The 65,566-nt window shown below is 38.3% G+C and overlaps 3 protein-coding genes across 3 annotated transcripts; 2 read left to right on the forward strand and 1 right to left on the reverse strand.

Moving 5' to 3' along the window:
* Positions 1 to 6,967: 6,967 nt before the first annotated feature.
* On the forward strand, positions 6,968 to 9,726 carry LOC139725907 (uncharacterized). The gene is made up of 2 exons (XM_071636988.1): positions 6,968 to 7,460; positions 9,251 to 9,726. The coding sequence occupies exons 1-2, from the start codon at positions 6,968 to 6,970 to the stop codon at positions 9,463 to 9,465; spliced, it is 708 nt and encodes a 235-aa protein (XP_071493089.1). The 3' UTR covers positions 9,466 to 9,726.
* A 4,231-nt stretch (positions 9,727 to 13,957) lies between these two features.
* LOC139725917 (UNC93-like protein MFSD11) lies at positions 13,958 to 33,602 on the reverse strand. The gene is made up of 10 exons (XM_071636999.1): positions 33,463 to 33,602; positions 31,915 to 32,149; positions 31,157 to 31,312; positions 28,972 to 29,095; positions 26,947 to 26,996; positions 25,785 to 25,850; positions 23,516 to 23,641; positions 22,263 to 22,434; positions 21,135 to 21,270; positions 13,958 to 17,997 (listed from the first exon to the last, which is right to left on the reverse strand). Exons 1-10 carry the CDS (start codon positions 33,568 to 33,570, stop codon positions 17,857 to 17,859), a joined length of 1,314 nt encoding a protein of 437 aa, XP_071493100.1. The 5' UTR covers positions 33,571 to 33,602; the 3' UTR covers positions 13,958 to 17,856.
* A 5,540-nt stretch (positions 33,603 to 39,142) lies between these two features.
* Positions 39,143 to 53,836, forward strand: LOC139726774 (cytochrome P450 3A40-like). The gene is made up of 13 exons (XM_071637768.1): positions 39,143 to 39,435; positions 40,548 to 40,641; positions 41,190 to 41,242; positions 41,896 to 41,992; positions 43,051 to 43,167; positions 43,908 to 43,999; positions 44,579 to 44,730; positions 45,871 to 46,001; positions 46,542 to 46,703; positions 48,615 to 48,835; positions 49,496 to 49,633; positions 51,362 to 51,524; positions 53,501 to 53,836. Exons 1-13 carry the CDS (start codon positions 39,362 to 39,364, stop codon positions 53,588 to 53,590), a joined length of 1,584 nt encoding a protein of 527 aa, XP_071493869.1. The 5' UTR covers positions 39,143 to 39,361; the 3' UTR covers positions 53,591 to 53,836.
* The last annotated feature ends 11,730 nt before the right edge of the window (positions 53,837 to 65,566 follow it).

Consider the following 65,566-nt stretch of genomic DNA (forward strand, 5'->3'; position numbering starts at 1 on the left):
TCTAGTCTTTGCTTCAAATTCTCATAACAGAGGTCTTAAAATTGTAACGTGAGTTACCATGTAACGTGAGTTACCACAATGTAACGTGAGTTACCGACATGATTTTTCTTTAATACCAAGAAATAATATGAAGGTTGTGATTGTAAATAACCAATGAGTACATGATTACTGAACTCTTCTATTAAGATTCTATTTCCAGTAGATTGTTATTCTCTTGGTCTCTCTCTATCACCAAACCAACTGGTCTACATGTACAATGTATTAATTACACATGTTCATCACATGTTAACTTCTGAAAGAAACTGTTCCATATTTACTATTTAATAGTACAGTGCACGTATACTGATCTGTTACGAAAGTTATTAAAAGACATTTCTTCTAAAGCTGCATGGACCTTGTTCCAGCAAATTATCAAAATTTTGTGATAACTATTCATAGCCTCCTGATTGGGATAATCACGGCATGATTACTCTTGAAAAGTTCTTGTTTTTGTAATTCAAGTGATTACTATTTGACATTTCATAGTTTATACCTACCTGTATAGACCAAAGCCATTGTTTATGAGGCTGAAACATTTACATGTATGAACAGAATTTTAAGATTGGAGCTCGCTTCCTGCTGTTTTTTCTGAGATTTTTGAGAACTGAACATTGTGAATTTGACACGCTTATGTGTTTTATACTATTCTACTCTGAGGTTTTAGCTATATTGTTGCAAAATCCTACAATGAAACTTTTCCATGTTTACTATAATTTACTTTACGTGCTGATCTATTACCAAAAACTTGTTGAATGTGAACCTCATTATCAGACATTTTCTTTAAGAGCTGGACAGTCATGTACCTTAAAGCAAACTATCAACATTTTGTGATATTAATACATTGTAGTTAGCCTCCTGATCATAAAAATATTTACTATTCATGTTTTTCATTGGGATTTACTGCTTCAGTCTGCTTGATTACTCTAGAAAATACTGGTATACTTTTTACATGTATACATGTACAATTTGAATAATGGCTACTTGACATTTCATAGACCAAAGCCATTGTTTTTTAAGGCTTAAACATTTATGAAAATGTTTTATTAAACTGATCAATACTGGTAGCAGATAACTAAAATTAATCTGCAGTTTCTGTAATTCAAGTCTAATTTCTGTACCAGTTTAGTATAAGAATTTGTAAACAAATCAAACATACAAACAATTGATTATTGAGTAATTCAAACAATTATCAAATAATTGGAATATAAATTGCGTTGTTTAAAAGTTAAAAGATTTATTGAAATATTCATTTCTGAACCTTTAAACTCTCCACAGACTACATGTACAGGTCTCTAGTCTCATGACTCAGTGTATTAAACAGAATAGTTTATGGATGACTTGTTTTATCTAGATAGCCTGAAATCCATTTAAATCTAGTAAAATAAAAAAACAAATCAAATTCTCAATTAAATCCTCAATTTCTGATGCATTTGTTAACTGGAAAAGAGTGTAATTTAATGACATAGACTCTGTTTCATATCATTTTGTTGAATACAATTTTTGTCTCAGTACAAATGAAAGCTTGGAAAACGACTCAATTAAAAATGAAATTTATCTTCAAGTTGGTATTCTAAAATGTAAAGTTTCCTGCCTTTTGGTAATCTCATGGATAAAATGGGATTAATTACTGTCAGATCAATGTTCAAATCAATTAGATTCCTTATTCATGGAGTTTGTTTGTGAAAAAAAAGTTGTCTTGGTAAGTTTTCTTTGGATTCTTAAGACAAAAAATTGTCTTGTGATCATGTGGACAAACTGTAACGTGAGTTACCGTAACGTGAGTTACCGCTTCACATGACGATACCTGGAGAATGTAAGACAATTTGAATTTTTACCATACTCGGTGATGTATGTTGTTAGTCCATGACTTTGACACAATAGACTTTAAAGTCTCTCTGTTTCTTGTTTGAGGAAACTTTTGAATATAAGACATGCCAAATTTTTGCATGTCCAAATTATGTAACGTGAGTTACCGACATTTGTAGTGTTTTTTCTCATAGTTCTCATAAGAGTCTGTGGATGTAATGTTGCTGTGAGGTAGGATGGAGGTGCATGATACTCATTCACATATAGTAACTCATATCACTAATTAGGTTTTAAGGATATTGATTTCAACGACCTAATTTTGAGTTCAAAATGTAACGTGAGTTACCGTGGAAATGCCCAAGCTACATTATCATCGCTATCGGGGGACACCCCCAAAACCTCCGAAAACCACGTAGGAAAACCACACTTTCACCACACAGACCAAAGAAAACACACATAAACAAATGCCATCGTCGTCAGCCGAATCACGGACCATATCGCAAATTGGATTAATATTTTTGATGGTTGCTATCGGCAAGCCTAATTATGCTCTTTTCAGAGCGATTTGCGCTATCCATGATTGGTTGCCTGTATTCTGTAAATTACCCATGAAATGATGTGATGCTGTGACAATAGAATTTGCTGGCTTCTCATTTAGTGATATTAAAGTGGCTGGATAGAGTAGAAGAAAACTGGTGGTGATACTCTAGATCTAGACTAGTAGTACTAGTAAGATAGAGTAGAATTTAAGTTAGACCTATGACATGTAATTGGCAAAACAAATTGTGTAAGTATGATGAAGATGACATTTTGATGTGGCTTCATTTTATTACTCAAAGAAGATATAATTATAAATAGGTATTCTATATGTTTATTTTTATCTTCCCAGTCAAAGAAGGGATATGACTGATACCGGTATTTGGCAGACACCAGGAATCAGGATGTTTTATCAGAGGATTCAGACTCAGAGTCAGACATCATTCGGCCCATCGGATCCACCCACCCACCAACCTTAACCCGTTGAGGACGGTTTGATTTTGCTATAGCAGGCATTTCCCATAGACGCTTGCCCGAGTATACTCGGGACTCGTCCTCAACGGGTTAAAGTTCTGACAGTGTGACACTGAGGATGACACTAAATTTAACTTCACTAGATCTACTTACTTTGTTGACAGACAGATACAGCCACAGCACAGTTTAATTTAGCAAATTAATAACTGAACAATTTTCATTAATTTCGACGTCACCTTTTCTCTGATCATGAAAACCGGATATATTATTTGCTTGGCAATGCTGAAACGCACTTCCACTTTACATAGTCATGCCGAACTAACCTGTCGTGTTACATGTTATCTTTCATGTAAATACAGCTGATGCGCAGACGCACTTCCGTATTCGCTGGTGGTTCTCTCACCCGGAAGTTTCCCGTGCGATGACTAAGCACTCTCGATCCAAAGCATATAAAGTACAAGTTGCGTGTTCATGCGAGCACCATGGATCTACGAGAGCGACGGTCGCAACTACCGAGTATACAGTGCAGTATAACAGCATGACTGCAAAGGGCGAAAGCCATGTTCAAGCAACAACAGCATAAACAGACTCTTTCAAGAGTGATTACAGTATTTAGTCGTGAAAAGAAATGACATGAAAGTACCATATACCGCAAACAGGGGGGCATACTCACCGGTAATGCAATGAGATGGCGTGTAGATTTCAGCTCGTCACAAAACGTAGATCCAGAATTTTCTTGGACTTTCCCTTGACATCATAGCTTCGGAAAAAATGCTGAATCAGCAAAAATTTACATCCTCTTTCTGTAAAATTGAAGATACTTTTTCTAAAATTGTTATATAAAATATTATTATGTCTATTTTACCCTTAAAATAATTTTTTTTAGTATTATTTTTTTATTTTTCTATTTATATAAAATTAAACTTATTCAAAAAAGATATAAGATACTTACAAATATGTATCCCGTACTAAGTACATGTTGCAGGGCGCTTTCTCGAGTGGAAGGATCATGAATATGCAGTAATTAATATGCTAATTATGTACAGTATGCTGCAAGAGCAGGAAGCTGGTACTGTGAGTACTAGTACAATGTTCAATGAAGTACGAGTAGTACATCACCACTCGGGTATCAAATGACAGATGAAATGAGATAATGGGGTAGTCGATATCTTGTACAGATTCGTGAATATAATCAACTCTTTGGTCATGGTATGTAATACATTTGTTCATTAAAATATGAATGAGCGTCCTAAACACTTTTGTATACTACCTCTCTATTTTACTTATCAGTTTCCTCGATTGCAGATGATACTATTATATTGTTGATTGTAATATTGTCCAAGCAGTGTGGTTATTTTGATATAATATGGAAGGTCCGAATTGAACATAGAAAAAAAAAGAAAAGGAACATCAATACCTCATCAAACTTTGAAAATTTGAATGATTTGATAATGGTCAGCAGACTACAATAGTAAAGATGAAATACGATGGAAGTTATTTTAGTAACGGGGAATTGAAATAGGGTATTTGAATTGGGACATGAAATTGGTTAAAATACAAATTTATGGAATGGGAGGAACAGTGAAACTTTTCGGGAAAATAAAAGTCATCATATACAGAATCGTAGGTTGTTGGGGTGGTAAATTGAATAATGTTACTGGATATATAGATTTTTATATTTTGGAGTATCAAGAAGGGAAAAGGTCAAACATATATGATGTATAAATTCGTATGAAAACTGGGAATCATAAAAATGGTGCAGATTAACAATCAAAAGTTTGTCAGTGCTAACGTTATCATGGATCCATTAAACATTGTAAAGAACCTCGGACATCCTTATGAATCATTGGTTGAGCAAAAAGGCCCGTAATACCTGGTGTTTTAGATTCAAGTGTCCACACAGAGATTTCTTTTATCTTTGTGCACATCAACAAAATGGATTCCCTTATAATAATATGTACATCTAATGGCATAGCATGAAATATCATTGAAGCAAAAGACTGATATCGGTAATGAGATCTATATGATAACAATAACATCAATTTTTTATTTTTTATTTTTTGCCAAGATTTGTATTTTAGAATGATGTTTTTCTATACGTGCAGCAATTATTTTTTTGGTAAAAAATGGAAGCCCATTGACTTATTATGTCAGCAATTGGAAAATACAGATCCTTGTTAGTTTTCCTTTTCTAAACTGAAACAGGCGATACCTATGTTACTGATTGATAAAATCCCAAACAACCTTAGATACGTAACCAAGAACTCAATGAACACCTTGGATATAATTGAAATAAAAGTGGAACGATCTTATTTTCATTTTGCAAAATTGATGAAAACCAGAAATTTTAATTCATATTAAGAACTGATATCAAATCAAATACATTAATTGCAAGGTAATGACAGTAAATCTTGACATCCTGAAGATTTTCATTGTGAAGATATTGATGAAAGGAGTGAAATGCCATAAGATCAGGCAATTCAATAATTTGAAAGAATCTATGTCGCTAGACATGATAGAATTTGATATTGAGTGCAGCCTATGTTTTATGGAGAGGAAGAAAGTCTTACCCGTATCATTTTAAATTGTTATTGTGTAAAAGAGTTGTTGAATAAAAAATATGAAAGAAGTAGACCTAGAGTCTATATCGTGTAAATTAATCACATTGATGATAAGAGTTTATCAAAATGAGTATCATAATAATTATGCATTAACCAAAATATTTGACCACCAATATTGTTTTGATATTCACGCAGCATGCAATTTACAAAAGTTTTTTTTCTCATAAGATGAAATATATTCCTTTTAACGAACATTTTATATGAATTCACTTTAGAAATTAATTTAGTCATTACATAAATTACCGCTACAAAAATACACAGTGAACTTTTACTAAATCTAATAAGCACACATCTTCAGAAGTCAAAATGATAATTCATTGCCACACACGTTGTAACATTATAGACAAAATATTGTGAAAACGTGTGAATTGAATTAGTTAAATGTGGCAGATGTAAAGAGCTTAGTTCTACAATGAGTGGTGAGGCGAAATTAATACCCTTGTATCTCTTTGGTGCTCAGACACAGGTAGTGGTACAAGCGCAGAAAAAAGTTCTGTGGGTACAAACCTGTTTGCTGCCCTCTACACTTACAACGAGAGATTCGTTCAGATCTCTCTTCGTCTTCTGCTACGATTTCGGCCCCGGTTCACGCAATTGACGACCAGGTAGTAGAATACTTTTTTTGTGATATTTCTGTACGAATTAATTTTGCAGAAGCCAAATAAATTTACTTTACATTTGCCTGAATTTTAATCTGCCTTATCAGGTGTAAGTCGTCCGTCGGACTTCGTTTGGTAGGTAGCCGGCAGCCAATACACATTCTTATGCTGCCATATTATATTCAGTCCCACGTGTAGGTTCTTGCGTTTCTGGAAGTATACTAAGTAATTTACTCGTACGTGATCCCCTCTGTTCTGCTACTCACTGTATCTAGTGCAGACGTGCAACGCAAGATTAACTATACACAGCCCAGTCGCTGTATACAGCGACTGGGCAGTGTGTAGTTTGTGCAAGATAGATGTAAGTTCATGTATTTTCTGCCGCAATGTGTTTTCTCAAATCTTAGCTGTAGTGTAGGCTGGCAACTGAATTATCAGAACTAACGTTAGACTCTAAAGCCCAAAAGGAAAAATTCACTTGTGCCTGTACCAGTGGATGTGTGGACTGGTACTTTTGACTGTTGAGGTACCACCAACGCCAACGGTAAACATTACTAATAAAGTTATGGTATCAATATTTAAAAAAATGTTTTGAAAGGGTGAGTAGCATTTGACAGAAATAAAAAGTATTAAAAAAAAAGGAGAGAGAATTTGGTATCAATATTCAATGATCAATCATGAAACAAATGCTAACATTAGTTGAGCAAACTTGCAGTCACAGCTTCTTTTAACTGAAAAGACAGGATCATTGCCATGTTCTATAGTGTGTAGACCTCGGTCAAACCAAGTCAGGAGTTCAATAGACCATGTGGTAGACATTTCAAGTTTTTCTGCAAATATTTGCAGGTGGTGCCATTGCAACCATCTGGAAGAGCACAAGCAAGCAGCATCATGGACTGGAAGCGTATTCTTGGGATGACTCTGGCAGCTGGAGTGGTGGGCAGGGCAGCATACCTCATCTGGAGAAAGCAACTGCTGTCACATTTACGCAACATCATCAACAGTTCGGGAGCCACCATGGGAAATTCGGGAGAAGATGCAAACGATGCTCCATCGACAAAAGGGAGTGGCTATGAGGATTCTTACGTCTACCAGGTCCTCATCTATCCTGACAAGAAGCGGGCCTGCAAGTATTTCTTCTGGGGGAATGGATGTCAGAGGGAGAACTGTTTATTTTCACATGAGGAGAATTCCATGAGCATCTTCTTGTCCCACATACTCTCTGCTCAGAGGACGCTTGATGTCTGCGTCTACGTCATTACAGACACCGACTTGGTCGATTTTGTGCTACGCATGAGAGCCAAGGGTGTCCTGGTTCGAGTCATCACCAATGTAGAGGCCCCGAATTACACAGGGACACAGATCGGCAGATTCCGCGCCAATGGTAAATTTTGTTATAACTGGGTTAAGGTTTACAAATGGTCTTGAAGTTTTGTGAAACAGGCAAAGGCTCAATGTATGGTTGATATGAGCAGTGTTTGACTATGAACCAATTTTAACATTAACATCAGCCTTTTTATGCACCATCAACAGTCATGAGCATCAGAGCAGAGGCCTTTTAACCCATTGAGGACGATTTGATTTAGCTACAACGTGCATTTCCCATAGACACCTGCCCGAGTATACTCAGGACTCGTCCTCAACGGGTTAAGATAAATATTCACCCATCAGGTACGGTATCTAAAGTAAAGATTTACCATAATCTAAGGAGAAACATGAGTGTGCACCCACCACTTTTAATGATGAGATTATCAGCCAGTTCAAGTCATGTAGCTGTTAAATTAGCCTTTATCCTTTCCATACTCAGTTTGTATTCAAAAGCACCTATGAATTTACCTTTGCTGATTGGCTGATATGAAAGCTGATCGCAAAAGTCATATATATACTGATAAAAACAATGAAGTAAATGCATAATTTAAGGAAGGACAGGTCGACAAAGATCCTCTCTTTGGGTTTGGTTGCCCTCATTTTGCTGTGCTTGAAATCACTGCAACAAGAGGGCTTTTACAAAGAATTTATTTATGCTAGAACAGACAAAATTATGAAAGGGGTGTGACAGAATTGGTATAAAGTCAAGGGAGTGGTCTTAAAATGTTGAATTTCTCATGAATACTTGAAGTAAGTCTTTTTCAATGGTCCCAATGCTGATGTAGGGGCAGACAATCTAATCAACCTTTGAAGCAGGTTCCTATCAAGATTCATGGATGGAGTAAAAAAGGGGCTTGAGCTTTCGATCCTGGCAGAATTTTTGTCAAAGGCAAAATGACAAACGGGCAGGGAAAGCAATCACATAAGGATTACACACAACAAGAACAGTCAGGGGAGGGCTAGGGACACAGAAAAAAAGAAAACAAAAGGGGAAGGTTGGAGGTCATGGGCAAGGAGCCTAACAGGTATACAAAAGGGAAGGGGATTAAAGGAGGGTGGACAGACAAAAGGCAGAGGAGGGTCAGTGATGATCCTCAGGACCATGGGGGGCAACCTTTGAAGGATAAGGATGAATAGGGAGGCAACATCAAACAAGATGAGGAACAACAGAGGGATGAAGAAAGGAAAAGAGTGGGGGGGGGGGGGCTGGATATGAGTAATTCATGGATGTGACCATAATTATTAGCAAGAGCAGGGAGAAAGGGAAAATAACCCTACACATCTAATGAGAAAGTTGAAACAGTCCTGCACTCCTGCTAGTAGGAGTGCAGGGCTGTTTCAATTTTCTCCCTACTCTGCCTAATAGTCCTGTTCATGGAGCTCAGCAGGAACTTGCGCTGATGACCACGAAGATAAAATAAAACACTCTTCATTGCAATACCACAACATGTTTGAATGGACATTAAAGTGTTTTAATAAAGTTGAACACCAAAAAACCCCCCAAAAACAACAACAACCGAGAAAGTCGTGACATTCTAAAGTTTGCAGTGTGTTTTATGAAACAGTGTATGCCCCTATAAGTAGCAACTACAGTATATCAAGATGAGGGGGTAGTGTCGGGGCCTCACAAATCCCATTATTTGAGAAGAACTGAAACCAATCATGTTCTTTGAGGTATGAAGATGTGTGAATTGTCTCTTTGTTTGCATCTGGTATAGGGAATCACAGTGAGAAAGTAAAAAGAATGAATACGAACAAATTTTCTCTGGTGTAAATCTGTATCTTTTGACTGAAATTCTTTGCCAGGAATACAGGTCAGAACCAACCGGGTCTACCTCATGCATCACAAATTTCTGCTGATTGACAAAAAGAAAATTCTCTCAGGATCCTTCAATTGGACCAGCCACGCCTCGACCGCAAACAACGAGAATATGATCATAACGGACAACCCCGCCATAGTGCAACCATTCGTCCACGAGTTTGACCGCCTCTGGAAGGACTTTGGCCATTCCGTGGCATGATCGCCTTTGTGGCATTGACTTGGTATGGTTGCCTTCATCTCTCCGGTATGAGGCGGATTTCATATGGGACAAGACAAAAATGATACACGTATTATGCTGCATTGCTGACTTTTGGAAGGAAGCATACATCGAGAAGTGAATCTGAAGAATAAGCTCCTGTGAAACAGAGTTACAAAGTGTGTATTACCATGGTGCCTATTTCATATACGTCTGCTGGAGTGAGGATGTATTTTTGAGGAATGGATTGATAAGATGCTGTTTAAAGATCACCAGCATTGAAGATACCAGTGCTAACAACTTTCTACATTTAGGAGATAAGCATGCATTGGCAATGGACACATTTTTTGTTGGTGTTGTAAAATCCACATGGTATTAAACAAGCAGTATTACAATTTGTGCTAAATCCAAAGCATTCCTCATGTAGCATTCCAGTATGGAAAGACAAATACACATGTATACAATGATCCTTACTACACACTCCCAATATTTCTTGAAGACCATCAACTGTGTTTGAAATTACCTATTCTGGTAACTTGCCAAATCTCTACAGTGCACTTGACTGTATGTATTCGTGAACATCAACTCTGATTTCCTCAAAATTGTCTCTACATGTAGGCTGATTTTTACTGTTGGTGTGAAGGTTCTATGAAATAATGTTTGACAAATTCATTATATATCATTTGAAAGCTGAGAATTCTGAAAATTTCAAGATAAGTTACAATACTCAAGTCATACCAGTCTTGTAAGATGACTATTAAATCACTACTGTAAAACATAATATACATTGTACATGTATTAGCAGGATGAAATTTTCGCGAATTGGAGCCGATGACCTTTTTTGCGGCATGAAATTTACGTGAATTGCCACTGGCATTCAGTGCATGTAGCGTAGACCAGAACTTTCGCATGCATTGCAATTTCGCAAATCTTAGCCCTCGCGAAATCTGCAAAATTAAAATGCTTGTGAACATTCCTTGTTTTACAGTAATTCATTTTGCGGGATGTTATCTTAGAAGTACAAGATTTTTTGTCAATCAATAAAATATTTCCATGATAGAAATACATTTTCAGTCTTGCATGCATGGGAAAAAGTTGAGTTCATATTGTGTAGGTTGAGTTAGAGAGCTGTAAATGATAATGGGCAAAAGCCTGTACCAGTAGCTGTCTTTCTTGATATCAACATGTATTTTTGTGCATGACATATAAAAATACAAAGTAACATGTATGTAGGCAGAGGAACAGACACACAAAATGTCAACATTCCTTTTTCTTTTCTTCAAATATCGTTTTTTGACTGGTGCATTATTGTTTCAGCAATATGATAGGCCTTTAGTATTCTAACATTTGAGATCGTATCATTTTGTGTTGTACAGAAATATGCAAGTATTTATCTAGCATTTTATGTAGCAAACAGAAAGAACTTTATCACAGAGGATGTGCATGTTGGAAAAGAGATAACATTCTTTTGTATAGCTCTGCTGCTTCATTAAGCCTTGACTGAAGTTTTTTTTCCCTATTTTGCTGTTTCTGCAACTCAATAGATTTGTACACTGTGTAAGTGGTCAACCCACTACAGTGTACCAGCTGATTATTGTGTCATTGAGAACAGTTAAAAAAGTTAAAAATTTGACTGAAAAGGAACGATCACAAAATGCTTGTCTTATGTTTATGCAGTCTGTGAGAGTAGAATTCCAGGATATTATCATGTGTGGAAATTTGATGAGTGTGCTTATACTATTTTCGGATCTAATGTAGCCTATATTGAAGCTTACTCTCAAGTCACATCAAAGTCCACTTAGAGAGAGTTCACTGTGTGTTCATATGTGTATTTAACTTCACATATTCCGCTCAAATGCACAAACTCGCCCAAACCGATCGATAAATCGCCAAATGCCACAATACAATGAAAGCGTTTCCATAGCGATTCCGTTCCTCTCGTCCATAGCTTGCATTTTATGTGGTGATTGACTAACAAACAGTGTTTCATACTGGATTTGCATGCAAATTCTAAGTTTCTTGCACTGCTTTGTGTGCAAAAGTCATACATTTACAGTAATGTAGCTACTGGGCATTTGAAAGAAAAGCGATCGTAGATTTGTCATAGAATTTACATCAATGCAAAGCTTAGCATTTTCTCTACAACTTTACTCACTTCGTCTATAATTTGATATAAATCTATAAAAGTTATATAGATTTTAAAAACAGAATGTGTTCTCAACACATGAAAATGTTGGTTTCTCAGAATAATGTGGCACACGGTGGATGTCCACCATGGCACATAAAGAGTTAACACATTCCACACTCCTAGAGAGTTGATTTGAGGGTTGATTTGAAAAGCTGCTATCTCCAATGTAGACTAGACCGCCATGACTAAACATTGATGAGAAAATCAGTGACACAGGATTGAGGTTAACTTATGAGCACAACCTTTTGTCAATTAAATGGAACACACTTTCTGAATAGTCATTAATTCTCATGTGATTACATCACCAAGTGGAATTTCATGATCAAACTTAGCATTATGCTTGTCATCTTCCAATGTTACTCTTACAACTCTTTGCAGTTGCCGGGTCATGTTGGCCGACTGGACTGCTATCCTCGTACCAGTAACCAATTTCTTTTCAAAAGCAATCTATCCAATTTTCTTAAGTTTTCCCCCTTTGTCTGTTGCTATCATTTCACTGTGTGTAATGCAAAGCAATGCATGCCGTATTGGAAACTGTCAGCTGAGGTAGGCGTCAAAATACCTAATTTTGGAAAATGACGAGTCCCAAAGTCCACTGTTGAATTTCCTTCCTGTAACGACATTTTATAGCTTCCCTTCTGATTTTTCAGTGCTCTTTTCTAACTTACCAGTCAACACCCACACACACTGTTCCTGTACTACAAAAAAATCTTTTCCTTCTGAAAGATGTGTCATACGCTAATGAGATGATGACACCATTCTGCAATTGAAAAACGCTGAATACATGTACATGTATCTCTTGGAAATTTGAATGTTAATGGCTTGCAGGAAATGACAGAAGCATTAATTTTGAATTCGGAGAGGGGAGTCATGGTCACAATCTATGAGTGTTATTCAACACATGGCTAAGTGCAGACTACAATACTATATTGTTAAAGGGGAAATCCAGTCCAAATATAAGTTAATCTGATAAGAAAGAGTAAAGTATTGTGAGTTCAGTTCAGTTCAGCGGTATAATTTTGATCGGAATGGGAGGAAAATTAGGAAGTTATGACATTTTGAAGTTCTGCTAATTTCTTAAAAACAGTTCTTGTACAGTGGATATGAATGAGTGAGCTAACTGTGTCATAACCTCACAATTTTCCATCGATCGTGTACAAAAAAAAAAATGACAAAAATTCAATTTTCTGTTATTGAAGTCTGAAACGTGATGCTATTTCTTGTTGAATAACTTCAGAATAGTGATCTGTTAGATACCGTATATAAGGACTTGAGCCTTGGGCATAATTGCATTTGAATGAAAAACTGGAAATTTCACAATTTTATGCACAAACTATATGGCAAGTTGTGAGAGGATGACATGCTCACTTTGCAATTTGCATATTCATATTGACTGTTCAAGAACTGTTTCCCCAAAAAATATTTTATTTTATATCTTTATTTTACTTATTTTTCATCCGATTTCAGTCAAATTTTTACTTTTGAACTCGTAAGATTTTACTCTACATTATCAGACAAACTTAAATATATCTGGACTGGATTTCCCCTTTAAGAGAAAGGTAGTGCCAAAAGCATCTACCTTATCCTATCAGCTCTTTCTGAACACCAACCAGAGCAAGGACTCCTTTTTGTCTATCCACACTCTCAAAATAATTTGTGTTATAGTTTGGGGTGATGTTTGTTATCCCAAAGATTTGTTATTCCGAAAATGAAACAAGGTTCATTGTTAAAAAGGTTTGTTAATCCCAAAAATGAAATGAGGTTTGTACTTCCAAAGGTTTATTAATCCAAAAATAAAAAGAAAGTGCGTACTATCCTGAACAAATTTTTTGAATTACAGTACAAACCTTTTTTTGTTTTCATATTAAGAAACTTTCAAAGTAATATACGTTTTTTGTTGTGTTTTTTCCATTTCTGGACTAACAAACCTTCAAACCAGTAAAACTCTTCATTTTCCGATCAACAATCCTTTGGAATAATGAACTTATGAACCTACGTGTATAATCGTAATACTGTGAGAATACATGTACATGTATATCTAAATAATGTCTTTCCTTTTACAATTCCTTGTTGCTGGAAGTCTGGAAGTCACCACTACAAAGTCTGATTCAGATCATCCCTTTTCCACATCACGAATATAACAAACAAATAACAAATTACAATTCAGAATATTTTACATGAAATAGATCAGCAATTCTGTCCACTTTTAATTTCATTTCATTCAAGAAAGACATCAGCCAACAAAGCTAACAATATTTGGCATAAAGAGAGTGGCAAAGGCTTTATACAGAAATCATGTCACCCGGCTGTGTGATGCCTCATCACTGAACAAAATATAGAAATAATGCAGATATGTTTTTCCAACAATTTCAATTTTGCAACATCAATTGGTTATGAAAGTCAATCATCCCTTGTATCTCCTTGCTTGTTGATACATTGATACATATACCACCCATTCATCTCTATTTTTACTGAAATATAAAAACCCAAGCAACAAAAAATACAAATGTCATGTTGTGTGCAATGAAGCGCTTTGCTGTTGTTATCAAAAGGCTTTTTCTTTAACAAACGGCTTAAATACTATGAACACCTGAATAAATCTGTTTTGAGTAAATTCTTGGAAGTATTCAAGGAGAATTCTTGTCAGTTTCCTCCTTAGAATACTTTTCATTCAAAGCCTGATACATTGCATGATGAAATGACTATAATAGCTGATAGCTCTGAAGCTGGAGGTGAATACAGTGTATATCAAATGTGAGTTAAATTGGTGACAGCACTTGACCATTCCAATCACTTAAGAGGGATTTTGCAAAGCTGTTGCAACAATGTAAACACATTCTACATTAAGTCTGTGGGTACCTGCAGTGATTTCTTGGCATACACTCCTAGCGGCATTTAAAGGTGCGGAGACAGAAGACAGTTCATTCCAAGAACTTTGCTCACATGATAAGTTTGTACCGAGAATACAGGCAAGATATTAAGAGTGTATATTGCCTCCATTTTGTCGTAGTTGTTTCTTTGGGGGTTCCATCTGGGTGTGTTTCAGTCATAAGAACTGATGAGATCAATATATTTCTTGTGTATGACAGATTTAATTTCAGTCGATGCCTCTGTTATAGGGCAGCCATTCCACTTTTCACAGAAGTATCATGTGGATGTACTAACTACCTCTCAGACTTATTGAGTTGGATGAACAAAAGGGTTGCTGCGAAATTTGCACTCTTTATAGATCCAACTGCTGGTAACATCTTCACGACCTTGAAGATGAAATGATCTTATATCATTCATGCAAACTGCCCTGTTAATAGGTTTTTAGGACTGGCAGATTATTCTCATATAGATCATACTCAATATCCAACAAGCACACATGTAAAATGCACACATGGTACTACACGTAGATACATTGTACCTCCACTGCACATGTGTAATCAATTTACACTTGCCTGCTTCACCTTACTTTATTTGTTGTAGCTTTCTATACATTGCTGCCTGCTGCATCCCCAACTAAAATACAGCACTGGAAAAAGGTGTGACATTTTGTTTTGTAATGTCCTGAAACTCTATAGTAGCATGTTCCCAACAACCACAAGGGGCAGATCCAGGAATTCTGTAAAGAGGGGTTCCTATGCAACATTATAAGGGGGTGGCACACTGCCCCCCCCCCCCCTCATTTTTCTTGTTATTTCTTTTGCTTTAACAACAACAAAATAAATAAATAAAGGGAGGGGCGCACCCGCTGCGCTCCCCCTTGGTCCGCCACTGACTACATAGTCTGCTTAGGCTGGGTACTGCACTCAAGTATAATCAATAATCTTGCACAGGGACACCTTGGCAAAGAGAGAGAGGGGGTGCTACTTCAGCGCTGGCAGTCTCTTGGGGGACTAGAATTAGCACACTACAGCCAAAATCTCACCATAAGTGCCCATGTAATAATTCAACACGACTACATAGTTAACTTTGGACCACACCCAACAGCTTGCAGTAAGACAATATACTGTCCAAGTGGATATTTTTCACACTTGGCCGGGTATTCCGTAGAATCAAGACACCAAGTACAGAAACATATGGCAAGCAAAAATATTTGTGTGCTTTTATTTTCGCGCTAGTTTCTGGTTGCACGATATGCGCGCAAATTTCAACACCTCGAAAATTTCCACTTTTACAGTACGATACAAGCAGAAACATTCAAGGCAATGCTTTTGCAAATTGAAGCCAATGGAATTTTTTGTGGCATAAAACCTTAGCAAATTGCTGACCATGGAAAAGGAAAAACAGTGAGTATACTACATGTACAGGGTGTAGACAAAAACTTTTGCATGCATATTACTTTTGAAAAGCTAAATGTACATGCACACAATTTCTGGTTTTTAAGTAGATGATAGACAGATTTGCCCACATACGCAGTCAAAACAACACCTAGACTGTATTGTGTCTCTTTGATATACTAGTATATCAGAGTGGGTTTGTACCCATGTAGGATATCACAGAAAACCATAACCACGGAGATTATAATAATACACGGAAGTTCATTCATTTTTTAAGATTGCATTCTTGCTATATGACACTGCATCAACTGATGATCCTTATGGTGCGAGGTTAGAAAGAATATGTGACCACACTTTAGGAGCTCTTCGTTGTCCTAACTTGATTTGCCCACAACTCATTATCGTATACATGTCTGTTTCGTTTGCTTTTTTTAATTGAAATTTTCACAATGTGCCTTTCTTCACTGAGCAACAAACTGTCTGCACAGTGATAGCAAACTACCTGTACCTAAGGTTTCTTGCAGAAAAAAAAAACAACAACAGAAAATGCGCCAGAGCATACAAAACAATGTTCAATGAGCGTAAACAAAAAGAATGGATCTAACATGGCATCACAATCTTTTCGAAATTTCAGTCATGCACGGCCACACAGCACAAAACTTCCCGTAGTTTGACAAGGAGTGAGAAACATTATAAGTGTATGCAGGCAGTTTTGCGAGAAGTTTTGCGATCCTACTACCCAAACCATTCAAAGCAAAATATCGTGTAGTGTTTGCGTAGTGCGACCGCGCCTATTATTGAAAAGACATTGATTTCAATATTGTCCTGACAGGCCAATACAGAGCAGCTTTTTATAAGAGAGATGACCTGTTTGTCTTATCAAGCATTCCATACTTATTCTCTGGCTACGTGCATGAGACGACATTCTACAGGCAGCTAATATTTGAATGCAACATATTTGAACATGGGTTTCATTTAAAGTTTGCAAGGCAGCGTGCAGCAATGGGGCATAATAAAGAAGTCGACGAAGTAGGGTGTATAGGGTTATTTGTTCTGAAATTCATATACATACACATAAATCTGTATCAGTATCAAAATACCTTGCAACATCTGCAAGAAATGTAAAAAAATAAGTTTTCATTTTAATAGCTCATTTGGGTTTTGCTACACAGATGGCATGTCTGCACAATTTTTTATCAACATTTATTTCACTCTTTATTGCACACTTGAAAATCATATTTACTGCCGGGCAGCTGTACAGTTAGCATGAGTTGGAAATATCATTTTTCTCTGTTTGACTGGCATTTTGAAAGTCGTACCCATGGATTGAAGAGTCTCCATGAAAAACTCTTGGTGAACTCTGAAATGCGTAAGTCCAAAACCATTCTACACGGCATGTTCCTGATCTGATCAATACTGTAATGATCAAACAGCTTTGTATCATCATGGTGGATTAACAAAAGCAACATGGATGACTGCTTGCACAATTTGTCAGTTTAATATCAAAATTGATTTTTAATCAGTGTATGTATATATACATATAAACACACTAACATTTAATTTGTGTGATGACATATATAAAGCACACTGACTTGTGGAGGATGTATCTGCAGTAGATCCTCCTTTGCGTGTTCTCTATGAAATTATGAAGAGGTTTCCCTTTCCCAGGAAATTGGAATCCACCATGAGCTCTTTAATGCTTATTTTACCAACATCTTGGCTCACACCAAAAAAGTGATCATATCCATCAAGTCTCATTCTACTCTTGTGTCAAAATTACTACCATTCACAGTCATCTCCAACCAAGAAAGCCGTGCAGACATGCCATCTCATCAAAATTTTTAAATTTTCGTCAATCCTGCCCTTGGAAGTGATGGCCTATACAGCGTCGTCGTCCAGCTTGGCGGCATCGAGGTCATCGCTGAGTGGCAGGGCCTCATATCAGATCTCATTCTGCGGAGGATGGTGCTCCACGTAGAAGAAGGAGAGCGCCCCCATTGTTCCGGTGAGGACCAGGGCCAGCAGCTGCCACTGGAGGTGCAGGTGGTTGCTGTAGGCAAAGGCAATGGCTGCTGCCGAAGACTGGAGGAGTCAATGAACAGAAAGATAGATGGACGGATAGATAGATAGATGGACAGATAGATAGATAGATAGATTAATAGATAGATAGATGGGTAGATGAATTGATAGATGGTTTGAGAGATAGATGGATAGACAGATACAGATAGACAAATAGATATATGGATTGACAAATATGTGGACAGATGGATTGACAGATGGAAAGATGGTGCAATAGATGGATAGATGATTGATAGATGGAAAGACAGATAGATAGATGGATTGACAGAATGAGAGATAGATCGATAGATGGATCAATGGGCAGACAGATAAATACAAAGATGGATAGATGTGTGGATAGATGGATAGATAAGTAGTCAGATGAAAAGAGAAAGATGTGAGGATGAAAAGGAAAGTGTGAGAAAGAGAAGAGAAAGAGAGCAAAAAACAGAAATATAGAGGAGAGCAGGGAGAAAAAAACCAAAAGAAAACAAAAATTTAATTATTGTCATCCTTCACTTGCCGGAGCAAATACAACTAGAAATATCACTTAAGGTGATTAATACCCCCGCCCCGTGATGACAGTCTTACCCAAGGAATGATCTTTCCTTGATCTTCTGCCATTTAAATGCCGTTACCATGGCAACGCAGCTTCCGACACGTCCGAAAAATATGTCTTGCACATCTTCCCACCAAGACTATTGTGTGTGCCACATTTCATAAGCTTTTGTCAAAAACTGAGGAAGTAGTTCAATCCACAAGATCTTTCCTTGATCTTCCGCCATTAATATGCCGTTACCATGGCAACGCAGCTTCCGACACATCAAAAAAATATGTCTTGCACATCTTCCCACCAAGACCAATGTGTGTGCCACATTTCAATCCGCAAGATCTTTCCTTGATCATCTGCCATTTATATGCCATTACCATGGCAACGCAGCTTCCGACACGTCCGAAAAATATGTCCTTCCACATCTTCCCACCAAGATCAAGGTGTGTGCCACATTTCATAAGCTTTGGTCAAAAAAACTGAGGAAGTACTTAAATCCGCAAGATCTTTCCTTGATCTTCTGCCATTAATATGCCGTTACCATGGCAACGTACTTTCGGGTACTGTCAAAAAATGCGTCTTGCACATCTACAACCAAATGCACACATCTGTACCAAGTTTCATGGAAATTGGGCAAAAACTGAGGAAGTAGTTTTGCAACACAAAATTTTCCATCATTTTGGCTCATAATATGTGAGCTGTTACCATGGCAACATACTTTTTGTCACTGTCAAGAAATGTGTCATGCTGACCTATATCCTAAGACAAACATTCAATATGAATTCCATGAGAATTGGAAGAACACTGATGAAGCAGTTTTGCCATGAAGCATTCTGCCCTATATTTTACCAATAACATGCCGTTACCATGGTAACGCACTTTTTGCCACTGCGGAAATATGTTTCTTGGCACATTAACATATTCAGATGAACATCTGTACCTAATTTTCATAAGAATTGATCAAAAACTGTGGGAGGAGTTCGCGACGCAAGATTTGTACCCATTTTTTGCCCATAAATATGCCGTTACCCATGGCAACGTACTTGTGGGTACTGTCAAAAAAATACGTCTTGCACATCTACAACCCAAGGCACACATCTGTGCCAAGTTTTATGGGAATCGGTTGAAAACTGAGGAAGTAGTTCTCGACGGCAAGATTTGCAATGGACCGACCGGCACCGACCGTCCGACCGTCCCGCTGATTCCTATATACCCCCTTCAAACTTCGTTTGGCGGGGGTATAAAAATGGGCCTTTTTCCAAATGTAAAATCTCTGGGTGCTACAGGCATGATACTTGCATTTGTGTCTGACTGCCCATTGTTCAGTACCCTGGTACATTGCAAATGCAATTGCAAATGCTTTCCTCATCCCATCAAAGATGCATCATTATCTCTTCCCCAACCAAGCAATAAAATCAAATAATACATTCCACAGATATGAAACAGAGCTTATTCCTTGACGATCTTCAGGGTATTTTAGTCAAACATTCATGGGTTACATTGCCATTCATCTTTTACCTTCCCCCTCCCCTAAAGTACCTTGCATCATCATACATAAGCCTGTATCTAGAAAGCTAAGCCTATATCTAGAAAGCTGAAACCCCTTGAACTACTGCCATAACAGAAACTAGACAGGCACTCTGAAAGTGCAGACCTCTGCCAAGCAGCTCATTTCCACCACTCATATTGTTCTTCCATAGATATCAGCGATTTCCACCCATACCTATGCATGCTGAAAATCGCCCGATTTCCCAATATGGAAGCCCTTCACTACGTCATCAACTTTAAGCTGTGCAGTGTGCCTTGCTCTTAGCAGAAACTAGAGCACGCACTTTAGTGCGCAAATAAAAAATCTTAAAAATGTGAAGCTTGAATTCATTCATTGACCTTACCTGCCAAAATATAAAAAAATCCTTCATAAAATCCATAAAAATTTCCAGATCACTACAAAAACTTGATCATCTGTTCCTTGTGTCATTCTCAACCTTTCCCCCAAGTTTCATTCACATCTCTTTGCAACTTTTTGAGTTATTTTGCACATGCACGCACAAACAAACAAAGAAACTTGGAGTAATGAAAACATAACATAACCTCCTTCCTTGGCGAAGGTAACAACATTATGAGAGTATAAATTATGGTGAAGGTTTATAATCATTGGACAGAATTCTCCCTATCGCATATAGCTCTCTGAATCTGAACGCGTGTGGCGCTCTAATTTTGTTACCTTTAATTCTTGGGATATAAATTTCCGGTTATGAACGCGCGATGTGTAAATGTACGCTTTTATGCACATTGAACGCCGAAGTACTAGTATCCCACAGTTTGTATTAAATTCAGTCTTATAATCTGTTGAATAATAGAGTTATTTTCTAATCTGTAACTTTACTCTGAATGGGATTCTTCCGCAAAGCGGCCCATGAATGCTGGGGCCGGTGATGCAAAAACAACAAAATTATGGAAAATATCTATAGATGAAGGACGCGACCTGGGTGAACCGCAAAAACCGGAAGTGTATGTCCCAAGAGCGATCGATCAGATATCGGTATCGCAAGGTGATATTGCTTGATATCGGCTATATGCGATAGGGAGAATTGTTATCTCCACCACCTACCTGAATGAATTTGAAGAGAGCAAAAGCTGATGCACTGTCAGACATGAAGTAGCTTCCAAGCAGTGAGTAGATCTGGGTGTTGAAGCAAGCGTCGCCAAACCCAAGCAGGAATGAACATGCGAAGGCAACTTCCACTCTGTTGGTTGGAAGAGCGGTAAAGATATAGGATGAAATGCTTCTGGTGTTTCTCGGATATGAATGCTTCAGGGTGAGTTAATTACTGAGAATATTTTGACTCAGGTACAGAGGAGTCTTGTTATAACAAGGACCTAAAAACTATGACAATTACCTTGTTATATCTGGTTTGTCATTATATCATGGCACAAAAAAAAAACCTAAAGAGATATTGTAAGGCGAGTATCAGAAGGGCGTTAAGTTGCCTTGACCACTATGGCTTTAGTGTGCTTCAGGAGATCAAGTTTATACACACTTTGCCCTCGGCAGAGTATAATAAGCCGTGGCTTTGCTTCATACAACACAGAATGACATCATCAATGGAGGACAATCTTGTTGAAATTCATAAAGCTGAGGTATCTCCCCACCCCCCTCCCCCCCCCCCCCCCAAAAAAAAAAGTCAGCCACTTGAATCATCGCTAGATTACGGTGGACAAAGAAAGTTTTCTCACACTCCCGCTTGAGATATCTTGAGTAACTTGACAGAAAAGTCAACAGAAATGACATCTGGTACAAACTGGTCATGTACATATTCCTAATGCTGGCAGAGAGGCCACTGCTAAGTACTGGTACTTCGAAGCGTAAAGCACTGCATACCACAACCTAGAATTAGCAACAACCGCTACAAATGAGGGAGAAAGGTCTGTGGTAGCACAAAACCTTTCCCCCTAATCATTTCACCATGCAAATCTTTAAGCAACACAATGGCACTGCAAAGTGTGACACCATTTAGCCCTAGAAAATATCTTACTTCTTTGGAGGGCATTTTGCATTGAGGATTATCTTTGAAAAAAAAAATACCTGAGGTAAGCCACCTTATATTTAGAAAAAAAAAAAAATTGAGGGCATTTTGGAGGCTGGTCGGACCACATCTATTTTTGTCGCAATACTACACAGCTGCGAATACAAGGACAAGAATGTTTGTTAAGTGTGTGTTTGCAGCAGTAAACGTACAGTGGTGGATTCATGTAGGAATTATCGTTGGTTTCCTGAAGAGGCGACACCTCTGGCATGTTGTAGAAGATGAGGTAGAATGCCACCATGTGAACCATGTATCCAAGGAGTATGATGGGATCCCTGCCGTACTTGATGGTTTTCTTTCCCAGTATTCCAAACAGCAGACCGCCTGGCAGACGAGAAAACACATCAGTATGTCTCATGCCTAATTTCATTCAATCTTCTTTTCACCTTCTTTGCATTATTTCAATGAATCCAGTCTACAGATGACATCATTGAAAGCATGTAGCAATCACCAGCAAACAAACACAAGATGTGTCCTTTTATTGACCGATTCAGGTTCGTTGAGGGCAGCAGACAATTTGTGGCACAGGGCGCAGACATTAGCTCAAATTGCGGTGTCTCAGCCAACCCCATCTGCTCTCCCCCACCCCCCCCCGGGCAACACGTTTATTGCGCACTTGCAACAAAGGTTCGCGCACTAAGCAAGCATTCGCGCACTCAGTACGAGACGCCCATTGGCTAAAACAACCATGCATCAGTTTTTCATTCCGTGCGCGTGCTAATGTAGGGAGGTGGGTGGGGGAGAGGAGGGGGGTTCACCCGGGACACCGCAGCAATGGCGCTGCCCATGCCGATAATACACAAACCGCCTCACAGAATCGGTCAATAGCATTTTATTTTGACTTTACACCCTCAGAGCTAGAGGACAGTTTCCTTTATGCGTTTTGACATTTAACCTGAAAGAAACTGTTTCCAAGTGTACACATGTACCGGCATATGCTGCAACCACACACTACATCGTACAGATTGTATATCTTACTCTCTGAGGGTAGTGCACTCCCATTTTAACGAACATTGTTATAACGAAATTCCAGTTACAACAAAGCAAAAATTCATTTTGCAACATCATCCGCTCTATGTATTTCTACTGTTTATTTGTTCGGTTATAATGAAATTTTGATGTAATGAAAGAGAACAGTTAGTGCTGGTCCTGAAGACTTCGTTATAATGAGAGTCCACTGTATTTATATTCAAACATTTTGAGGATCTTCAGCTGTAAGCTCAAGATATATCAAAGGGGAATATTCATATCTGTAGATTTTCCCATCATCTGTTTAATTATAAGACATGTGAAAGGAGCTGATACTAGTTCCAGGCAGGGGGAATTTTATATTCCTGGGCTAGAACATGTGACTTTCTTTTCATTCCACAATGATATTTTTGAGAAAATATTTTCCACCACTCACCTACAATTTCTCCTGCTCCAATAAGCATGCCGCTGATTCCGATGTAGCTATTTGAGTTATAACCAAACATATGTGTGTTGCTGATGGCCGTGCCATAAACTCCACTGAAGAAGGTCAACTCGATGCCTTGTGACAAAAAAATGGTGGGAGGAACAAAAAAACAGAACCAGTTCATGTCTTTTCCTTATTAGATAGTAAAGGAAATACTGTATTTGAAGAATGGGAATATATTTATAAACTATCTCGGATTTGTCACTTCAATTGAGGGTATCGCCAATACGTAGGTGCCATGCACAGAGCAGCGTCTCAGGTGCATTATGGGATAGCTCATGGGACAAACTTGCCCCGGGTTTGGCTGCACATGCACTTACAACACGCTCTGTCTTTAGAAAGAGCTATTTTTTGTTGAAGATTTCTTCGCTTTCCATCATGTGACTAGCACATTGAAGCTTTGCAGTAGCAAACCATGACTCTAGTGACCGCAAAAGCTTAGACACTTTCAACTCTTTTAGGCTGAATTATAGCCAAGAAAAAAAGGGCAAACGACGGAAAAGCAGACAAAGAACTCCATTGAATCGTATGGGAACTGCGACTCACGTGAGACAACCAGAAGCGAACAAGGGACCGAGGAATCCCACAGTGCACCTGTGACAGAGCTCTTTAGCTTGCGCAGGAGTCTTTTACGTCATTGGCGATAGCGAGAATTGGAAATATGTTCTTTTGAGATACCACATGAATCACAGTGAGCTGTCTGGTACACATACAAACCAAGTTGTTGCATACCTATTTGCCTAGGACAAGTGAAGTGACTGGAAACTAGTTTGTTAAAGGTATGAAGCCCTTGCCTACATGCCCATTTGGGCAAGTCAGAGAATTTTCTTTTGTCAATACCTCCGAGTAATATTTATATGCTCACACACACACACACACAAACAAACACTTGGCTGGTGATGACAATAGCAATTTCTGCCATGCCTATGATCATGACAGGATTATGTTATGGGAACAAAACCTGGCATATTCAATAATCTATGAAAAGAGAAATAACTAGAAATTGGTATGCCGCCTCCACCATAATGCATGGTTCTCCTAATAGGTCTATAGTACAATGTCTTGACAATGTGTGATGACAGTTTCACACAATTGGCAAAATATTAAAATGACAGGTTTGCCACAAATGTGCTGAATGTTCACTTTCCTAGAACTAGGTTCAATTGGATGAATGATTAAAACGTCAGAGTGCAGGTATTTGGGGAACTGATGATTTTTACTTGACTCTTGACCCTTTTATAAGTTTATGCATTGAGTAATTTTCAAGGTATTGAGAAAAAGTATAATTTCAGTATCAAATGGTAAAATAGCATGATCTATTTGACCTTTGACTTCACAGTTCCAAAGAGAATCACTGTTAGGTAGAACATGCATTATAAGTAAGTTTCATGATGATACCTTGAGTTACTTTCGAGATATGGAGGGAAAAAATGCAATTTAACACTTTCACTTGACCTTTGACCTTTTGGCAAGAAACTTCCCACAGAATATATATTGGGTAATACATGCATACATCAAGTTTTAAAAAAAATCCTTCAGGCATTGCATAAATATAAGGAAAGTAGTGATATTTTGAGGAGTTGACCTTTGACCTTTGACCCATGACCCCCAACTTCCCTAGATAATCACTGCCCATCGGTACATGCATATCTACTAAGTTCCATGAAGATACCTTGAACCATTTGCGAGATATGGCGAAAAACATGACATTTCAACCTTTTTTTTCAAAAAAATAAGCTGTGACCTTTGACCTTTGATCCCATGACCCTAAAATCCAAACAAAGTATTATCCCCCCAGGATATACCCTCATACCAAGTTTGATGTAAAACCACCACACGGTTCTTGAGATATCGACCAAAAAAAACCGGGACAGACGTACGTACGTACAGACGGGTGTACGTACGGACGGACGGAAGGACGACCCGAAAACATAATGCCTCCGGCCACTTCGTTGGCGGAGGCATAAAAAGGAGTATTAGAAATGAGGTCAACTTTTTATTATTACTGTGGACTAGAGACATCAATGTTTTCAGCAAGATGAAGAACTGATGCATAGTTTCATCCTGTGTACGATCTGTATGGAGTCAGAGTCAGTATGCAACCACACACCGAGAGCTCTAAGGACTGCTCATAGATTTCTATAGGTTTAGTGTTGGAGTATTCCATACAAATCATTTCCGTTGTTGTACAAGGGACAGAAGAAAAGAAATTCCTCACCTGTGTAGAAGTTTGTGATGCTCAGCATTAGCATCTCTTTGGTAAAGAGCAGCTTCACTGACCGCACTGTTTAAAATGAAAATGATATGAAATGGATGAATATCTAGGAGTCCTTTCATCATGTTTAACTTCTGCTGATTTCATCTTTCCATTCAACACTGCTTTAAATGGCATATCAAAAGTACTGAATTGTTATTTCTGATCAATCACTCCACTACAATAAACACTACCAAGTGCCTTGGGAAGAGAGAATTGAACCCTGAAGTCAGTAACTCCACTATACTCAAAAGTCAGTCTGAAAAATTATTATATTTCATCACTTTATTGATATACAAATCGAACAAAGGAATACATAAATACAAAACATAAAAGCCCAGGACATAACTGGATGAACAGAATAAGCAGGGCATATACATAAATATCACACAATGTTACAGAAGATTTACGAACATAAATACACATAACTTTGACAGAATCCTACACATATTCAAAGTGTGAAAAATATTGTATAAGCAGGCAAAAGGATAAGAAATGAGACCAGAAAGATTAGGAGTAGAGAAAATGGAGACATAGAAAGAAAAAAGGAGAAAAGTAAAATAGCATGAAGAAGAAGACGAAGAAGAAGAAGAAGAAAACTCGGCCAAGTGTAGTACATACATGATACACTTTTCTCTTGACGGCATTTAACATACCTATTGAATTTTAACAAACATTTGCATTATTTTGTAATCCAGTGAGTCCTATATAATAAAGTGGGGCGATTCCGCATACATAAATTATTCACAATGAGACACGGTCATTCATTCCGCGCACATTAACATAACAATGATACAAAACTAACGATACAAAACTAATGATACAAAACTAATAATGATACAAAATGATACAAAATGATACAAACTAATGATACAAAAAGATCTAGTTTAGGATACATTGTCATTAGCATTCATGAATACTTCTCAACTCTCTATCTACCCACGTCACTTTTTATCTTTTTTTTTTTTCATCTCTTTTTAAAGTAGTAATATGGCTGAGATTCTTTTTTTTTTTTTTCTAGGTAGTAATTTGACTAAGATTCATGGAAAAATGGTCCAGGATGACAAAGAAAATCTTGTGGCATCAGGTAGCAAGAGCCCACCATCAGCTGGTGTCATCTACTTACCAAAAGCCCTCAGGGCATCCCGGAGGTTTGCCCTGCTCTCAGATGACTCTCTGCAGGAGGAGGAGGAGGAGGAGGAGGAGAGACCGGTTTTAAAGGGGATGGCTAGTAACTGATCAGTGGGAATCAGTGGGAATGCTGGGGGATGACTGTTCCAATCCTTGTGGGATTCATTTAAGAGTAAATTACATATCTACTGTTGTGTGAAAATCATTTGCTCCAGAATGGTCTCATAGTCAAGTAATGTGCAGTGCAATGCCCTGTCACTGTACAGGCATGCTAACCTGGAAACATTAAACTGCACATTACTTGAATATGAGACCATTCTGAAGTAAATAATTTTCACACAACAATAGATATATATAATGCACTCTTAAATGAATCCCACAAGGATTGGAACAATCATCCCCCAGCATTCCCACTGATTCCTACTGATCAGTTGCTAGCCATCCCCTTTAAAGGGGAAGGCTAGTAACTGATCAGTGGGAATCAGTGGAAATGCTGGGAGATGATTGTTCCAATCCTTATGGGATTCATTCAAGAGTTCATTGTATATCTATTGTTGTGTGAAAATGATTTGCTTCAGAACGATCTCATATTCAAGTAATGTGCAGATTAATGCTCCGTCACTGACCAGGGACGCTAACCTGGAAGCATTAAACTGCACATTACTTGAATATGAGACCATTCTGAAGCAAATCATTTTCACACAACAATAGATAAACTATACAATGAACTCTTGAATGAATCCCATAAGGATTGGAACAATCATCTCCCAGCATTTCCACTGATTCCCACTGATCAGTTACTAGCCTTCCCCTTTAAGGAGAGATAGATGGAGATGAATGGCAGGGGAAGGGTCGGGGGTTGGAGGAGCATTAAGGGGGGGGGGGGTGGTTCAGTCATCGTCAACACCGTAGCACCAGACAAACGGACACAAATAGGAGTTCTGTGGTATTGTGGATAAGGCGCTGGATTTGTAAGCAGACGGTCTGGGGTTCAAATCACGCCTGGGACATTCGTCCTAGGACAGGATGGATGCTTTGCCCACAATGTACACACTACCTCTTGACCCAGGTGCACATAACTGGGTACCTGGTAACACTGGGATAATAAGAGTGATAGGGTCTATTGGGGAGATGTGTAAAAATTACAGTGAGTACCCTGAGTAATTATGGCAATATTTTTACAGTATATGTCTGAATATCATGATATATGGCTGCACCTAGGCTTCTGAAGTAAGGAGGAAGTCTCATGTTCAGAGATAATAAACAAAAGAGATGATGCACAAAGCATGAATTTCTTATGACTTTATTGTTGAATGGAAATATATATTTCTGCAAAGTGTTCCGATTCAGGATAGGGTTGCTTATAATTGCAGGATAGGTAGATGGACAACCCAAGAACACAAAACCTGAAGCAATGCCACCAAGCAAAGGCAATTAGAGACACGTCACAGAGTGAGAAAAGTTAGTACAGAATATTTTCCAAATATTTATCAGTTCCACCATTGGTAATGAGTATATGAATATAACAACGACCGAAGTCCATGGTAGACCATTTCGAGTCAACTAAAAAAAACTTCATATCTTTTTTTATTTGTCCAATAATATTCTATTTAACTGTGATGGGAAGGCAACATTGTATATACAAATTAGAACATTAATATTATTATGACAATTAACATTTGCATTAATTGTGGAGAGGCCATTTTGTGTGGTGGACTTGGGTCGTTCTTTGATTCATATACATGATATTCTGCTATAGAGATGAGAGAAGGATGAGAGAGGGCGCTATTATATGAATGTAAGAATGACCCAAGTCCTTCATTCTTACATTAATATAAGATTTAACTCATTAATTTCAGGCACTTCCGGGGGTAATTAAGATTCATCATTTATACACAAGATAAGTCCATGCATAAGCTACAATTTCCCATATCAAACTGAATTTGGCCAAAAATTGGACTTGAGTCGTTCTTATATTCAGGTCTTCAATTGCAAATCTCAAGTAGAGCTGCTTGCTTACTCAAACTCCTGGATGGTGGCTGGTCCCTGCATCTCCTCCGGAGGTTTCACGAGGAGAAGAAACGTCAGCACTCCAGCTCCGCTCACGGCAGTCAAGACAATGAACACAGTGACTCGCACCTTGGCTAAATGGATAACGACAATCAAAATATCTCACATTGACCTGGTTTGCTCAGCAGAATGGAGAGCTCATGCACTCTGAAAAGCATTCATATAACATCAGATACTCGGCAAACTGCACTTTTGCAGTAAGGCTGAAGACATTCAATTATTCATTGTGGAAGTAATGCTCGTATTCCCGTTAGTCTCCCAGTATAGATATCAATTATTATATTCCACATACTAAGAATGTTACAATAGGATTGGTCCAGAGCTGATCACGTGATGAAGCGTAGTTTTGCCCATCACATCACCTAAGAAGAAAAGTTTGTTACACTCTATGTTGATAGTCCCTTTTGTTTCGCTGATCTCCACACAGTCCTAACACAAGACGAGTACACGCGAAATAAAAGTGCGTTGCACTGTGGACTATCATGTGACCTAGGTCACTTGATAGTACACAGTGCAACGCACTTTCACTTCGGTGCCGTGCGGTGCGCGCAGCAAATTCATTGTTTTGTCATCTATGCGCACACATAGCCTAAGCCCTATTAAGGATACCTAAAGACAGCTAAAACTGTTTTAGATGTGGAATGAAATGGGAATTTCTAGGACCCTAGATGTGGAATATAAAGCAAATAATCAACTTTTAGTTTCAGGCAATGAGACAAACTATCACTTCCTCGGCGACCTGAATGTGTACGCTATCTTTCCTCAGCTGCGCTTCGGAAAGATAGCTACATCCAGATCGCCTCGGAAGTGATAGTTTGTCCCATCACCTTCACCAACGTTGATTATTTGCTTACTGTATGCAGGTTGTCATCTTGAGGCCACAAGGAATTAGTTTCTCATTTGAACATTACCCCAGACCCCACATTTAACTGTAAATAAATGGTAAGACAATTATGTACACATCTCACCCATATTACACTCTACATTTATCAGGGATGCACACTAACTCTTTTTTTTCTACTCAGTTTTTCCATTTTTTACTGGTCTATTCCTGTAAGAGTTACCGGTCCGAAAGTGAGTTTTACTGGTCAGGGACCATCGGACCAGTGCCAGTGTGCTGCAATTATGTCCTACGGAATTTTGCTGTCAGACGTTGGCAACTCTGCATTTCAATAGTTGCATATCTTGTATTGGAGAAAGATTATAGGAATAGATACATTGTATATTCATTCAATCTGCATAAAGGCTGAAGGAAGTTTATCAATTATAGCATTATAGCCCATTTGATACAGAAACAAGATCTTCAATCGTCTATACTGAAATAGCAATTTAAGACTCAGGGGACTCTTGAAAATATCTTCAACTGAAAAAAAAAAGGCTATAAAAGAACAAAGGGGTCAAATGAAACATTTCATTCTCTCTTACGAAACATTAACAGCGAAGAGTATAGATTCGTTAAAAAATATTGGGGGGGGGGGGGAGATAACGCACAAAGCTACAGAAATATGTTTTCTGGGATGTAAGAAGTGATTGGATGTGTTTCTACAGAACGATAAGAATTCAAAGTGATGCAAGGTGATGCGGGGTAACACCTCAAATTTTTTTGCAGCAGAAACCCACCTAACGTTAGTAGTGAGTGATGCAAGGTAATGCACAGTGATCCATTGCCAGCCTTTTTACATGGTCAATGGTGCGAGGGAAGATTTTTAGAAGAAACAGATCAGGTAATGATATTTGCAGTGTATCAATAGTTTCAAATTCTTATTGGAGAATTTGCACATTTCATTGATCAACAGGCAGTGCGTGTGCGATCTCATCTGTGACATTGTACTACGCGACTTCCTCATTCACCGCATTTTGCAAGTTTCCCTACATCACCCACATCACCATAATTTTGTTGCTCAGTGGAAACAGTTTGGGTAGTAGCAAAATACAAGGTGATGCAGACCCATGACAAAATTTTGCAGTTATGCGAGGTGATATACGTGTCCAGTTGAAACACACGCATTGCTATAAATCTGTTCAAGACTAGCCCCGAGTATAAAGGGGCAGGTGTCTAAGGAGAGTGCCTGTTATAGCAAAAACAGCTCATCTTTAACAGGTTTATTTACTTGAATGCTGCTGCACCGACTTACTGGTAATATCATCCTTGCCCCTCATCTCAAGGAAGAAGAAAAGATTGCCGAACAGCAGACTGCACTGTAACATGGCCCAGAAGAGACCGCTGTTCCTACCCATCGTCTCCTGACTGGAGTTCATGGTCAGGAAATTCCCTTGAGCTGTCCAGATGACTGTAAAGAAGACAAAAGTTTTCATTATGATGGTTCTTCATTTTTGTACCCCAGATATAGATCTCAAGGGAATTTGTGTGTGTGTGTGTGTGTGTGTGTGTGTGTGTGTGCACGTGTGCATATGTGCTGCATGAGAGTTTTGATTATTTTGCTAGAAATATGACATGCCATATATTACAACCTCACTGTATAATAAATATATGAATACACATCTGGTCACCATGAAAACGGAAACTGATATAGATCTAGGGATCCTTTTTTTTTTTTTTTTTTTTTTTTTGGTAATGGGCAGAACTCAGTGTAGAGTCTGTATATCAATTCTTTGTGATAGTATTGATGATATTACTTCTGTACATATATCAATATATCCCTATTCATTGGAAAATGCTCTCTTTTTTTGTGTGTAACTGTGCAATGTGCAAATATGAAGCTAACAATTTTAATCCCTCAATGAGACACAAAACATGTGACAATCAAAGTGCCGACATGCTGTGTACAATAGACAAACTGCTCGCAGAAGGAATGATACAGAGTAAGATATAAACAAGAAAGGAACAAGACATTTATTCAACCATACAAATATCTGACAGTAATACACATACCCGCAGCAGCGATTCCAAGGAGTGCCGATAGAGCGAAGATCACCCCTGGCATTGGATGGAAGAATGAAGCGATGAAGCCTGTGTAGACCACAGCACTGGCAAGCATCGACCATTTGGCTCCGAGTAGGGCCACCACAGAGGGCGCTATCCAGTTCGCAAATGCAAATACGGCATATATGATGGCAAGGCTGTTGTAGCCGACACCGTGTAAGCCTGCATGGTTCAATATATCTGTCTGTAAAGGGAAAAGAAAGAGTAACAGAGGGAGGGGAAGAGATAAAGGAGAGGGACAGCGATAACGAGAAGGGTTTTCACTGAAATGATTTGAACTAAAAAAACACCAAACAATCTTTTGTCTGCAAGTGACTAAATGATTCCTAAATTGATAGAGAGAGGAAATATAATGCAGAACGTATAAATTCTGTGTCATTCATTCTAGGGGATGCATATATGCGCGTATAGCTGAACATATTACAGTACCCTTAGCATTCTTTGGAGTTATTTTGTCTATAGATGAATGCCAAGAATTCAGCAACGTGTAACCCACTTCTTTGAGCAAAAGCAGTACATCCAAGAATGTGAAATTTGAATAAGGCAAGACTGTATTTCTTATATAAATGCATGGATCGTGCACATTTTGACATTTCCCTGACTATACACAGTGGTTTAGCTTTACATCCTTGCACTTTGTACACTACACTGTTTGGTCACGCAAATATCTGACAAAGTCTTTTGGAAGTGAATATCGCATTGGGAAATTACAATTCACAATAAATCATGGTGCCACTTTCAAAAAAATGACAAACTTGATAACATTTCATTAAAAATCGACTTTGGTAATAAAATAGTGATTGAAACTACACGAGTATGCTCATATCATACTCCAAATGACACAACTTATGGATGATGGTTGTTACTGGTAAATTTGTCACTTCGAAGATGAAATAGGGCACATTATTCCAGATTGTGGATGAAAGGTTTGTTTTTTTGAAACACACATACTCTGAAGAGGTTTCCATACCGGTAATAGCCCGACCAGACACTGTAAGTACGCTGTGTCGCGACGTACCTACGTACAGCGACTGTGCTCTGTATAGTTATACCGGTACCTACTTTTGTATAGTGTCTATATGTTCATTACTAGGAAATTGACATAGGGGGTCTACATCACGATTCATGTACATGTAAATCTGTTCATTCCAAAATGGGGAAAAAAATGTTTAAATTTAGAGTTTTAACTTCTACAGTAGGTTGTTAATTGTACTCATCCTATGAACCTTCAGCTTCAGAGTTATGAACCCTGCATATTTCTCGGATTAATGAACCTTCAATTTTTGCTTTGGAACAACAAACCTATTATCAGATGGATAGAATATCTAACAAACTTTAGGAATATTAAACATACCATACAAATTATCTCCAACCTTCACAGATACTGATTATTGCTTTTTTTTTCTTCATTACGTTGACAAGTTAATTTTACAGACTAGGATTGCCCCAATCAAGTTTAAATGTCCCCTGTAAACCTGTTAGGCTGTAGAAACTTACCTGCACCATACCACATGTTTGGAATGCCGTGAAGAGCAGCAAGAAAGACAGTCCGAGAATAACAACATTGTAAAACGCCACTTGACTGGGATTTAGACCAAAAGGCATTTTGATGTCGGATCTGCACAGCAGTCAGCACTCCTGTTGAACTTCTATGATGGTCTGAACCGAGATGAGCAGAGCCCGAGTTGATAGACACTGCAAAGATTAGTGGAATCTACCATATGATAATGCTAAGCCTAAATAACAAATTGCTTGTGATATTTGCGTGCCCGATCCCGCCGGCTGGCGTTCCGTTGTACGAGTGAACTGTGTTCAGTCAGTACAGTGCAGTGCAGTGCAGTGGTGATGCCTTCGCGGAGTCATGAACTATCGAGGGTTTGTTTGGACATCCCGCCTCGAGACTAAAACCTTTTGGTATACAATATCTAATAATAAAATGGGGAAGACGGTACTCAGGCTGGCCACTGAAAAATCAAAGTGAAGCGGTGCGAGCTGAACCTGCTGCGTGCATGCTAGCATGCAAAACATTAAGGTCGATTTCGGTTCCGAAAACACAAAGTAGACCTGAAAAGTAACATCACAAAGTACATGTACATTGTACCATGAACGAGTAGCTGAGCTGTTAGGTTTCGTAGAGAAAGTCACATGACAGGTAGTGGGAGGAGCTCGCTGACACGGTCGTGTAGGGTATCTTTAAATCGTCAATTCGGCGCTTTAGATTTGCGACGCGGACGTTGACAACGATTGTTTTGGCCGTTCTCTATGGGGCGCCAAGTTTCGTGTGGTGTCTTTCCTTGCGTCATGAATTTGAGCGGACGCTAAAATGGCCCCAGAACGTGAAAACTCAGACAACATTTTTTTTTTTTAATACTCAGACGGATTCTCCTCACCAGATTACACAGAGTTTCCTATATAATCTGCTGTTTTATTCGACCACAGAAAAATAATGATAAAACTTTCGGTGCCGCGCGAATGCTTGATAGCGACAGTTGATGCCGTCATGCGTTGATAAGGACATAAAAGTAATATGAAGAGAATTCTACAAAATGTTAGAATTCTTTTTTCGATTACTATGTCAGAGCGTTGGCCTGTTTAACACTTCATTTGGAAAATGACATCACTGTTTATAACAATATATTCCAAATAGCGTAATATTTGTTAAACGATGTAAAGGGAAGTAATTGTGACATCCCAAAGCAATTCTGACATCGCGCGCTGCTTCGATCGCCACTTCGTCACTAACTCACTGGTTAAATGGCACAAATAGGCCAACAACCATTTTGTGACCAGGTGCGCCCAGCTTCATAAGGTCGCTATGGGCCACGGGGATCCTCACGACATCGCATCCACCATGCTCACCTCAATTCCCCCTTCGTTTGCTATATATGCAGACACCATTGTAACTGAAATTTCATGACGGATCCAGGGGTGCCCTGATCATGATAGGGGGGGGGGGGGTAAGTGAGGAGGAGGAGGGGGATTTTCCACATTTTCTGTATGTTCTTGAAAAATCTTAACGGATTTTCACCTAACTTGATTTTGATTTGTTAAAATGATCTCCTGAGATCTTCCCCCGCCCTCCCCCGCCGAAGAGGAGGGGGTGGGGGGGGGGGGGGGGGGGGGAAAGGGTGGGGTTGAAGCCGCAGAGTCCTTAAACTATGGTTTGTTTTTTGTTTTTAAATCTCCTGTAGAATCGAATAAGATAGAACTAAGTTGAAAACTACCCATGACAAAAGGAATACATTTTGAAGAAATTTTCTGTACAACTAAGAGTAAGAGAACACAATTTTATGACAATTTTGGGGGAAGGTTGGCCTACTTTGATGAAATTTCACGTCTGCTTATAACCGTCACGTGGCGGCTACCCTCGTCTTAGCCCCGCTTTGGGGAAAGGTAACAAATTTAACTTGTTGCCCCTTCGACCAAAGTGGGATTCTATTACCCTAGAAATGCTATCTCCCACGTTTGGTGAAAATCCGTCGAAGATTTCTCGAACAGATGCAGAAAATGTGGAAAATTCCCCTCCTTTCCCTCACTCAACCCCCTCCCCCCCCCCCCCCCATAAGGACACCTCTCGATCCGCCACAATAAAACATGAAATGTCAGTCATTAATGTCTTCATAGCATTAACCCTATCTTTTTTTTTTTTTTTTTTTTTTTTTTTTTGGGGGGGGGTTCGGCGAAAGAAGATAAGATTCCACAGTTTAGGGACTCTGAGGCTTACCCCCCCCCCCCCTTCCCCCTTCCGCGGGGTATGTGTGTGTGTGTGTGTGGGGGGGGGGGTCATTTTCTAAAATTAAGATCATATTACAATAAAATGCAATCTGCCAAGTTTTGTGAAAATCCGTTGTAGATTTTTCAAGAAGATGCTGAAAATGTGGAAAATCCCCCTCCGCCCCCCCCCCCCCCAATCTGGGCACCCCTGGGTTCGCCATAATCAAACGTGAAATTTCAGTCATTAATGTCTTCATCAGCACTAACTTACCTCTATCTTTTCCAGTTTGACAGAAGAAGAAAAAATGCAGCCTGAGTTTAGTGACCCTTAATAAGGCTTCAACCCCCTCCCCCCTCCTTTGGCGGGGGCTCATTTTATCAATTAAGATCATACTACCATAAACATGTTATCTGCCAAGTTTGATGAAAATCCGTTGTGTATTTTTAAAGAAGATGCGGAAAAGGTGAACAATCCCTCTCCTCCTCCCCCCCCCCCCCTCCATCCCTCGACCTCAGCTGGGCACCCCTGAATCCGTCCTAATCAAATATGAAATTTCAGTCATTAATGTCTTCATATCACTAACTTACTTCTATCTTTTCTGGTTAGACAGAAGAAGATTTAAAAATTCTAGATATTAGGGATCTGACGCTTCATCCCCCCTTTTTTTGGCGGGGGGGGGGGGGGGTATTAGGACTCATTTTAACGAATAAAGATCATACCACCGTAAAGATGCTGTCTGTCAAGCTTATAAATCTGTCGTGAGATTCATCGAGAAGATGCTGAAAATGTGGACAATCCCATTCGTCTACGTTACCCCCACCCCCACCCCCCCCCCCCCCCCCCTCACACACACACATCAGGGCATGCACTCCAGGATCCGCTATAATCAAAAATGAAATTTCAGTCATTAATGTCTTCAGAGCACTAACTTAGCTCTACCTTTTTTCGTTTCGGCAGAAGAAGAGAGAGAAAAAATCCATAGTTCAGGGACTTTGAGGCGTCACCCCCCCCCCCCCCCCCCCTCCTTCGGTGGTGGTGGCGGGACTCATTTTAACAAATTACAACCATATCACTATTAAGATGCTATCTGCCAAATCTGGTGAAAATCCGTTGTGGGGTTTGCAAGAAAATATCGAAAATGTTTAAAAAAAGACAAGTGGTCGCTATAGACAGGTGGGAGCTAAGACACGTGGTAAAGGCAGTAATGATTCATCCACAGGTTTGATTGAGAGTTTCTCTTCCATCTATTAATAATATAGGTGAAATGAACGGTTTGCACATATCCCGGCGGCTTTTGCACATTTCCCGGCAAAATTGAACATTTGCACATTTCCCGGTGTCACGTTTGCACATTTCCCGTTGAGGAAATTCAGAGATTTGCACATTTCCCGGCGAGACGTTTGCACATTTCCCGGCATTTGCAACCTTTCCCGGTATTGCACATTTCCCGGCTCCACACACCCTCACCTGAGTGCAAATATCAAAAACAATAACTGAAATAGTACTACATAATCATCATAATCGACATTCTTTGAGGGGAGTGGACAAGAAATTTGTTTCTCCTCGTAATATGGCCCATGCCCCCGATGTTGCATATTATGTATCGTAAAAACCATTGTTCTATAGGTCCTAGCATTCATTAGACAGGGGAAGCAGAGGTGACTCGAGAAAAGTCATAGGGCCTATTATTCATTGGAGGGCGCAGTCGCGAAGTAGGGGTGTAAATGGTATACTTTTTGGAGGCACCGAGGCCCATACCAGAACTTCTCGAAATTAGGCAAAGTATTTGGTTAAATATTTGGGATCAACATAACGTAGTTCTATCTTCTTCGGTTCGACAGAAGAAGATTAAAAATTCCAGAGATTTAGGAATCTTAAGCTTCAACTCCCCCTCCATCCACGAAAGGGGTCAGGGAGGGGAGTTGAAGCCCCCCCCCCCCATGGCCTCGTGCCTGCATCCCTGGATTTATCATTAAACCTGAACTACTGTTATCAATGTCTTTATAGCACCAACCAAGCTCTATCTTATTTGGCTACAGAATATAAGAAGAATTTTGATAAAACCGTAGTTCTGGGACTTTGAGCCCCCCCCCCCCCCCTTTTTTTTCAAATTACCTAATGGTGCTACCTGCCAATTTTGTTCAAAATCTGTCAAGGATCTTATTAAGAAAATATTAATGGTGGAGGTTCATGCGCCATTTTGACATGGAGTTTATCTATCATCTTTATACACAGTATTGCTAAAGTAAACGGTTTGCACATTCCCCGGCGACGTTTGCACATTTCCCGGCAAAATTGAACTTTTGCACATTTCCCGGCGTCATGTTTGCACATTTCCCGTCGAGACATTTATTGCACATTTCCCGGCGTTTGCACATTTGCCGGCAAGACGTTTGCACATTTACCCGGCGTTTGCACAATTCCCGGTGAGACGTTTGCACATTTCCCGGTGTTTGCACATTTCCCGGCGTTTGCACATTTCCCGGCTCCACAGGGTGCTGATAATTATACCTGATAGCAAGGAACGTCTCCAATAATTAGCTCCAATATTATTAATGTACCATACCTTGCTGGATTCTAAGCTTATAAGCTTGCCACTGAAAGCTTTCGAAGTATCATGTCATCGTATACACACATATATTAATTATAACACGTATAACACTAACACACACAAACACAGACACACACACGCACAAACACACACACACACACACACACATCAGTGGCGGATCCAGAGGGGGGCGCAACCGTTGCACACTCCCCCTTTAATTTTCATTAAAAACAAAAGAAATAAAAAGAAAAAAAAAGAAATGAAACCCGGAAGTGGCACTAGAAATATTAGTTACCAGTGGCGGATCCAGAGGGGGGCGCAACCGGCGCACGCCCCCTTTATTTTTCATAAAAAGAAGAAAAATGAAATGAAACCCGGAAGTGGCACCAGAAATATTAGTTACGCCCCCCCCCCCCTTTGCAGGATTCCTGGATCCGCCCCTGTATATATATATATATACATAATACGGATATTTAAAACATTATACACACACATGGCAATCCCTAAAACATTGAAAGATGATGCAATAAAAGATATTATAGGTAATATTCCATTCATTAAGCTTCCTCTATATGGGAAGGTTCCCTCTGCATGTCATTAGGCTCCCCCCCCCCACAAAAAAAAAAAAAAATCAGAAAGCGTTTCTGTTGATCGATAAGCAGTTCAACGAGCACAATGTCACGCCAACAATACTTAATTCATTCGGTCATAGTCCAAGAATGAATTGATAACTCCTTTTTTTGTGAGACATGCAAATATGCCATATTCTTAGCAATTCAATGACGAAAGGCACTGTGTGCAGAACATACAATGAGGCAATATCAGCCTTCCTAAAAGATTGTGTGGTGCACCCGTTTTTTACCGTGATGCATGTATATTGTTAATGCTGCTTGAACCGTAGGATCCAACTATGCTGAACTGTAAAGGGACTATTGTGGCAATTCTGTCACGATTTCTCTCTGTGTAAATACGGTAATATAGTGCTGTCTTAATAAGGAATCGATGCTCTTCGACCTGAATTGGCGCGATTAGCCTTCATCATCCTGTAAGTTTTCGTTTGGCTGTCAAACAGCCACGGACCTGTTTCGAAACAAGTTTTAACGAGAGAAAGAAAAGGACAGGACTGGATCATGACTTACTTCGAGTGGTCCTGGTCGGGTCCCACGTGGAACCTTGTCATTGCAGTAATCCTTCTTGCTTTCATGTAAGTAAAATTATGTATCGCAGCAAAGAGATATAATCGAGTAAGATGAATACTTTATAGCTAGCAACGTCTCGCTCAAAACGTTATTCAACGAGTCAGCTTTGTGCTATAATATTTCGCGCAACATCGGTTGTTCAGGATGGTATAGTAATGTATAGATTACTTATGTGGTTCTAACGAATCAATATTATCTAATTAATGTTGTCGCGATCACTGACAATGATCTTTTCAGTCGCTGAGACAGTTGTTGTTGTTGTTGTTGTCGTCGTCGTCGTCGTCGTTGTTGTTGTCGTCGTCGTCGTTGTTGTTGTTGTTTGTTAGGACACAACCGTTTCTCATGCAGTTAAACATTTACTGTGTATCTCCAGTGTGTATCAAAGTACATCAGAGAATGACATGTATGAGTGTGTGTGTGTGTGTGTGTGTGTGCGTGCGTGTGGCTTTTTCTGTGTTCTTCCTCAGCAATGTGTCTCCTCAGTAGTCATTTAGAAAAGTTTGATAGTCATATTATATACATTTCAGTGTTCTGTTCGTCTCTATACATGAGCCATGGTATTCAATTGCCGTCACATCATGATGATGAAGTGGGCTGAACTGAATTAACTCATCAAAATATTGCACGAAATCAACATATCACACATCCGTCTTTACTAAATTGGTAGGTCTATTACAGCGCCAGTAAATTTCAAATGGAAGACGTCCTCACTATATAGGTGAAACTCCGTCGTCTAATATGCTTTTTTTTTAATTGGTAACGTACAAACCGATATATAGAACTGATTTTGTGCTTGGACTCACTGTCATGTCATGTAGACCATCCCTTAACTTATTATAATTTCTTTCTTCTTTGTCTCTTATCAGAGGTGGGTTTCTTTTCTGTTATATTCGTTGTGCCTAATTTCAGCATTTTGTGCCTGGATTTGTTAAAGTGATGATTAACGTGTGTGAGATAACTAATATGTTTCGTTCCGCGCTGCGCACTCCGCACTTATAGAAAAAAAGGGTCGATTAATGTTTTAAGTGATACATAAAAGGACGCTATATAGTCAAACATAAAGCCACCCTGTAACGATAAGGCATCTGTTATAATCTTCTTCTTTTTTTCGGGACAGGTACATGGTGTGGTGCTATACATTCTTCTTGCGGAGAAATATCCCCGGCCCTGTTCCACTACCCATCTTTGGAAATGCACTAGAATGGAGAAAGGTTATCATTGATTATTGTGTGTTCGTCTGTTTGTTTGTGTGTCTCTTTCTATGCGTACTTGCGTTGTCTTTCCTTTAATTTTTGTTTCTCTGTTTTGTTTTCTTTTTTGGGAAGGGATGGAGGTCGTAAAGATTGATAGGAATAGTTGATATTGCCATTGTGCAGATGAGTAAAACCGAGCGAAGATGAAATTGATGATGACTGTAATAAACGAAACAAAGAAAAGATATCTTTCCGTTGTCGTATAAGGAACCGTGAGATAAGTAATGGCAAGACAAGACCAGTGATGACCGAGAAGTGCATCAATTTTAATGGTTATGATCCCAAAGAATGTAAAGGAACTGATTTTCAAAGAAAAGCAGCTTTGTTTTTTTATACTTCCAGTTGTTGTGCATGTAAGAACACATAATCTGATATAAAAACGTTTTTTTTATAGGCCTGACGATCAGAACAGAATGACGTATGGAGATCTATTCATGTACTTAAACACTGTTAAATTTCATGTGTTTGTACTTGATACCGGTGTACTATCTTTTCTCTTCCATCAGGGAATCCATCTAGCGCTTGATGATTACATACAGAAATATGGAAGTGGATGTGGGTAAGTGAAGCTTTAGATTTCTGCATGCAGCTGCACCTTATACATAAGAAATATTACACTCCTGCATAATAGGCCTACCGTGACAAAAGAACTATAGATGCACCAAAAGACGTACAAACTTGATTTGATTTTGATCTGATTGATTATATTTTACTTGCATGTCTGTCGGCAAACATTGATAACATTCAGTTCTTACCACAGCTGCTATTAGCAAAATAACCGGCAACACCAAAAATATTAAAGAAATTACAGGTAATGTGATGGTACCGTTATTTTTTAGGTTAATAGATACATGAATGAATTTATTTGTTTATTTATGTTTTATCAATTTCTTAATTGATTGATTGAATGATTAATTAATCAATTTACTTATTTATTCATTTATTTATTTATCTATCTATTTATTTATTCATTCATTCATTCATTCATTCATTCATTCATTCATTCATGCAGTAATATTGTTTTCATGGCGATATAGCCCCATCAAGGGTTTATGCATTATTGTTCTTGGGGGCCCTGTATAAGAACATATATACACAAAGTAATACATTTGACAGGGACATCCAGTTGTACATAATAATGTTGGCCTAGCATGATCAAACCGTTACGTGCAAATAACACAAATGAGTTTTTCTGTGTCATTGTACTTGCAGATTCTACAAATTTTTCTATCCAAGTATTCTTGTCTCTGATCCGGAGACAATCAAGCAAATCATGGTCAAACATTTTGACCGATTTTCGAACAGGGAGGTAAGTCAGTCATACACTGTATAAGGCCTACTACCTTTTACCTTTCCATTCCCTTAAAGGGGATGGCTAGTAACCGATCAGTGGGAATCAGTGGGAATGCTGGGGGATGATTGTTCCAATCCTTGTGGGATTCATTTAAGAGTACATTATATAATTATCTACTGTTGTGTGAAAATTATTTGCTTCAGAATGGTCTCATATTCAAGTAATGTGCAGATTAATGCCCCGTCACTGACCAGGTACGCTAACCTGGAAACATTAAACTGCACATTACTTGAATATGAGACCATTCTGAAGCAAATAATTTTCACACAACAATAGATATATAATGCACTCTTAAATGAATCCCACAAGGATTGGAACAATCAACCTCCAGCATTCCCACTGATTCCCACTGATCAGTTACAAGCCATCTCCTTTAAAGCTCGGGTTTCCTTCAATAATCATTCACTGAGAGCCACCATTCCTGATAATAATTTCGAAAAGTTGGTGATAGTGTCGTACGTCACACTGCGGACTTTCTTTTTTTTTTCTTTCTTGCATGTCACTTACAGTTTTAATCTATTCTTCGCAAAAAGTGCATGAGTTTTCTAAATTATATTGTGGTTTAGATTTTCATAGATAATCTGTAAGATTAAGATTATAGCTAATCACATGACCCATGTATAGGAAATGCGTTGATTTCACTTGTTCGGCTTTGTCTGGATGTGTCTGTATTGAATTCTGTGTCTCTCTGTGTGCATACATGTGCGTGTGTGTGCCGTTTTGTCCTATAATGCCTTCTTTGGACCTATATCCTCTCAACGTTTTATTCTTATCAAATCAGTATTCGTCTTTATTTTTCTTTCTTCTTTGTTTTCTACCTGAGCGTCAATTCGTTAACTTCTTTCATTATCATATACGTATAAAATACGTCTACAATGTATATAATTTTTATTTCATCTTTTGGAGACCAAATATTACACACACACATTTGTTTTTTGAGGTTTGTGAGGAATTATCTATAAGTTTCTAATTATTGACTGGTGATAGATGATCGTGTTAAATTATATTTTCAGCCGATTCCGTTGGACAATCCCAACATGGACAAAGCCTTGTTCTTAAGCTCAGACGATCTCTGGAGGAAGATTCGACACACTCTGACACCGGCATTCAGCGGCAGGAAAATGAAACTGGTAACATCTAAACACTCGTCGTATATCGATTAGACATATTTATTTATGCCTTGATGGACTCATTATTTTCTAAAGGATCTGTAAAGCCTAGAGCCAAAAAGGCAATTTACATTAAACCCACCGTTTTTATTCTTAAACTAGCATGAAATAGACCCAGTCGCTTACATTACATGACATTATACAGGACCGACGGAACCGGGGTCCCCCCCCCCCCACACACACACACTTTTTTGCATCCGTATTCCGTACATAGGAATACATATAGAGTGTCACCACTTTGCCCCCCCCCCCCCCACTTTACCACTTTATTTTTTACCCCGGAAGTGGCACCAGAAAAAAATAGAATGAAAGAAACCTTTTAGTTCGTTAAGGCCTTTGTTTTTGAGCTGGAGTTGTTTTTGAGCTGGAGACGTTTTTTGTTTTGTTTTGCTTAGTTTTGTTTTGCTTGTTAGCTCATGAAACCCGGAAGTGGTCCCCACTTTTGAAAACGTGGCGCCGGCCGTGTTATATGCAATTACAGGAAAAGATTTAAGAGGTCATGTACAAAAAGAACGGCAAGTTGTCCGTAAGTTATCACACATTGCTCTGATGAATTGACTATAACGCCCTGTCGCAATTATTTCTGATTGGAGAAAGCAGCAATGCTGCAGGAGCACGTTTAATATCAATATTAAGAACATTACAGCATAACGTACTTTATAAGGCTTTTGGTCTTGTCTGATATCCACTGTCAATTGCAGATGTCGCTAATGGTCAATGAACCTGCTGATAGATTGTTACAAAACTTCAAAACAATCTACGAGAAGAGCAACGGTGTATTCGAATGCAGAGAGTAAGTATTGAATAATAATTGTCTGCCTTGTCCGTCCGTATCTTATGGTTGCCATGAAGGGACATCGTAAATCGTGAATATCGGCGCCGATATTCACGATTTACGATGTCCCTTCAGGACCACCATAGTATCTAGTTCGATCTCACTATTTTTGTTTTATCTCTCTCTTCCTCGCTCTGTCCAGTCTCTCACATTATCTCTCCGTATTTCCTCCGTCTCCCTCCTTCTGTATAAATCTATCTCTCAAAAATAATGTCGTCTGCCTCTTTCTCAATAATTATATTGGTCTATTTTTTTTTCTGTCTGTCTTTTTAATCTCTCTCTTTCTCTTTTTCTCTCTTCTGAAACGTGTGCGTGTGTGTGTGTGGGGGGGGGGTAGATTATTCCTCGTATGAGTTTTCTGTTTGATATCTCAGTGTAGAAGACGAGATTTTATTCATACATTTAGCCACATAAACGTTAGCATTATACATTTACATTATCTTTCATATTAGTATCTTATCTGAAGAAAGAAATAAAATGATACACATTTAAAAAGAAAGTGCATGCGGCATAAGATAATAATTTTATTACATCCAGACTCTATGGTGCTTACATCATTGACACAATCGCGTTGTGTGCCTTCGGTCTTCACGTGGACTCGCAGAGAAATAAGAATCATCCTTTCGTGACGAATGCCAAGAGGTTTTTCGCCAGCCTCGACTTCACGTCCCCGGCCATGATTCTGTCAAGTAAGGCACAAAGCATGATGACTAAAAGGTCGTATGTCTCTTTTGCAATCTTCACGAAATTTTGAATGATTGAAGAATGTCTTTCAATATCATGTATTAAATCCTACGCTAATACACCCTAAATCTATAGGGTGTTCAGAAAATAGGCCTGAATGAAAAACTAACTCCATGCTTCTCGAGAGTATACGCTCCTCTTTTTGTAGCGAGAATAACTGTTAGATTTCTTTCGGGGTCGGAATAAAATGACTGGAAATCTAAAACATAATTTCCCCCTCCATCACAATGAAGTTTACAGTTTTATTATTCCGAGAAAAGCTCTGAATTACCCACCTCTGCAATAAATCAGCTCTCAAAAGGAATCTAATTTTCAGGGTTGCAAAAGAGACAGAGACAGCTTCTGAAAACAAATGATAATAACACAGGGTAATGTGAAAAGGAATTTATCGGCTCGTTACGTTATACTGCATAATTCATGCGTCCGGCATTGGTGGTCGTTAATGTCCATTAACAATAATCATCAATAATCATCAGGGCACTACCAGGGGTGTGGTAGAATGCTTTCCCAGATTATTTCATGTGGGCCTTATGACAGTGAGACGGGAAGGGGTGCATTGTGCACGATGTCGAGATATTGTGACTTTGTTCTATATAAGAAGGGTTATCTGACCAGGAATGGCGTGGTACCAATTCTACTGAATGGTCTCTGTTTGTTGTGTGCTGTAAGAGCGTTGGTCCAGCCATGGACCGCGGTCTAGCCTAAAAAGAACGATGGGGGCGCTGTGTCATAGTGGATAAGACTCCCGACTCCCCAAGCAGAGGACCCGAGTTCGATTCCAGCCGAGTGCTTACGTCTTTGGACAAGATGTTAATACCCACAATGTCCCTCTCGATCCAGGTGTCTGGCAACGCTAGGGTAATGATAATGGCAGGGCCCTCTGGCAAAACAGTGGCAACACTGAAGAGGCAACCCTGGATACAGAAGACCTTATTATTATATATAATTATATCATTATTGTAAGATACCGTGTCAAAGGAGTTTTGAATTTGTCCGTCTGGAAGAGCTAAGGAGTAGTACGATGACTTTGCCATAAGTACTTCTTTATTCTATTAAAATGTTTCCATGTTTCTACCACTTCCCAGCAATCATACCTGGAGCGGGCAAGATTCTGAAGTGGCTCGGACTTTCGGTCTTCCCCGAGGACGTCATCGCATTTTTCAAAGCAGTCGTCGATGAGGCCGTCGACAACAGGAAATCTACGAACGACAATACGGTGCGCCGTGAGAAGAGTGAACTTCGTCAATGTATCACACCAATATTATTTAACCAGTCAATCTATTGTAAAGACTTGGTGGTAGACCAAAACTTTGTAACATAATCATACAAGAAGTTTCAAAGTGTGAGGTATTTAATCTAAGGATTATTCATGGGAAAAAGCAGCGCAGAGACTAGTAGACAAAGAAAGAAAGAAAGAAATAGAGAAAGAAAGAAAGAGAGAAAGAGACAAAGATACGGAGAGAAAATTAAAAGCGGAAGGAAACTGAGAGAGATAAGGGACAATGCAGGAAAAAAGAAAGTAAGAAAGGATAGCAAACTGCTTATCAAGAAAACAATTTCGTCCCATACTTTCTCATACAATATAGGCCTACTGATACATGATTTATCTGGTTTCCACCAGCACGCGGTTGATTGAGATAAAACGACGACGACGACAACAACAACAACAACAACAACAACAGCAACAACAGAGCCGCCATTCTTGGAAGAATCTGATCCATTCCCTTTACCTTCTTGAATCTGTTGAAACCTACAGAGATTGGATTTTCTGCAGCTGATGATCGACGCGGCCGAAGAGGACGATGGCGACGATGACGGTGACGGCGGTGAAGATCTCGGGAGCCGCTCTACTAATCGATCGACGACCGAATCAAAAACGAAGAGGGAGCCCCTTACTAGGCAGGAGCTCACAAGTCAAGTGAGGCAGACGTTTCCTTTATATCTTTGATTATCTATTTATTCATTTCTGACTTATAATGTTTGCTCATATATCTTATTTAATAATAATAGTAATACCGTGCTTATTATCATAGCGCATATCACTGCCGTAGTGTCTCCTTATGCGCTTATGTGGAAGCTTCCTTTATATAACATGGAACAGTGTTCCACAGTGTGGGACCAGCATGAGCAAAAGTTCACTCACCATAAAACTTGGTTGTGATAACAGGACATTGGAGAAGATTTTTCTGAGCCGATCTCAGATTATGAGGGATCGTACCTTACCAAGGACTCACTGAGATATTCTGGTGCCATTGAATGCAGGCACTGATAAGTCAATAACAATATCTTATCTATGTACATTATTCATTAATCAATTGTGTTCATGTACTTATTCATTAGTTAATTAGTTTATCTAATTACGTAATTTCTAATCATTCATTTCCTTCCTTTTATTGCGGTGGGGGTATATTAATCTGTTCTTATGAAAATTTGAGGGCGTACAAAGTATGCTTAAATTTTGCACTGTTGAAGGCATAATTTACCATTTGCAGATGAAACAAAAATCGAGCATTGGTGCTTCAAAATAGTTTCAAGATGCGAGTAAGGGATAGAAACAACCAATGTAAAAAATTGAACCAGTATGATCGGTGTTAAGTATTGTTAAATATACACAATGTGAACAATAGTTATGATAAAAATGTTTCCGGACTAAACTGTCTACAGTTATGGTTTAATGAGAAAAATAGTGATATCTCCTTTTATTTTAGGCTTTATTGCAAAAATTTTATATGGCAGGATGTTTTGTGATACAACTGACCTACCTATGCATCAAAAGTGATATCTTAAACAGTTTCTAAATCACTGCTCTCAAAGGTAAACAAGACCTTTAACCATGCAGTAACTCAATTCTTACACATCCATCAAGCATCGCCTGTAGATTTGAACCATCTATATACGCATTGACTTTTAAAATGTTGTTGTTGTTGTTGTTGTTGTTGTTGTTGTTGTTGTTGTTGTTGTTTCTATGACTTGCCACGGTGTGGTCATGAATATCTCTCAATACACTGATATGTACACGTATGTTTTGTGCCCCTGTGATGGGCGTTACAATAATAAGTCATATTTATGTATTATCATTCTCATCATGAGTTTTCCCACTGGGTGTTATTTTTTTTTTGTTTCTTTGTTTTTGGACGTAAACGCAGACCATATTGGAATATTCAGACATGAATTGTGTCAGACTAACGTGATAACATTGTGGTGACTGAATCACGAAAGTCCGGAGCGTCAATGGAGGTGATTGTGCTGCTGTCCGTTTCGCAATTAGTAGGTGACGGGTCTGATTCCCCAACTCGTTCTTTCTCCTTAATTCCTGGTGTTATCGATATTGAGCAATCAACGTGATCTTACTTCCGTGAACTATATAGAATATGAAATCTATTGCACTTAGCGGAATATGGGCTGAAGATGGAAAATGAACAAACAAACAAACAAACAAACAAACAAACAAACAAACAAACAAACAATGTATATGGCTCTCAGAAAGACGCATGGTCTCATCCGGTCATTGCTGCAAGCACTTTAGTTGGGCACGAATCTAATGTTGAGCTTATCTGGCTCAACGGTCAAACACTGTTTTCATACACGCATTTTCACAACTGCATCATCTACAGGGTTAAGTACATCGCGGGTGGTATGCCAACGCAAATACAATGTCGTGACTTGGCATTGTGTTTGCTTAATGAGTCGTCTTTTTACAGTTTGATGAATATGTAATTTTGGACTACAGTACGAAAGAGAAGAACAAAAAGAAGAAGATGCAAACCCTTACTGTTATGAGACAAGCACTCCAGCATCGTTTTTGTTTTGTTTTGTTTTTATTTTTCAGGCACTCGCTTTCTTTTTTGCTGGCTACGAGACAACATCGAGCGCGATTAGTTTTGCGTCCTATCTCCTAGCAACGCACCCTGAGGAACAGGACCGCCTCATCGACGAGATCGACCGTTTGGCGCCCTCACGCGACGATGTCACGTACGAGACTATGAAGAGTCTCACTTTTCTCGACAACGTCATCAACGAAGCTCTGAGATTATACCCTCCAGGTGCCATGTAAGTCAATAGTCATCGTCGTCGCCCTCGTGATCGTTTCGAAATAATATCAGAGAAGACAGACAAGCAAACAAACAAACGCAGCGCTACGGAGAAATTAAACATTTTTTTTTTACATTATTATGGTTTTTAATTCAACCTTCCTCACACCCATCAGTACTGTTATTTGACTATGTTAAACGTCACCATTTTTATGTTCTCTTGGACCAGATATTACCTTTTATACTGAGCCTACACAGAGTATATTATTGAGGGTAAAACCAATACAATTGTTGGTCTCATTAACGAGTTTTTCACAAATTATTTGGAAATGAAAATGTAGAAAAACACAATATTTTCAAATTCAAGATAATTTTTTTTTTGGACGTGACTCGTCAGCCCTTGACCTTGACTGTTATTTTAGAATGTTTAGAACACTATCAAAAGTAACTGATGAAAGGATGGCTAATTGGTCACCTTCTCGTATCATAAGAATTATACTGTCCTTTCTCTTGCATTCATCATACTCATATGCGATGAACATCTTTGTTGACAGATCTGCTTTTTATTTTATCTTAAGTTTGTAAGTGAAGAAAGCGTAGTGATTTGAAGACACAAAGTTGATGTTGACTATCAGAGAATTGTATCTTTTGAATTTCTTCTCTTACACATTTTGTCAAGATTCGACCGTATCTGCGCCAGAACAACCGTGATAGGTGACCGTGTTTTCCCCGCCGGGGCCTCGGTTACTTTCAATGTTTGGAGCACCCACCGCGATCCGGAATTCTGGCCAAATCCTGAAAAATTTGATCCCGACAGGTAAAGTCATATAAGTACATAGTCACCCTCTGCCAGTGTGTGTGTGTGTGTGTGTGTGGTGGTGGTGGGGGGGGGGGGGGGATCCCCCTCCTTGTAAATATGGATTCAGTGAAAGGATAAATTTTATAAAACAACAACAACAACAACAACCATTAAAGGTATCCGTTTACCTTTGGGAGCAGTAATTCAAGAATTTTTCGAGTTATCACATTTGATGCACATGTGTAGGTATATACCTACGTCAGTTGTATCACAAAACGTCCTACCATATAAGAATTTTGCATTATAAAGCCTAAAATATAATTAGATATTACCATTTTTCTCACTAGACCATAACTGTATAGACGGTTTAGTCCAGAAACAATCTTATCATAACTATTGTTCACATTTTATACTGATTATAATTATTTTTTTTTTACAGTGGTTGTTTCTATCCCTAACTCGCATTTCAGAAGTAGTTTGAATCACTTACGCTGGGTTTTTATTTCATATGCAAAATGGTAAACAATGCCTTTAATGATGTCTGAGGAAAATCGGAGAATCCTGTAAAGAGTTCTGTGAAATTGTTAAAGTTGTGGTTAAATCTATATGCCGTCTTGTCACAGTTAGTCACCTTGGTATTGAAACGATTAAAAACACGGTATAAGAAGATGTCGGCATAATTTCATTTCATACTTTTAGCACACTGAAAGAGCAACTGACCTATACTTCCTTCACAAGGAAGGGAGAACAACAAGTTGAGAAATGTATAATTTAATGACAAACATAAGCAAATATCCGATGTGATATCTTATCTGTGTCTGCCTTCTAAAAACCGTGTCCTTGTGTTGAATAGACTGGTTGCGTTGTATCTTATTCTGGAAGTATATTAACCGTTCATTTGCCAGTAATCTGTTTGTGTATATACACTCTATGAGATTACTGCGGTTGTTAGTATTCTGTATTTACCGGGAACTAAATCGAAATATCTTAAAACCTTTCTTATTAACTACGATTATCTTTTTGGTATGGAGATGGAACATAATAACACAGGCGGAACGACGCGAGTGGGAACAGAATGTTTAGTGTATAATATTAGTTTATTTGCGAAAAGATAAGCGCTGATTGAGGAAGTTTGCTGTATACACTTGGAAAACACAAAGAAAAAAAAAATCAGCAACAACAACTGTCATGCACGAGACTGAAATGGGTTGTCAAATAAACTGGATTATAGTCAGATAGTGTAGGCAATATTTCTCCAGCGATGGAATGAATGGGCATGTATTTGTTCCTGAGAAATCACGAAGTTTCTTTTTTTTAATTCATGCATTCTTTTGACATTTATCGTTAAAGCCATGAATGCTTATTATTACTACTGATTATTGTTGTCATGATTCATAATGATATCATGAAATTAAAATCATACTGTCATGAAAATCGGTCTTTAACGTTGTTACACCACAATGGTCGACCAGTTAAGACGTACATTTCGGCTAGAAAATGCTAGTGAAATTGGTTCCGATTGTAAATATACAAACCTTGGTTCATGTCGCCATATAACTCAGGACGTCTCTAATTGCAAGTATAGCGTAGTAGGCCTACAGGGATAACAGCAGGTCGCACTGTATGCTTTCATCAATACTGAAATCTAGACGGGGTACTTTCGTAGTTTGAACGTTGCGTGCTATTGTAAAGAAATATCATTGTTCATTTGTCATCCTCCGTTTATTCTCCATGCACTGAGTGCAGGTTTAGCAAGGAAAACCGGGCCAAGCGTCACCCGTTTGCTCATCTGCCATTCGGCGGCGGTCCTCGGGTGTGCATCGGCCTGCGGTTCGCCGTGATGGAAATCAAGACCGCCCTAGTTCGAGTCCTGCAAGAGTTCCGACTCGAGGTCACATCGGCGACAGAGGTTAGAAGATATGACCGATATCGACATTGTGACGTCACCAGCCTTTGGAAAGTGAATGGGGTCGGGTTCAGGTCCTACCATGCACGTCCATCTATTATTAAAGGAGCGGCATGAATAGTTTTTGTTGAGATGTGGATTCAGGTTTTAACTTTTTGCGAGATGATAAGAAACCATTTACATGAAATATTTAAGAGTATATATACAATAACACTATATTCTAAGAGGAATTCACATTCTATCTTATGAAAATCGGTTTTGATAAGACTGAGATATCTAAATACAAAGCGAAGCAAAGTGGTCCTGATAAAAGTTGGGTCCCCACATTTTATTAGGACCGCTTGATTTTTCCTCTGTGTTTGGATATCTTGGTGCTGCGTTCTATCTTTAAGCATGACAGTTCATTTAATGATTATAATATGCAGGTTTATTGGATGTGTAATGTAATTGTATAAGATAGAGCCTCATCCACGTCAAGCTCTGCTTATGATGACGGTGCCCTGTATTGATATCTCCCTTGTTCATATACGAACACAATATGCATTAATAATGTTGCCTTACAATTCAAATAGGTAAAATAATGTAAGCACTTTGATATTTCACATAAGTGGTTTCCAATTATCTCGCAAAAAGTTAAAACCTGAATCCCCATCTCAATCCAAAGTATATATCATCCCTTTAACTGGTGGATACCTTTGTGCGTTGAGAGCTGTGTGATTGAGACGAGGAAGCAGATGAGCAATAGCTCATGACGTGTATCCATCACCGGCGCCTGGTCAAGAAAGAAAGTTAGAATTGTCTCGACAAGAGCTGTTTTTATCAAAAACTGTCTCGAGGTCAATATACTTAAAGAAAAAACTAAAAAGGGCCATTCTCATTTGGAAAAATCGCGAGGCTGACTTCGCGATTTCTCCCAATGAGAATGGCCCTACTTATAATCATTTCACGTACGGCTGCATAACAGAAATGGTCCCACTCTTTAGGTTGAAGGGCAGTGCCCATTGGCAATGCCCAGTCATAGTTTACACAACATCAAAACATGCATTTCATTAGTTGTCATCAACCCAAGTGGATGTGCGTACTATTAGTTGGCCGGCCTGTCTTCCCTTGTGCATAACATAATTATGTGGCGTACGTACGTATACTATACGTACACTTTGTACAGTACAGTAGACCAAGCGTTATGGGACCGGACGCGTACATGGAGTCACTTTGAAGAGCAAATCCAACGATTTAGCAGGTTAATTCTCACGCCGTTTTCAGAGTATGTTGTCTAGTAGGCCTATTATGAGGAGTCTATATCAAGTCTATAAGGTAAAGGGTGCATATTCTATGTAAAATAAGTAAGTTTTCATGCGGGTGTCCGGAAACCCAACCCCCCATTATACTTATACACACTGTACTGTATGTGCGGGACTTCCGCGAGTGCGACGTGCGTAAAAGTTTGGGACGAACATCTTCGGACGTCTTGACCCACAAAGGTACGTGAAAAACACTGAAAAATGATGTTAGTTTTCGAATTTTCGACCCATTTTATAAAACAAATGATGCACAGGATTATTTCGTGGCGTTAGTGTAGGCGTAGCTCACTTCATCAACGCTCTAGCACACCATGCATGTCACGTTGGCTATAACAAATCGAGTATATTTAAGAAAATTATGAAAGATTGAAGTTACATGTATTCGCTCTTTACATTGACACTAGGAGCAACTACATAAGCCTATAAATGCAAATCAGATGCGATAATGATTTAATTGTCAAACAATTTTCTCACTGACCTAAGCCTAAAGCTTCTTTAGAATTCCTCCTATTTGTAGCTATATGCCTTTGGTGTTTCATTCTGGTTTGTTTTATTATAAGTAATCACTTTGTATAACACTGTATTCATGACATCTTCAGGCCCTCTTAAATAGAGGTGGAAGATGTTTAACATTCCTTCTTTCTTATATATTTCAACGCCGATGTGCTTCACTTTCAGATTCCACCTGAGTTTGGGAAAATGGGATTTATCTTCCCGCCAAAAGGTATCACCCTTCGAGTTGTGCCTAGGGAGGATGACCGTACGTAGAGAGCAATCATCCTCGCCGCTTTAACGGCTGTTCGAAAGACTAAAACGACGTCGCGACGCGTCTTTGATCTCATTGGTGTTATTTGTGTTTTATTCCAATATACTATTAAGTATTCTTTGGAAAGATGAAAGAAAGTAAACCTAATTAGTCCATGGGCCAAGACCCGAAAAATGGGTTGTTGGTACCATCTGAGGTGGCACAACCTTTTTGGTGTCAGTTTGTTTGTCGGGCATAGATATGCTTATCAAGCTATGATAGCATTTCCAAATGAGTAGCTTAGTCATAATAAATGAATTTTTAACCAATTTGGTCTCGTTTTTATATCCCTATACTTCTGAATCGAAACTAAACGGCCATACAAAGAAGAGCACTGCCTTCTGTATGTCCACAGGTGTTCTGTTGTGAACGCGGTGCGCTTAGTCTTTATTCATGGCAGCGAAGGGAATATCCAAAGGGTTATGATGTCCACAGCTGTCACGCGGTGCGCTTAGTCTTTATCTAGACCAATGTACCGTTATCATATCTAAAGTTCCTCATAAAAGGGATTATCTATACTGTTTTTATACTACCTTATCAACAAATACATCAGTTTTAAACAAAAATCACTCTGTTCATTTACAATATCATTCATTGTAATGTATCGTAGTGTACCGGTACATTGTTTTTGCATTATCTTATATTGTTGGAGGGAAATAAAGCGACATTGGCGTGGTATCAGCGTTTTCACCGTAGCGTTTTCGCGGGAAAATGATAATTAATTGAAAATTACGGTAAAATTCACGAGGAATTGCTTTTGTTGTTGTTGTTGTTTTTAGATAAAAGGATATACACTGTATCATACGCTTTGGATATTCCCTTCGCCGTCTAGAATAAAGACTAAGCGCTGTGGACATCATAAAGTAAATTTGCATGAAACAGGCAACTGCCCCTATTGCCCCGAAAAGGAAAATTTAAGCCATTTTTTATATGATTGTCCGAAATATTTGATAGAGAGAGCCATGTTGATCGCAGACATTGGAGGCAAAGATCAACGGGATATCAGAAAAGTATTATCCACAAAAAATGTTGATCATTTGAGGGCATTAATCTCATATGTGAAGAGAACAAGAAGGTTTTCTAAAAGACTTATATAAGTCTTCTAGAGTTATACAGATAATTATCTTTTGTGTTTTATTTAATTTAGATTTGCACACTGCACAACCGGATGTTTGCTTATTACATAATGAAAAAAAAAATGAATTATTGTAAATTATATGTTTATTTCATGGAAAGTATATATGAAATAATATTATAATTTTGATGTTTATATATCGTATTCGGGAGTCTGCTTGTGCACCATATATGCGTTGGGCAGAGGGTCCTGAGTGCGGCAAATGAGGGATCTAGGTCTGTGTGCCATAACCTTTGGATATTCCCTTCGCTGCCTTGAATAAAGACTAAACGCACCGCGTTTACAATAGAACACCTGGGAACATACCATAGAGCTGCATTTTACAGCTCTATGGAACATACAGAAGACAGTGCTCTTCTTTGTATAGCGGTTAGTTTCGATTCAGAAGTATAGGGATATAACAACGAGACCAAATTGGTTAAAAATTCATTTACTATGACTAAGCTACTCATTTGGAAATGCTATCATAGCTTGATAAGCATATCTATGCCCGACAAACAAAATGACACCAAAAAGGTTTTGCCACCTCAGATGGTACCAATATCTGGCCTGGCCCATGGACTAAATATGATATTTCCTCTTTTCAATACACTTGTGTCTCACTTGTTAGGCCTAGCCGCTTAGGATCCTCAATTCAATTTAGCCATTCGCTGGTTAAGCTTAACTGTGCGAGTGTAATATATCGAGCTTTCTGTTTATTTCGATGTAGTCAATTCATGTTCATGTAGGCCTATACGATTCTTTTTTTATTATATATACACACACACACGCACATACATTAACCTGACATAAACCTAAGATAGTTAAAATTTTGAGCAAAGAAATGGGTTTATTCTATTTATGGTCTTGAGGGTTATGTAAAAATGTGAGCTTCGATGAAATTGAATGCATGCATCTATTGAAGATGATGGAGAACCGAAGTAAGGCGTTTTCTTGATTTCCTTCGGTTGTTGTTACGTAACTCCATGAAATAATGAAGAAATTTGTATTCCTCTTGTACAACCACTTTCCTAAGAGATTATGTTGTTGTATGTACATCACCAAATGGCAGCAGTGACGTTAACAATGACTGCATGATCGCAGCTGACTGACTGTCGCAAATACTGAGACCTGTAACGATATAGAACCTGAACATTGTAACTGGTGTAAACTATTATTTTGATTGGGACTCCAGTCTCCTATCCTGTGTACAACTTATACTGTGTACCAAAAAAGGCAAACAGGCTAATAACAAACATATTTGGACCTGTGAAAAAATGTTCCATTGACGTTCTTGTAGTACCATTGATATGATATGATGCACATACCATGCGACTAGCATATATTATGATGATATGTGTATGATATATGCACACTGTCAATAGTCGCACAGACAGACAGACAGACACACACACACACACGCGCACACACACACACACACATACACACACACACACACACATACACATGCACGTATAGTGTAGGTCTACAGCTTAGCAATTATACAGAAATGGCTGGTACTGTTTCCATGCAGAGGTCAAATAGAATCTATTACGTTAATGCGTTAATATCACACGCTTCGTGTGAGATATTCATCGCTGCTGGAAATAATGGTGGTGGTTCCGCGCCAATACACTCTTCGCACCAAAAAAGGCAAACAAGCTAATAACAAACATATTTGGACCTGTGAAAAAATGTTCCATTGACGTTCTTGTAGTACCATTGATATGATATGATGCACATACCATGCGACTAGCATATATTATGATGATATGTGTATGATATATGCACACTGTCAATATTCGCACAGACAGACAGACACACACACACACACACGCACACACACACACACACATACACACACACACACACACATACACATGCACGTATAGTGTAGGTCTACAGCTTAGCAATTATACAGAAATGGCTGGTACTGTTTCCATGCAGAGGTCAAATAGAATCTATTACGTTAATGCGTTAATATCACACGCTTCGTGTGAGATATTCATCGCTGCTGGATATAATGGTGGTGGTTCCGCGCCAATACACTCTTCGCACCAAAAAAGGCAAACAAGTTAATAACAAACATATTTGGACCTGTGAAAAAAAAATTTCCATTATGAGGTTTGAACCAACAGGTCAGAATAAAACCCAGTTGTGCCGTACATAATCATTTCTAATCGAAAGCTGAAGTACTATATGGTATTAAAGAAAATTGATAGAAGTGAATTGCAGAATTACAGACTTGAGACAGTTAATTTCAATGGATACTGATTGTATCAAAGAAAGTATGAAGGTTAGATCTGAAGTCCCACCTATATTAGGGATCTAAAATGGATACCATTGTTGCTTTGTATTTTTGATTATGACGTAATAACATTATATAAATCAAAACTAAATAATTATGTATTCAAAAATATTTCCCTATATGCAGATGCTGCAGGCATTTTTAGTCACATTTTTTATCAAGAAGGTACGGAATAACTTGTAATTGATTTTGATGTTATCTGTGAATGGTAGATCTTAACAGTATATGCACTCACACCCACAAAAGATAAAAGTCATGGCTTTTGGTCATAGGATAATTGGGAAACAATGTTCTGTGAAGAAAGTATACAAAAACCTCTCTATAGAAAACTTTGAAACAATATATAATATTTTGGATATTTCGCTTGACTCTGACGTGACATGAGAAGAACAGGATTCAAGTATTGATTGTGAAATCTCTCGGAAGATGGTTAGATTTGGAGAATCAAGCAATTTTGCTGAAATAAAACATGGAAGATTTTTAAAAAAAAAAATCTTGACATGATTTTTTCCTTACATTGATTCCTGTACTGCAGTGCATTATGAGGTATCTGCACTCAGTAGGAATAAGACACAAAAACTTCAGAAAAAGTATTCAGTAAAAAAAAAATGAATTAAGATTATCTTAGATCAAAGCATAAAATTAAACAAGGCAATCAATGAAAGAGCCTATCAAATAATGATATATTGTGTCCTTTCTAACTGGAATCACCGATAAAGAGACTAGTAACCTTCAGGACTCAATATCCAATAAAGTGCCCCCTTCATTAATACCCCGTCCAAGGACAGACTATAAAGAAAATTACTTACGTATATTCCGTTTTGTTATCTTGAACAATACATTCCAAGGCCCAGTAGTGTATTGTTCGAAATTGAACGTCCCTCCATCTACTTTCAAAATTGTAAATATACTGCAAAGCCTTTAATAATTGATGAGATTAGTTATTAAATGAAATGAAATGCGGGCGTTTATGACCTCGTGTGCATTCAACGTGTGCACGCGGATGGGCCCTGGCGGATAGGTTTCGCGTTTCCTTATATTATTCTTTTCTGCATTGACTATAAGTTGAGCGCACGTCGATATGGGGTTTCTTTCCTCTTCCATTATAATATTTTGATAAAAGTTGCACATATCTTATATGATTTTTGTATATTGCTTGATGTATCCTCGCCATGTGCATATAACTTGATACAGATGTACATATAATGCATGTCTTACATTATGTTCCATGTTGATGTATAGAATCGTTGTAAAACTGCTCTCGGCTCCTGTGGAAAACTTTTGTACAACTGAACATGCCAATCCTGCAGGGAAAAAAAAACCATGAACGTGTCCATAGATATGAGTTAGATGTGTATCACAATCCGATTGTGAATTCCTCTTTTGCATATAGAGGTACAAATTAAAATTGTATTGCTTACTTGTTTATTTATCTCAAAACGAAGTTGATATTGTTATAATTGTATCCATGTTTTGTTGAAACTTATGTGATTCAAAGTTCCTTAATGTACTCATGTATATGCACTCTATGTGGAAATAAATCATTTGAATTGGATTGAATTGAATTGACTTGAAGGAATTTAGCCGTTTCTTTTTCTTGAAGGAACTACATCGTTTCCTTGCTCATGTATCAAGTTTTGTATAAATTACGATATTTTCCCTCCAACTTTCTTTTTTCTTTTCTCATCTTCTTAAGTTTATGAAATACTAAGTAACGAACTTTTATCTTTACAAAATCCCATCTGATCTCTTCTGATCGATGCGTTTGGTCAAGCAAAAAGCAAATTATTGCTGGCAACCGTTCTGTATATAACGTATGTAAGTCTGTCACAGATTCGTGTGTAATGAAAATTGTTGAAATTGCAGAAATTGATAGCCATGTTGTGTAGTACCAAGGAGGTACTATAGGCGAGCTCGCCTAGTACCTCCTTGATAGTACTATATATGTATGTATGTATGTATGCATGGCTCGACACTAACTTTTTTGTTTGGTGGCCCGATGGGGCCACCAAAATCCTAAATTTCAAATTTTTGGTGGCCCGAGAGAAAAATTTGGTGTCCCGAAAAAACAATAAAAAACATTAAAAGTCCTTTTTTTTTTAAATGAGTCAAATATTTCAGTTTTATGGTAGTAAGAATTAGAAGTTGGACATAATTATCGACTCAAACTTGCAACACTCACTCTTAGGCACTCATTCAGTCCTTTTTATCCATCCTTTAAACAAATTTAACTGCTAATTTCCGTCGCAAAAAGTGACGAATTTATTGACATACTTTTCAAAAAATTTTGGTGGCCCGAGGCGGGCCACCAAATTTGCCTTTTTTTGAAATTTGGTGGCCCGACTTTCATTTTTGGTGGCCCCGGGCCACCGGGCCACCGTTAGTGTCGAGCCCTGATGTATGTATGTATATATATATATATATATATATATATATATATATACATATATATATATATATATATATATATATATTTCAATTTCAATTTATTTTCGTATTTCTCGATGGAAAATACATGGTTTATAACAAAATATAATACAGAATGTCCAGCTTGGATATATACATGAAGAAATAGGAATACAAAAGTAATACATAACGGTCGATGTGTCATTTTCAATCAAAGCAAAGGATGCGAAGAGAAATACGATGGAACCTACTAAAAAGCAAAACTTGTTGAGTGTAGGTCCCAACAAAAGCCTAGTAAGGGGTACAGGATGAGGAGCACGGGTACAATTAAGACCAAAAGTAAGGATAAACAAAAGAGAATGACTATTACTCGGGGCTCAGAAGATTCTTCTCACATGCATTTATGTGTGTGATAAAATGAGAACAAGTAACCACATGCTGCACACTATAGCAGTTGCTCTAATAGCAATTTAGACATGGGAGTGATAATGACGTGAATACTTAAGTACTATTAGGGTTTAAACATTCCGGCTTCCATAGACACGGGGAAAGATTTGAAAAATGGAGAACATGAATCAATTGCAATTCCTATATGTCATATACCAGCCAGCTGCAATGATGCATAAAAGAAAGCAAAGAAAGAAAGGAGGGGAAAACTATGCGACACGACCAAGGTCTTACTAGAAGTGGAAGGAAGAACACCGATGGGAAGGAATTTGTGAGAGCATGCAACTAAAATGTATATGCATGAGTCTGTTCACATGGCAACAACCGAGTAGTATAACAGAGCAGCCATCAGCATAATAAAAAGGAATTTTAGTGCACTTGTGTGTTGTAGCTATTCAATACATGCTGTCTGAGTTTACGCTTAAAGGATGATAATGACAGACAGCTTTTAACCTCTGTTGGGAGATCATTCCAATATTTAGGACCTGTATACATAATTGTGTTTTTAGCGAAAACTGTTCGAGTTCATGGAAGGTGATAAGCGTCACTCTGGCGAGTTGGATAGTGGTGGACAGAATTGTTTCTTATGAACATCTGTAAAAAGACACCAGGAAGATCTTTTGAGGAAAATTTATACATAAAAATACCTAAATTATAACCAAACAAATCTATCAGTTTTAAAATCTTATTTTTCTGAAATAAGGCGTTAGTGTGAGATAAATACCCAGCATGGTTAATAATTCTGATCGCTCGCTTTTGAAGAAGAAAAAGTGAATCCAGTAAGTATTTAGATGCGTTACCCCACGCAAGAATTCCATAATTAAGATATGGGGAAATCATGGTTGAATATACAATCTGCAAGATATGGTTGGGCAAAAAATGTTTCAGTTTGTTTAGGATTCCTGTATTTCGTGACAAAATTTTACTTAAAAAATTAAAGTGAGTTTTCCAGGAAAGGTCACTATCGATGTAAAGTCCTCAAAAACTTTGTACTATCTACTCGGGTTAGGTTAATATCATTAATCTTAACATCATCAGAAATAACTTGCAAGGAATTCTAAATAACATATAATGTGTTTTATCAACATTTAATGATAACTTGTTAGCGTAAATCCAGGACTGAACAGATTTCAATTCATTATTCATTATACTTACAAGGGTATTGGGATTGCGGTGAGACAGAAATAGATTTGTATCATCAGCGAAACAAATAAAAGAAAGAATCTGTGACGAATTTTGGAGATCGTTGATGTACAGGATGAATAAAAGTGGGCCAAGAAGAGAACCCTGGGGGACACCGCAAGAAGTTGACGTCATACCTGACTCATAGCCATTTATGTAAATAAATTGTTTTCTGTTTGTGAGATAGTCTTTAAACCACTCTAAAGCCCTCCCACGGATACCGTAATGGCTTAACTTATAATGCAAAATTTGATGGTCAATGGTATCAAAAGCCTTCGAAAAATCGAGAAAAACACCGATGGTGTGGGAAGCATCAAAGCATGAGCTACTTTATCAATGAAGACTAATAATGCGTGAGTTGTGCTATGCTGTTTTCTGAATCCAAATATATATATATACATACACACACTCACACACACACATATATATATGTTTTCTGAATCCAAATATATATATATACATATAACACACACACTCACACACACAAATATATATATATATATATATATATATATATATATATATATATATATATATGTTTGATGATATTGGTGGCGGGGAAAAAGGAATTGTAAATAACGTGCCATACAAAGATCAAATCAAGTCAAATCAAATCAAATCAAATCACTCCTGATACTTGCAACCCAAGAGCACAGTCACGCTCACTATAGTCTGGTAAATTTTATTGTTTATAAGTCACTCCGATAAACACTTCAAACACCGCAGATAATACTTCTTGTGTACAGGTTAATCTATCATATATAAAGTGACGTATGAATATGTCATCAGAGATGAATTACTATAGAATGATAGTGTAGTAGGCCTCCTTCATACCATATGTCAACCCTTTACTGAACTTACCCAGCTCATTCACATTTCAGTAAAATAAGAATACAAGAGCACAATAATTTTCGTGCAAACTACAGCTTTTTTTTATAGATTTTGTGTGTCATTTGCATCGGCGTATTACACTTCCTAACAGGCTTCGTGTGGCATCAAAACATGCATCTTTGCTGGCTGTATAATGACGAGGGATGGTTTTACACGGAAACAAAATGTATAGACCATTAAACAAATCATCCGTTCGAGTTAGCGTCCCATTTATTTGAGCAGACATACAGAGGTCTAGTTTACTTGTATAACCTTACTTGTCTGCATTATACACGTCCCCCTTGTGCTGTGATATAAGACTGGGCCCTGTTTCATTGAACTTGCAATCAATAACCAGTTTTATAAGCTACTGAAATCCTTGCATCTGATTGGCTGAGAGCAAATTTGTCATAAACAATGTCTCCATTGCAATGCCTCGCTTTGTGACTCATTTATTTCCGCAGTAATTTTATGCCATGTTCACCTGAAAAAACAAATACTATAAAAGGTGTATTATTTACCTTACAAATCATAATACGTATTATGTAGGAGCACATGTATTACAAATTGCATGTCTCACGATATCGCCATTTTGTGAACAACCTAAAAAGGCAGATGAATACTCGCCCACTTCAGTCGGTCACTGTACATGCACTGCATGTCTTAACGCATTCCTATAGCGTGCAAACAAATTAAACCACGCCGCACTTGATTATAATAGCAGGCTGTTTTTGTTAAGACCTTGAACTCACTAGACGATTTTGTACCAGCTGCTTTGTACAATATATGACTGTGTGGGAGTGTGGTGTGGGAGGGATAAGCCCTTTGCACGTAAAAGAAGCCACTGCACTTTTCGTATTAAGAGCAGCGCGGAGCTACACTTAGCTCCATGACAACAAGTTGAAGTCCCGATGAAGTGCATGGTGAAACATATCCGGCTGGCGATATCTGACTGTAATCTTCAGAATTGAAGGCGGCGGATTCTAAAAAAAAAAAAAAAAAAAAATAATAAGAAAATGTGGGAATTTTTCCCGGTCATAATTTCAAGGATATTCCCTGTCATGCAACTTGTGAGGTATCTTGTGAAAGGTTTTATTCTGCTCTGTCTGGTGATGGACTTTCTTTAAAGTGTTTAAAAGTGGCTCTTAACGTCTTAGGCGATCAATTTATAATTTTATGTTGCCATATAAAAGTTCAGAATCTTAGCAACTATAAAGATTTTTTTTCGCAATCCTTAAGATACAAAAAAACCCCCCCAAAAAACAGCGGTATGATTATGACCAAAGTACAGGGCTCAACTGAATGTTTATAGGTTTTTATTGTACATATGAAATACTGAAAATAAGTCATAAAAAATCTGATAAGAACAGAACTAAGTATAACTTATATCACAATGCACTTCAAAGGGTTGAAAAAGGGCAGACATTAATCCCCTGGATAACGTACAGATAGCATAGTAGGCTATACTCTTTGTGTTGAGGTTGATTGTACCTATATTTGCATTAGAAAACATAAATCCTCCACACCCTCCCCTCCAATATACACTACCCCACCCCATCCCCTCTGCTATGTAGGTCGCTGCGCTTATAGATACATCTTGCTGTCTTGTATTGGGTTTGATCAAGGCCCATTTTACGTGTGAACCCCCATTAAAGGTTCTAGCCTACTTATAGGGGGCTATTATATCGAAGATATAATAGGCTCTGTTGAGTGCATGTCTGCATTCCTCTTTTTTGTGCGTCTGCTCACTTTAAATGTTGTCCTGATTTTTTTTCCAAAATTTGATCACTCCTCATCAATGATAGAAATTCTCTCTGATTCGTCCTTCTTCGTCTTAAGTTAGTGATCAATAATAATGCCGTGAAAGGCAACTATTACATAACCATTGCATTCACAAAAAGCGCAAACTATACACCAATATAATGCACATTCAGAATTCACAATACCTTGCCCTGTCATTCGAGCACAAAATTGACATCGTCTATAAAAACCAACCCTGAAAACCTTTACCTATACACACACACACACATACCAGGGAGGCTCACCTCCCTGCACATACAAACTTCAGCAAGGAATAAGCTAGTTCGTAATTAGCTCATGTACAGATTGGTACAAATGACCTTTCTTTTTCTCAGGTGGTTAGGCGCTTCGCTCGTTGTCACAGCGGCAGCGGAATAATGCATAAGCTTGCCCAACGTAGCAATTTATGGAATTCGTTTTCAAACTAAGAATGAACTTGCGTTCAGACCATGGTGACCAGAATAGTCCCTCAGTTGACATTTTAACAGGCATCCATTTCATTGTGTTGTATTGAATGCAATAACAGCTTATTTCTTTTCATATTGCGATTCCATTCTTGCTGTCGGGTGGATGTGCTGGCAAGCACCATTTAGATAAGGATCACATAAATAATCATCGCATCACAAATACTTATCTCAGTGAATTAATAAACCAAAATGCCTGTTGGTACAAATGACCTTTTTCTGCTCATGCGCAAAGTGGGATTACGAACTGGTCTATTATCATCTCACAGACTTATGCTAGACATCCCATTGTAACGCTTTGAACCCAAACATGTGTTTGCATGAGGTTGTCTCTCCTTTTCTCACACCTCCCTGTACATATTATGTAGAGTAGAGGAGGTATGGAGACGTGTGCAAATTATGCTGCATGTCTGGTTGTTGCAGCTGGGTGCATCTTGGAATGCATATTACTAGTATATATAGTTACATGCGAGTGGCTTCGTTGCAGAACGTCAACCCGACAAAAGATGCATGAATACAATGTGATTTCCTTTTGTGGAGTGTCTGGGTTTTTGTTTCTTGTTTTTTGTTTTTTGTTGTTTTTTTTTTTGAGAGAGAGAGGAGAATAATTGCGATATGTATTATGTTTATGAGTGTTGTATACCAAGGAGGTTTGAGAAATGGACTTCTAACTAGCTGTAAACATTCAAACAACTGTCAGTTTTCTTTTGACGTACAAAAGAATTCCACACTGTAAAAACATGGGTGTTAGATTTAACACCACGGGTGTTAAAAATCGAACACCGATCAAACTTCAATAAAGGACCACACCCACAGGTGTTAAAAATGCACTGTGATGGTGTTGAAAAGTGTTCACCTGACACTTCGTGGTGTTAATTTGACACTGTACCTGGTGTTATTTTGACACTGTACTGGTGTTAATTCAAAAATGACACCACATGGTGTTGATTTGATATTTGTTGGTGTTAATATCAATGGTTTAACACCCGTCCAGCTTCAATAAGGGACCACACCAGCTTGTGTTACTTTGGTATAAATTCCTTGTAATTGAAAATCAACAAGAAGTGCAGTTACTAAGAAACTCTTCAAAAAACAGTTTAATATTTGGAAATGACACCCGGCGGTGTTAATTTAACACCATAAATGAGCACCGAAAATTTAACACCAGCTCGGTGTTCACTATTTAACACCGGACTTTTTGCAGTGCACAGGTGCATTTGTGACTTTGGTGATCGGGGTTCGATGTCACCGTCTTTCCGAGCAAAGAGATGATTCATGCTATATTTTGTTTGTTTTTGTATTAAAGGATTAAATTTCAGCTAATGATAAGACATAATTCATGAAAAAG

The sequence above is a fragment of the Diadema antillarum genome, unplaced genomic scaffold (genome assembly GCF_040938485.1).
Source record: "Diadema antillarum isolate AM-2024a unplaced genomic scaffold, OU_Dant_1.0 scf00000017, whole genome shotgun sequence".
Taxonomy (NCBI): domain Eukaryota; kingdom Metazoa; phylum Echinodermata; class Echinoidea; order Diadematoida; family Diadematidae; genus Diadema; species Diadema antillarum.

Excerpts from the sequence above, each read along its gene's own strand:
- LOC139726774 (XM_071637768.1), top strand. The coding sequence starts at position 39,362 with ATGACTTACTTCGAGTGGTCCTGGTCGGGTCCCACGTGGAACCTTGTC. Across the intron at positions 49,634-51,361 it reads GAAAAATTTGATCCCGACAG|GTTTAGCAAGGAAAACCGGG; the intron begins GTAAAGTCATAT and ends CACTGAGTGCAG. Across the intron at positions 51,525-53,500 it reads AGGTCACATCGGCGACAGAG|ATTCCACCTGAGTTTGGGAA; the intron begins GTTAGAAGATAT and ends CTTCACTTTCAG.
- LOC139725907 (XM_071636988.1), top strand. The coding sequence starts at position 6,968 with ATGGACTGGAAGCGTATTCTTGGGATGACTCTGGCAGCTGGAGTGGTG. Across the intron at positions 7,461-9,250 it reads CGGCAGATTCCGCGCCAATG|GAATACAGGTCAGAACCAAC; the intron begins GTAAATTTTGTT and ends ATTCTTTGCCAG.
- LOC139725917 (XM_071636999.1), bottom strand. The coding sequence starts at position 33,570 with ATGCCTTTTGGTCTAAATCCCAGTCAAGTGGCGTTTTACAATGTTGTT. Across the intron at positions 23,642-25,784 it reads CATCACAAACTTCTACACAG|GCATCGAGTTGACCTTCTTC; the intron begins GTGAGGAATTTC and ends TTTTGTCACAAG. Across the intron at positions 22,435-23,515 it reads TGGAGCAGGAGAAATTGTAG|GCGGTCTGCTGTTTGGAATA; the intron begins GTGAGTGGTGGA and ends CTCGTCTGCCAG.